The 71,875-nt window shown below is 45.4% G+C and overlaps 1 protein-coding gene across 7 annotated transcripts; it reads left to right on the plus strand.

Annotated features, from left to right (window-relative positions):
* Positions 1–46,568: 46,568 nt before the first annotated feature.
* LOC144255844 (phosphatidylinositol 4,5-bisphosphate 3-kinase catalytic subunit delta isoform) lies at positions 46,569–57,467 on the plus strand. Of its 7 annotated transcripts, none has more exons than XM_077800842.1 (22): positions 46,569–46,712; positions 48,295–48,523; positions 48,621–48,853; positions 49,235–49,414; positions 49,568–49,717; positions 50,100–50,189; positions 51,266–51,487; positions 52,126–52,222; positions 52,311–52,441; positions 52,824–52,874; positions 52,947–53,119; positions 53,197–53,322; positions 53,518–53,661; positions 53,811–53,910; positions 54,028–54,206; positions 54,306–54,418; positions 54,580–54,658; positions 55,128–55,295; positions 55,841–55,964; positions 56,134–56,279; positions 56,583–56,715; positions 57,330–57,467. In XM_077800842.1, the coding sequence occupies exons 1-22, from the start codon at positions 46,569–46,571 to the stop codon at positions 57,465–57,467; spliced, it is 3,150 nt and encodes a 1,049-aa protein (XP_077656968.1). The 7 variants fall into 7 exon arrangements, with proteins under 7 accessions (XP_077656968.1, XP_077656970.1, XP_077656969.1 ...); XM_077800844.1 differs by having other exon boundaries at positions 52,947–53,114; positions 53,201–53,322; XM_077800843.1 differs by having other exon boundaries at positions 52,950–53,119.
* The last annotated feature ends 14,408 nt before the right edge of the window (positions 57,468–71,875 follow it).

Genomic DNA, 71,875 nt, shown 5'->3' on the forward strand with positions numbered 1-71,875 from the left:
TGAACCCAGTGCCTCACATATGCCAGGCAAGGTTGCTACTTCTGAGCTTCAGCCCCAGCCTCGTTATATTACTTTATTTTTGAAGTTCTGAGGATTGAACCCAGAGCCTTGTCCATGCTAGGCAAGCACTGAGGTACATCTCCCACACTTTTTGAAAATTTTGTAACAGGGTCTTCCTCAGTTGCTATGGTTTGGCTTGAAATTTTAATCCTCCTGCCTCAGCTACACTAGCAGTTGGAATTACAGGTGTCTGCCACCACACCTGACTTTGTGACAGTTTTTTCTTAAAGTGAGGTTCTGTAGAGTTCATTTTGTTGATAGTTAGAAAATTATTTTCTCATATAAACCCTGGTGCCATACATAGACCCTGAAAATTGGAATTTGGCATATTGCAGGAAATAAATTTAGGCCATTGTGGATGGAATATGGTGGCAGGTGGGTTGTAAGTAGGAGGTAGAGAGAGGTTGGCAGAAGAAATCTCAGTTGATTATGAGTGGTATGAAGTCATTGGAGGATTTTAAGCTAGGGATCCAGTTTGTATTTTTAGAGGATCACTTTGGATTTTTAAAAAGTAGATTATCGTATAAGAGTGGGGTTACGAATACCAGAAGTGAGGCCTCTGCAGTAGCTTGAGATGAGCTACTGATAGTCTGGAAAGGGGTGGGAACAGTATAAAGGAAAAGGTTCAAATAGGATCCCTCTTAGATCTTTGGCTTGAGTAGCTGGATGCTACCATGAATTGGGGAGACCTAGGGAGTATAGGTTTGAGATGTCAAAATCAAGAGTAGTCTTGTAGGCACACATGTCCACAAGTGTTCACTCAGTTTCTGATCTGAGAAGATAATCAGCTCTTATTCCCACTACCAAATCTACTGCAGAGTTATTCACTTCATTTAACAATGATGTGATTATTCCAGTCATTGGGAATGGGTGCAGTGAGATCATCGAGGTCAAAAATGTAATATGGTGTTGAGGAGATAGCTAGTAGACCAATTGATTTGCATGGTATTTCAGGCAACAAAGATTGTACAGTGTACCTAAGGTGTTGGGGAAGGATCCCCATGGTACTAAAATTCATTTTAAAATGTGAAAGATCCTTCAATGATCCATTTATATTCATTTTAGTTGTAGGCACTGTACAAAATGAGTTAGATAGAAGCTGTCTGCATAACAGGTGATCCTAGATAATCACAGACTTTTACAATCATATAGTTAAGTACAAGTTGATTTACTAATGAATCATTTAAAACTCTAGACCAGTGCTATTCAACAGAACTCTGCAGTTATAGAAATGCTGTAATCCTGTGTGGTCTGATCTGGTGGCCAGTCTGCTGACCATTAGAAACGTGTCTTGTGTGATTAGGAACTGGATTTTAAATTTATTGACACTATTTAATTTCAATTTATTTAGGTAATCGCATGTGGCTTATAGCTTCTGTATTTGTAATAATAATTACCTTTATGTAATTAATTATTTGCTTAAGGAATATATCTTTCTTTATAAAAGCTATTGGTCACTGTTTAAACTTTTAGCTGGTTTTATATTTCTTCAGCACATATCACAGAGAGGGAAGAGATCTAGAAAAATGTGAGAAAGATGACTTAGGATCAAAAATTTTTGTGGCTATAATGTGCTTATGCAATATAAATCAGACTGTGTTAAAGAGACATATTTTTGGTAACCAGGTGGTTGTTAACCATCTATTTGTAGGCTTGTCTCATTTCCTCACCTGTTTACATAGAATCAGATGTCCCAATAGATGTGGAGATGGTCACGTCGTCTCCCATGCAACTCTATGACAACCGGAAGGTGTGCTGCATGATGAATGAGTGTGAACGACACGTCATCTTTGCCAGGCCTGATGCAGATGCCCCTCCTCCACCAGAGCACTGGAAGGAGCATGTCAATAGTAGGCCACGCCTCAGAGGGATGGGTTAATGTCACCATCCTATAATAATTTTTTTCATCCTCTTTAATGAGACATTTATTGTAGCTACATAAATGGGAATTTTCTCCTAACTCTGTCTCATGACTGTCAGCTTGCTGTGCTGTGAGCTCATTGAGAGTAGGGCCTGCATCTCTGCCATCTCAGCCTCCCTATGGCATTGCTGGGCATACAGTAGGCATATAGGCAGAGTGTTTTTTCAGAGCTCAGCATAATCCCTGGAGGATTGCTTGAGCCCAGGAGTTTGACTCTAACCTGGGCAACAAGGTTCATGTTACTGAAACTTGCCTCAAATTTGTGATCCTCCTGAATTGCTGAGATTACAGGTGTGCACTACTGTGCCTAGCTAAGAATCCTCTCTAAAAAAAGTTTGTGGAATGAAAAAAATTAATTTAATTTGATAGGTATGGCTACTTCTGTAGCTTGTGTTACGATATAGGGCTCACCCAGACTACCGAAAATTAAATGTACATTTGTATGATTTTACATTTGTGTGGTCTATAGCTAGTAGAGTGCAAATGTTTTAGAATCACATGAAAATCCAAGAGATATTTTGAGTGGCTTTAATAATAGATTTAAAACTGGGTGTGGTCGCATGTCTGTAATATGAGCTACTAGGGAGGTTGAGACAGGAGGTCTACATGTTTGAGGTCAGCATCGTGCTAATTAGACTCTGTCCTAAAATTTAAAATAAAGTGTTGAGAGTACAACTCAGTACTAGAGTATGTCCCAGCAGGCATGAGCTCTCAGGTATAATCCCCACTATTCTCAAACAAACAAATATACAAACAAAGATTTGCAATCTCTGGTTTTGAGGGATACTTACATTAATTTTCCTGGATTTGCTGGCTAGTTTTGTTTCCTTGCCCCTGCCTCCAACAGAATCAGCATTCCTCCATTTTTCTGTTTGTTTAGCAAACATTTCCCTTTATTTTTTTTTAGAGAGAGAGAGAGAGAGAATATTTTAATATTTATTTTTTAGTTATTGGCGGACACAACATCTTTGTTTGTATGTGGTCCTGAGGATCGAACCTGGGCCGCATGCATGCCAGGCGAGCGCGCTACCACTTGAGCCACATCCCCAGCCCCAACATTTCCCCTTTATATAACAACTTTATTGAGGTTTATTTACACACCCTGTAATTCACCAGTTTATGTGTACTGCCAGTGCTTTTTAGTGTAAATTCAGAGTTATGTCCCCAACACCCTAGTGAGTTTGATGAACTATTTCATCACCTCAATAAGAAACTCTATTCCTATTATCAGTCAATCACCATTCCTCCTGACTTCACTGGTCCCTGGGAGCCACCAGTGCACTCTTTGACATAGATTTGCCTCTTCCAGACTTGAGTGTATTGGATTGTGAACTGTATGTTCTCCATGGTGGGTGGCTTTGGCTTGTGCTTGGTGGAATGTTTCCAAGGGTCATGCTTATTAGGCCATGTTACATCACTCCTTTCTGTTGACTGACATTCCATTGATTAGATAATCCATACTTTATTTGTCCACTGATCACTGATGGGCATTTAGGTTGTTTCTGCTTTGGCTGTTATGAAAATGATGCTGTGGACATTTGTGTACAAGTGTGTGTGTGTGTGTGTGTGTGTGTGTGTGTGTGTGTGTTTTGCTGGGGATTGAAACCAGGACCTTGTGCATGCTAGCCAAGCGCTCTACTGAGCTACCTCAGCAGGCCCTGTGTACAAGTTTTTGTGTGAATGTATGTGTAAAGTACTTAGGAATGGAATTGCTGGATTGGATGTATATGAACTCTGTACTTAACTTCTGAGAAACTGCCAGACTGTTTGACAAAGTGGCTGCTTAGCATTTCGCTTTTGATGAAGCTGGCTTTGAACTCACGATCCTCCTGCCTCAGCCTCCCAAGCTACTGGGATTACAGGCATGAACCACCACACCCAGCTTAATACTTTACTCTTTTTTAAAAGAATTTTTGTAATTGTAGATTGACAGCATGGCTTTATTTTTATTTGTTTTTTGTTATGTTGTTCTAAGGAAAAACCTGGTGCCTCACACATGCTAGGTAAGTGCTCTGTCACTGAGCTATGGCCCCAGCCCAAATGCTTTTACTTCTTATTGTATTAATTTTCTGGAGCCTTTTTTGTTCTGGATTTTTAACCCCCCTAAGCGGGGCCATTGTTTTTTATTTGCGACAGGTCTTCCTATGTTGCTAAGGCTGACTTTAATCTTTAGATCCTCCTGACTCACTCAGCCTCCCTAATGCTGGGAGTACAGGTGTCACCACATTGGCCTCTGGGGTATCTTTGTTTCTTACTTTTTTTGGTGCTAGGGATTGAACTCAGGGGCAGTAAAGCACTGAGTCATATCCCCAGCCCTATTTTGTATTTTATTTAGGGAGATGCTCATCACATCACCGTTGTTGTGGCTAGCTTTGAACTCATGATCCTCCTGCCTCAGCCTCTCGAGCTGCTGGGATTACAGGTGTGGTGCCACAACACCCAGCTCTGGAGTATCTTTCTTATTTCAATGCAGTTGCATTTTCCCACTATGTTTTAACTTTATAATTATTATTCCCTTTTACAGAGGTTTGAAATTTTCATATAGCTACATATATCTTCCTTTTTTGGTCTTCTAGGTTTTTTAGATGTTTTCTTATTTCATTCTTAGAAAGACCTGAATCTGAAATATGGCTAGGTAGATTCATTACTATTTTCTACCTTGCTAGTGGTTATCTCAGCCCTATTTTTTGACTTTATTTTTACTTATAAGAAACACTAGCTTGATATAAATCTTGTTTGGGCCTAGCAATCACTTATATTTAAAAAAATATTGAGTAGGTTTTTTTCCTAATGACAGGGAGAGTCAGTAAACAAATATTACTGAGTTGGTATTTTTGAGGGTTTTTTGTTTTGTTTTGTTTTGGTCCTGGGAATTGAATTTGAACACTAAGCCACATCTCCAGACCTTTTTTATTTAGAAATATGGTGTCAAAAGTTGTTTAGTGCCTCACTGTTGCTGAGGCTGGCTTTGAACTCACAATCCTCCTATCTCAGCTTCCCAAGCTGCTGGGATTACAGGTGTGCACCTCTGTACCTGGCTCTCATTGGTTTTCTTCTATTGCCTTTGTTTTCATATCTTTAGGAGGCTTCCTAGTCTGAATTAGAGTACCTAATTCAGATTGCCAGGAGTGGGTTGATGGGCAGGTTAACAGGATCCACAGTTCTGTTTGGGTTCATTGATGTGGGGTTAAGAACTGTAGGCTAGATTCCTGATTGCAGTTTACTGCTGATTTGGAGGACAGAAAAAGTTGTCAGTAAGCAGCTGGTCATGTGTATGGTGGTGTCATATACTGGGATAACAAAATGTTAACTTATATAGGACATAAGTTTACTAATTTTGTGGCATAGAGGAAAAATTAAGAAGCATGGAAAAGGGAGAGAAATTACTGTAGGGTAGAATTGAGACCAGGAGAATAGTCACATATCTGTCATATTTTTTAAAGCAAGTTTAAGTAGAATTCTTACCATAGTCTAAGGTTTTGGTATATTGAAATGCTTTGCTGTTTCAGGTTTTGTGAAATGTGCAACCTATGCAATTCAAATTTGTCTATGTGCTAGTACCCTATCTTCATTTGCTAGTATATTTTAGCTATTAGATATATAATTAGCTTTGGTAGCACTAAAAGAATTCATCTTTGACTGGTATTGACTTGTAGGTAAGAATATACAAATGTGTGCTGAGATGATTCATTGCCAGGATTGGGAACAGAATCTTGTGTCAAGTTATACTCTTTCAGAAGGGGATCAAAAAAGATTACAGAGTTTTCCTTAAATGTTGTGCATACATGAGGAGTGTCCCTAGGGTATGTCCTTAATTTCTCAGATATTCCCTTTAGGACTGACTTGACAGTGGCCCAGAACAAATTATTCAACAAGATCCTCAAAGCCCTGCAGTCTGACCAACTTGTCGGTTTGGCCAATGAAGGGGTAAGAAATCAGAAATCTGCCAATGTGGGCTCTTACTAGTTCAGTCCTCTATGACTGACTTATTTCTACCTACCTCCTATTTGCTAACTATGTGGAACTCTTGTTCCTTCTTCTTGTATTTTTCAGGCTTGTAATGAACCAGTGCTGCATCATGTAGCTGTGGAAAAGTGTGTAAGGCAGGTGAGGCAGGCCCTGGCCAGTGAGAGTAGGGACACCAAGATGATCCAGTGGCTGCACACGACCCTGGTGGAGACCTTGAGTATGCCCATGCTGGCTGCCTACGTGGATGCTTTGCAGACACTGAAAGGGAAGTTAAGGCTATGGTTGATGTCTGCCCTGTGCTGGGGGCCACCAGTCCCTGTGATGCATTCAGACATGGAGTTGGGTAAAGTCTTTACATGGTCAGTTTGGAGGGCATGGCTAGCAGGTATGCTAATAAAAATAGGAGACAAGGTCTTGTTTTTACATTTGATCTGGTGTAATGTCTTTGTACCATCTCCATAATGAGGTGCAGGGCCTAAAATCCAGAGGACTCATGGCCTGACAGCCCCTGGCTTATGTCATTACTGGATTTTATTTTCCTGCTCCCTCTGAAGTCTAACAACCTCCATCAGACCTTGATACTTTTCATTCTCCAACCTTTAAAAACCTTTTTTTCTTTCTTTCTGAAAAGGATCTCTAACATGTAAAAACCTTTTCCTTTCCCTGAGATCACTTTGACCTCTGTGGGCAGTGTGGAATTCACAGATAATCCTTTGGAGTGTAAGCATCACTATATTTGAAACTCATATTTATACATCTGCAAGGTCACATCTTTGGTGGACAGTAAAAGAACAGGATATGGTATACATCGTGATATATACACTATTGTTGGATATGTTTTTAGAACATAATAGTAGGCTTCATTAACAAGCCACACTTGAAGGCTGTACTTTAGAAGAAAATGCAGGGTTTATTTAAATTTTCTTAAGGATACAATTTCTTTATTTTGTTTATTTGTTTTTATGGAGTCCTCAGGATTGAACCCAGGGCCTCATATATGCAAGGCAAGTGCTATGCCACTGAGCCAAAATACCAGCCCAGAAAAAGCAATTAAAAAAAATTATATATATAAGCAAATAGTCACTAGAAATTTTAGAAAATGCAGAAATACATAAGGAAAAAGTCATGCATAGTTCTACAGGAATTCCGTGAACATTTGCCATGTTCATATCATCATACAGCCTTTTATATAGTGCTGTATATATTTTGTTTTACATGTAGAATTTTAGCAAAATTCTTTTGTTCCTTGCTTTCTCTGTCTCTTTCTGTCTCTCTCTGTCTCTCAATACTAGGGATTGAACTAAAGGATGCTGTATCACTGACCTGCATTTTATTTATTTACATATTGAGACTGAGTCTCAAAGCTCAGGCTGGCCTCAAACTTATCATCCTTCACATCACTGTGATTGCAGCATGGCCACCAATGCGTAATGCTAATTATTTCTGTGGGTTGTATATTGTCTAGTATGTATTTGAAATTAACCCATGCTGGGCATGGTGGTACATACATGTAATCTCAGCAGCTTGGGAGGCTGAAACAGGAGGATTGTGAGTTCAAAGCCAGCCTCAAGCAACTATTGAGGCTTCAAGTAACTTCAGTAAGACAATATAAAAATAAAAATTGGTGATGTGTTTCTGTCTTTATGCATCCCTGAGTTCAATCAATGGTACCAAAAAATAGAAAATAATCCTAGATATTCAGTCAGGTGGATAAATTATTTAACTTCTCCCTAACATATACCTTTAGATTGTTTATGTATTTTGATTATTATTAACAGATAATATGTCACTGGGTATAGATTATTTTTGATATAATTTCTTGTTTTGGAACCAGGAATTGAACCAAGGGACACTTAACCACTGAGCCACACCAGGCCTTTTTAAAATTTGAGACAGGTTTTCCTTGCTCAGTTTCTTAGGGCCTCACTCATTTGCTGAGGCTGGTTTGAACTCACAATCCTCCTTCCTCTACCTCTCAAGGTGCTGGGAATACAGGTGTTTTCCACCATACCTGGATTGATATAATTCATTTTAGAAGGTTCTCTAGTGAAATTGTTTGGTACAGGGATGGGGATAAACTTAGGATCCAGATGGATTTCACCAGATTGATTTCAAAAGGAGAATACACACTCTCCTTGCATGCTGGGGGCTTACTTTTCATGTAGCCACTTATTTGTACCTTTGCGACACTGAAGCATCTCAAACTTTGTCTTTCTAGATCCCAACCTTGATTGACCGCATGCTTGTGTCACTCAACACAAAGACTGGGGCCAAAGGAACTGAGATCTTGTCGCTGCTGCTGAAAAGGACCCTGCTGCAGGGGTGCTTCCTCATGACAAGGCAGTGAGTTGAGGGGCTCAGGCTTAAGTGTGGCAGTGAGATGTTCTGACTCGTAGCCTGTAGCCCTGGCTGGAGGAAGGTGTAACCTTTTCCCTTAACCACTTGTTTATTAGTGCCTAACATAGTTCTGTAAGCAATGGGTCATGGGTGGGTGAGCAGCCATAAAAGCCACTTCTGATGGTTGCAGGTGAGCCTCTCACTCACCAGGTGGGATTTTCTCTTTGCAGAGGAAACTCCCTGGCTTTCCTGATTTTTATCACCTCCTCAGGCCCCTCTAACTCTGCATTCCCCACCTCACACCACCACCGCTTCTGGAAATCTCAGCTGTGCTGCTTAGGCAAGGTTTGTTGGGGGCAAGAGGACGTCTCCACATGGGAATAAGATCTAGGAAGATGGAAGAGAAGAGACACAGGAGGGTTTAAAAATGGATGAACTTGAAATGTAGAACATCCCATGACTCTTAATTGGTGTTCAGATACCACTTTCTGCAAGGTTGAGGGATTCAGAGTAGGTTAAGTAGAATGGAGAGATTTGAACCTAGCACTTTGTCATGGCACCCTTCCTTCTTTAGGTCATCCCTGTTGCCACCCATCTGCCAAAAAATGGCAATGGAGTGGGCCTTCTGCAGTGCCTTGAGCATATTATCAGGGCAGTGAGAAGCAAAGTTTTGGAGGTGAGAATAACCCTGTCTTGGGTGACCCTGGCACACCCCAGGTGACCTTGGTATACCCAGTGTGCTGGGGTGTTTATACCTGTCTGCAGTCTCCTTCTGACTGTCTTCTTTCCCTTCCTATGAAGATTCACAGCCATTTCCCACACAAACCCATCATTTTAATTGGCTGGAACATGGGAGCTTTGGTGCCTGTCAGGTAAGTGGTTTCTGTCTTATTTGGAGGTGTCTTGGGGGGCAGTACTGCTTGCTTATGATGGCCATCAAGGCCTTGACTTGTGTTTCAAGCCCAGTGCTAGATGCTTACCTGATGATTGCGTTTTAAACTGTAGAAAACATACTTTAGTGTTTTTTTTTCACTTTATTATGGAAAATTTTCAGCAGGACCCAAAGTAGAGAGAAGCTAGTAAGTTCACCACAGGGCCCCTTGCTCAACTTGCCAGATCTATAACCAACTCATGGCAGGCTTTCTTCATCTTTCGCCTTCCTGCTTCCTTTCTCACGCAGGTTAATTTGAAGGAAATCCCAATATATTATCTTTTATTTATGTACATCAATCAGCATTTCAAAAAACAAACAAACAAAAATAACTCCTGAATTACTTTTTTTCCCACATGTAAGTACCTTTTAATTTGCCCAACTGAAAAAAATAAATCTCATAGGCACAAATCAATAGCTCTGGAATTTCATGTCGTGTTCATATTCTGTCCCTTTATAAGATATTGAGGAGTTTTTCCTTTGTCTTACATTGTGTGTCCACTAGTTTGTGTAAGTGCCCCTGACATGTCCAGAGCCCCAGTGCTGTCCAGTCTAGTGGAGTAGATACCTAGAGCCCAGAGAGGAAGACCACATCCACCTGACTCCTGCTCCCAGGGACGTGAAATCAGCAGCTGTTCCACAAAATCTGGGATGTCTGGAGCAGAGAGATTCTATTCTACTTAAGGGAGAAAGGCAATGCCTTTACCATTTTATGAACTCTTGGTAGAGAAAAGTGATGATGTCTCGGCCTAGCAGGTTGACAAGGTTGAAGTGAGAAACCTCCCATCATGTGCCATCTGAGGACCTGACTTCCCTTCATGGTAGCTCTCATGGGAGAGCACACCTTGTGTTAGGACAGAGGAAGGGGAGGAGGGAATGGCTGGTGGGTCTGCCAATCCCCTGGACACTGGGTAGGCTGAGGTACACTGAAGTCACCTTCCTGCAGACAGACTGTGCCATTGTCCAAAGGTGTCCATCATGGAATATGTCACTGCTGTTGTCTGCCTTGGGTTTCCCCTGTTCACTGTGTATGGCCCCCGGGGCGTAAGAGTAAGGTGAAGCTGGTGGCAGGGATCATTGTCAGTGGGGGCAGGGTCATCAGGAACACATCCTCATACATGCTGGGTCAGTTCTGCATGACTGTGAACTGGCCAGATCTAACCCTATACCCATTATAGGATGTGGATGATCCCCTCTTTGATATGAAGACTCCAGTCCTCTTTGTTATTGGTCAGAATTCCCTGAAGTGTCACCCTGAGGCCATGGAGGACTTCTGGGAGAAGATCTGTGCAGAAAACAGCTTGGTGATCATTGGGGGAGCTGATGATGATCTCATATGGGTAAGGTCCCCCTGGGGTTGTCAGAGTGTTGGAGGAATGCTGTATGGTGCTGCTGTAACTGTAGGCTAATCTGCTTAATCAGGTAACAGTAAGCAGTTATTTTTTAGTTAATTTTACATCTATAAAAAATGTCACAAAATTGGGTACAAGAAAAATCCATATACCTCTAACCTGGATTTTTCAAATGTTGACATATTATATAAATGGATGATAATTCTCAAAGTCAGGAAATGAACATCACTATGGTGGCATTAGCTAATCTGTAGACTCAGATTTCATCAGTTGTCTCCCAAATGTTCATTTCTGGCCCTGGACTCAATCCAGGATTCCATGTGGCTATGGTTGCCATCTTTCCTCAGTCTCCCCATTCCTATCCCATGAAACTGAGGACTGAGCCAAGAGGTAATCTACCACTGAGCTATACCTTTGCCCTTTGTGGTCTTTATTTAGTTTAGTTTATTTGATTTTTGGTAGTGGGTATTTAACCCAGGCACACATTATCACTGAGCCACATCTCCAGCCCCCAACATGACATGGTCTCAATGAATTGCTTAGGGATTTGCTATGTTGTTGAGGCTCACATTTAATTTTAGATCCCCCTGCCTTAGCCTCCCAAGCCAATGGAATTAAAGGTGGGTGCCATCACACCACATTGTTTTTTTATTTATTTTGAGACAAGGACTCTCTAAGTTACCCAGACTGGACTCAACCTTGTTGCCTCCTGAATTGCTGGGTTTACCAGTATACACCACCATACTCAATTGCTGTACACCACCTCCTGAATTGCTGGGTTTACCAGTGTACACCACCATACTATGATCTTGACACTTTCAAAAGTGACTGGACATTTATTTTGTAGACTGACCCCCAGTTTAGGTTTTTGACATTTTCTTCATGGTTATATTGAAGACAGGTGTTTTTAGCAGAAATGCTTCTTGACTTTTCTCATTGATTCCCATAACAGAATTCCTGTTGGTTTGTCTTATCACCACTGATAATCCCTTGCTCATGTGGTTAAGGTGGCTTCTTCAGTGTTCTCCACAATGAAATCATTGATTTCCTTTTGTAATAGGGGGAAGGATCCTTGGGACACTGTAAAATATGCTTTTGTCAATGTACTTTCACTGGAGTTTGCATTTTTAAATGCCCTGTTGAGGGTTATATGCCCTGTTAAGGATGAATGAATGTAGATATTATTTGTATGAAAACTTTTTTTGATGTATTTTGGAGTACAAACACAGCTGAAATTTGGAATGAGATGGCTGTTCTTTTCTTATGATGCTGGAGTACAGACAGCTTTAGTTATGTTGACATGGAATATACTGAAAATGAGGGTGTGGCTTTTATTGACATTGCTTTTCTTAGTAATTCAGATATTCTCATCTACATGAGAAAGACATGATTTGCTGTAGGGAGTAGAGGGAGTTAGGACTACTGTTCCTCAGAGTTACCTTGTAGGATTCTTAAACATTTGCCTCATTTTTTTCTATTTTTTTTTATTTTGCAGTACTGGGGATTGAACCCAGGGATGCTCCACAACTTAGCTGTAGCTTCAGCACTTTTAATTTTTGATCTTGATGCAGGGTATCACTAATTTGCTGAGCTAGATCTCAGACTTTCAATCTTAAGACTCTGTCTCCTCAGTAGTTGGGATTATAGGAGTTGCTGCATACCTGGCTGCATGGTGCTGAGAGTGTTGGACAGATAACACTAATAATGTCCCTTTTGCTTAGAAATTTGGGCACTCACTGTCTTCATCTGAATGTTGGGACCTGATTTTCTCTTTGTCAGGATTCCCAATCAGAAGCCGGGGGTTTTAAGGCTAGCTTTCAAAGTGGGGAATCCAATCAACTATGGTCATTTTCTCTTATCCTGTAGAACTAGCCTAGGACCCCCTTTCATCTGCTAAACTATTAACCTCAGGGTTGGAGGCTGGGCCAAGTGACCTCTCAGTGAGGCCTAGCAGTCCAGATGGACTTCACCTGTTCAGACTGAGGTGTGGTATTTGTGGAGGGGATGAAGCAGGCACCATGCTTAGTTTTCCACATGGATTGTTTTGTTCAATACCATGACTACCTGAATGAGGTATTATGATTCTCCCTTTTTGCAATGTGAAAACAGGCTCAAGAAAGGTTGCATCACCTGCCCGAGGGCTAATGAATGCTTTTTCATTGGTGCAGAGAATGACAGAAGTCAAAATCCTTTCTTATTTTCATAGGATGTTATGGAATATTTTATAAGAATTTTCTTCTTTTTGTCTCTTAGAAAAAGCAAGGCAAAGAAGAAATCAGAAGGGTTGTCTCAAAGGATGGTGGACAGATGTATTCAGGTGATCACTTGTCTCACTTGTCTCGTGTTTCTCTCAGCAAGGCCCTCTTCTATTGCCATTGAGGTTCAGTCTTGTTGGCAGCAGCTTGATGAATGGTGTGGGAGTATCCAAGGGGGCTTCTGATAGACCTAAATAATAAGCAAAGGAGAGTGGCAACCTGAAAGGAGGGTGAACCAGTAAGAGAGAGGGTCTGTGGGAGAAGGATGGATGGTCTGTACAGAGGCACCTGCTACAGGTCTTCTCTGTTGTGGCTGTTTGGAAGGCTGTGTTTTGTTGCAGGCACTGTGAGATGGGGAGCAGCAGCAGCACACCTGAAACAGAAGCAATGGAGGAGTCACATTAGCTTCACACTGTCTGGTGGTTCCTGTTGTCAGGAGGAGGACCCATCTGCCTGGCTTCTTTCCGTACTAGGATGAGATTGTGGACCTCCTGATGGGAGTGCTTACTTGCTGTAAGGGTCTTGTGGGCTGTGAGCCTTGGTATCAGGATGCTGAGAAGAAGAAGCCTCATGATGTGGCCTGCAGAGACTTGGCATTTGAAGTCCTTGAGTGGGGCAGTCAATCTGCTTCCCCAGCTGCCCTCCTCACCCTTGCACTCAGAGGTAGAGTGGGTGGGGTGGGAGCACTCTTGCTCGTTGTGAGGACCTCACAGTGGGCTCTTCAACATTCTGGGGATGCCTGTGAGTTCCTCTGAGGAGGCTCTAGGGGTTCCTGCTGACTGTGGTCAAACCCAGGCAGACTTGACTCATCTCTTGGCCTTCTCACTCCTGAGGATCTTTCCAGAGTGTCCAGTAGCCACACCTCCCATTCCATGACCATCATGGCCAAAACCTTTGCTCAGAAGTCAAGAGCAGGTGCTCCCAGATGCCCAAGAGAGATGTTCAGTGGAAAGAATCTATGCTGACCCACAAACCAGCCCAGGGTATAGGCTCAGGGACCAGTGGCCTCTCTCACGTTCTTTCTACTGCAGGTGGTTTCACATGGCAGTTAGAAAGCACTGGGTTTGCAGCTTTGTCCAGGAGGATACGAGAGGCTCCTTTCCCATATTCCTGTCCAGGCAGAATTAGGTTGCAATGAGTGGCTGTTGTGCCTGCAGCTTCCAGGAAGCAAATGGGGAGGCAGAGGTGGGGAGGACACAGGCAAGGAATCAACCAAAGGCAGTGGGCACAGCACACAAAGGAGCAGCAGAGCAAGAGCCACAATGAAAGATCCAGTAGGAAAGAAGGAGGAAAACACCAGGTGAAACAACCACAGAATGGTGAGAACTCAACAGGAACTCCAAAGTATCCAGTGCTGGACGCAGCAAGAGCCATCCTATTACCGGGCAGTAAAGGTCTAATATACAATTGAATCAATCCAGCATCATCTTAATGGCTCGCCTCTAAACCATTACTTCTGGCAAAATGCCAGGGGCCATTCTGAATCCGCTGTGGCACTCAACATCTTACCTCCTTAATCATCTGTTTAAATTCATGGCCAGCACTTTGTTTGCTTCAGCTGGTATTAGTGTATTTAGACAGCTGTGATGTTAAGCAATTGAAGGTTTTTGAGATTTACAAACATCCTGGCAATAGGAATTTTCCATGCAGAGAGCCCCAAATAGGATTAATAATGTCCTAGGTGTAGGGGCTTTTCCATGGAGAGAACTCCATGTTGGGCTAAATAACAACATACTGTTAATGATGTTTTATCAGGGAACTGTACCAATCTCCTTGATACTGGCGATTGAACCCAGGGGAATTACCACTGAACAGCATTCCAGGTCATATTTGAAATTGAGACTGGATCTCACTAAGTTGCTTAAGGCCTTGCTAAGTTGCTGAGGCTCATCTTGAACTTGTGATCCTCCTCCTGAAGGATCTCACTAAGTTGCTTAAGGCCTTGCTAAGTTGCTGAGGCTCATCTTGAACTTGTGATCCTCCTCCGAAGTTGTGATTACAGGTGTGTGTCATAGAGCCCAGTTACAGACAATATTTTGGGGGATGGAGCTTTCTAAGGAGTTTATACCTCAATCTTTTGTTTCTACCACTGGAGTTTTTTCTTTCTTTGTCTTTCCTTTCCTTTTCTTTACTTTCTTTGTTTGGATAATGGGGATTGAACCAGGACACACTACTGTAGATCTTGATACCCAGCATAAACTATCTCTCTCTCACTCTCTCTTTCTCTCACCCAGCATAAACACTCTCTCTCTCTCTCTCTCTCTCTCTCTCTCTCTCTCTCTCTCTCACACACACACACACACACACACACACACACACACACATATACACACATACACACAACTTTATGAATCACTCCAAATTGGGGTGGGATGGGTACCCTTGGAAAAAGCCAGTGGGAAGCCAGGACTCACCTTAAACCCTGGTGCCTGGCTTGTTCTCAAGGCCCTTCCCTTGGGAGATGCCATATTTTGAGCACTTTGAAGATCAAAGTTGCATAGTTCCTTGAAACTTAACAGCAAGTATATTATCCCATTTCCACTTTACAGATAAATTGAAGCTCATAAAGGGCAAGTCATGTCCTCAAGGTTAGAACACCATGGGTGGCAGAGAGAAATCCTACTTCAGAGTGAAGGATACTCTGTTGTTACCCATCTCAATATCCTGACTCTCCAGCTGGTGATGGGGTGGCAGAGAAGCCAATGATGGTGGTGTCCATCATTATAATTTTTGAGCATAATAAGTTTTATTCTTCTATTTTATAGCCCCCTTACCTAGGAAATGACCCTTTAGAGGCAGTCGTAGAGAAAAGAACAAGAGTAAAGTCATAGATGTGGTTTCCCCTGATACTCACCTGCTGAAGTGGCTCACAGGTTACTCCTGCCCTGCTAGGGTCAGAGCTTCCAGGCAGTGCTAGATTAAGTCTGGCTGAGACCTGTGGGCTGGTGCTATTTGACCATCCACTATACATGCTCAGCTCAGTAGAGCCAACACACTCGCCTAGGTGCCTTGAGCCCATGCAGTCCACTACAAGTCAAGGGTGGTCCAGGGAGGGCAGGTTGGCAGGTCACCAAATGCCCTGGCATCCTGACAAATCTAGAACTTGAACTCTTCCCACTGAGCAAAAAAAGAACATAGTCATTATCAAAAAAGTCATAGAAGACATACTTTATTGTGGTATTTCAGAATTGTTAAGCAATTCATAACTACAGCACGTTTTCAAATAAGGAATCATCTATGCCATATAATCTCATCACAACCTCACAAGCACCCTGAGAGATAACCACAGATCACTTTGGGTGGAGTTGAGGGAGATGACCCAGTAAGTTCCATTGACATGGCTCTCTGCTCCAGGTCTTCAACACCCTAGGTCTGCAGGACAGATTTAACAACCATGGCTGTAAAATGAGAAATCAGGCTACCCCCTCTGTACACACCAAAGCAAGAGGGGTGTCTATCCTGATATGGGCAGAAAGGTTTCTCATTGCTACAATGGCCCCAGTTCAAACTTCCACTGGAGAAAGAGTAGTACAATGACCACCAGCCCCTTCTTCCCTCTGTCCTACTTGCTGCTGGCCAGGCTCCATGACCTTTGGCCATGAGGAAGGGATGGCTACATCTGCTTCCTCTGCAGAAATAGATCCAATCTGCTAACCTGGGAGCCTCTCTTATGAGCTATCCCCAGATCTCAGTGATCACAGTGTGGCTGTTGCCTTCATATGAGTGACACACAGGACACATAGCAGTGTCCCTGAAGATCCACTGGGTGCAAGAGCTGCAGAAGTGTGAGTGGCCACAGGAGTCAAGACAGGTGCTGGCAACATGGTGGAAGCAGATCATGCACTTGTCCCCAGTGTGATTTGGAAAGAAGAGAACATATAGAGGGGGTCATGGGAGGCAAGGGGTTGGCCACTACTCATGATCTGATCACAGGGCTGAGACGTGTGCTGTCTTCTGAATATGACCTCATGTGAAAATTCCAGGAAGGAAACTGTAATACATATAGTAGTCCTCCCTTAGCCTAACTTTTGCATCCCATGGTTACCTGTGGCCTGAAAATATTAAATGAAAACTTCCAGAAAAAAAGACAGTTTTAAATAATTGGTGCTACGCTATGCCATCTACTTGTCCTATTTTATTATTTGTAAACGTTAATCTCTTACTAAGTTCATAAATTCAACTTCTTCATAGGCATGTGTAGGGTAAAAAAACAAGTATATGGGGCTACCCATTGTTTCAGGATTCAGAGGGACACATGAAACATGCCCCTAGGAGTAAAAAGGGGATGTAGATCATGAAATTCCAATTTTCATAAAAGGAAAACAAAGTCCAGCACTTCTTCATCTGCACATGTATGCACACCTATGATAAAATATAGTGGAAGGAATCCACCAAGAGTTGATGGTTGAAAAGAATTTTTTTCTTAGCTAGAAAGTGATCCATACCTGTAATTTCAGTGGCTCAGGAGGCTGAGGCAGTAGGATTCAAATTCAACATCAGTCTAAGGAATTTAGTGAGGCATTAAGCAGCTTAGCAAGACCCTGTCTCAAAATAAAAAATGGCTGGGGATATGGCTCAGTGGTTAAGTGCCCCTAGGGTCAATCCCTGGTAACATTAGAAAAACATCTTTATCCCTTAATCTTATTTCTATTTGGAAAAGTCTTACAATGAATGTGGACTTGTTTTCTACATCAAAAGCATAGCTCATGATGATGCTCTAACAAGAGCACTGCCACTCATAAAGCATGCCATTGCTCTAGAAGGCACAACTTCTAGGTCTCTAGCAGGCAGAATCATGTTTTTTTTTGGCCAAATTCTGTGGAAGACCCGGCCCAGGGGACAGAAAGACTTGATGTCTGAGCAATCAGGGCTTGGGCTTCCTCACATCTCACTCAATGGATGGGTGCTAGGGTTTGGGTAGTCCACTAACCCTCAGGCTCAGGCACAGACTCCTCATTAAGGACCGCTAGTATGGCTGTGGGACACAGGCTGGCTGTGGGCTCTGAGAAAGAGAGGGAGTGTCAGGACTAGGTGTGTAGCCCCAGGCGCTCCATTCCACCTGTTCCTGCTGAAAAGCATGCATTTCCCTCTCCCCAGCCCTGTCCTGCCACAGCCTGTGCTATGTCTCACCCAGTATATGCATGGCCACCACCACCCAGAAGCAGACAACATTCCCAGGAAGCCCAACACCTCAGGCAACACCGTTGCCTACGTTGCTCTCTGTTACTCCAGGTCCTGGCACAGGAAGGGCGGCAGGCTGCAGAATGACTTGCCACATGAGGCCCACAGGAAGGTCACCTCACCAGCTGCTTTTTGTGGCACTTGCTGATAAATGGGTGGAAATGGAAAACAACCAGATCCATAAGGTGAAAGATTAAATGCTTCTCTCATATGGGGAAGCTAGAGTGAAATAGGCTGATCAAAGCAGAGAAAAACCTGTGATAGAGGATGGGCCATCAGTGGAGTGGGAAAAGATTGTCAGAGGAAGGAGGAGGGATAGAGAAAGGGAGGCATTGTGAATTGAGATGGACTGAATTATATTTATATATGAATATACAACAGTGAATTTCAACTTTATGTACATCTGTAAAACACCAGTTTGAAAACTAATAAATTAATAAACAGAAGACCAGTATAGGAAGGAGAGAGGAAGGGAATACTATGTCGTTTCTCCCTTCTGTTTTAACATTTGGCATTTCATAGCTCTATATAGCAGCTCACATTCAAGAAATATCCACCATGTCCTAGCCACAGTGATACAGTCTTCATTAGATACCTCTATGACCTTATTAGGCAAGACTTTTTCTCATATGCATTTTACAGATAAAGAAACAGAAGACGAACCATGTAAACTAGAAGGGACAGTTGTGGATTTTGTAGAATTCATCTACCTGTGATCTTTTCAATATTCCCTTTGCTATACAATCTATATAATCAAAGGATACTACTGTGCTATATGTGTTACTCCCTTGACGTCTTGGGTTCATGGACTCTGTGCAGCAAGGAATTGAAGAACAGGACACAGAGACTTATTGCAAGTAACAGCAATGGACTTCTCTGAAAAGAGTGGCCTAGAGTCAGAAGTTTTGGAGTATTCTTTTAATACATTCTGGATTTTCTCCTTTTCTTATCTTCTCTGCTCTCCATGCTTTTCTCTCTGTTGTTCATTTTTGCCCTCACAGTTGTCCCTGCCTTTATTTTAGTTGTTTTCTTGGATACCCCACTTAGATGCATGAATACAGAAGTAACTATCTGACTAGGTTCCCTTCTTGTGCTCATAAGCACTTTTCATCAACCCAGAAGTTGATCTCATTAGAGGACCTTCTCCATGCTCCTCTGGTCTGCATCCACCCATGACTTCTTCACTTGGCATCTTGCCCTGCCTGGCTATGCCCTTCTACATCTTTCTCATATGGACAAATCCAGTGGTTTTTATGCCAGTCTTGGATGTCAGGAACAGTTCCAAGTTCCTCCAGTGTTGAAGATTAACCCCCTGAGAAATGTTAACCAAGCATAGAATGCAAGATTTTTATTTTTTTAAATTTGTTCTTTTTAGTTATATATGATAGTAGAATGCAATTTGACATATCATATATAAATGGAGTACAAATTCCCATTTTTGTGGTTCTATATGATGTAGAGTTACACTGGCCATGGATTCATATATGAACATAGGAAAGTTATGTCTGATTCATTATACTGTATTTCCCATTCCCATCCCCAACTCTTTCCCCATTTACCCCTGTCCAATACTGTAGACCTCCACTCCTCCATGCCACCTATTGTGAGTCAATATCTGCATATCAGAGATAGAGCATTCAGCCTTTGGCTTTTTAGAGTTGGCTTATTACTTAGCATGATAGTCTCCAGTTCCATTCATTTACTGGCAAATGTCATAATTTAATTCTTATTTATGGATAATATTCCATCATATATATGTAACACATATTCTTTATCCATTCATCTATTGAAGTACACCTTTGTTGGTTCCATAGCTTAGCTATTATGAATTAAGCTGCTTATTAAAATAAGTGGGGTCATGTCGAGTGCCTCTCCCAGATGAAGAAACAATATCTAAATGGCTTTTCTAGCAAGTTTTATTTATATATGTCTCTTCATCAAGTTAAAGACTATAAAAGCATTATGCTTTGTGTTCAAGAAAGTTACAGGACAAGAACCATCTATGTAGCTTTACCACAGTTGCAGTGTTCAACATTAGGAGCTTTGGACAGCAGTCAAGAAGCCCAGTGTCTAAAGTTACTGGTAAGCAGGCATGCTCAGGAGTAGCAGTACTGGTGAGATATTGTGGTTGTCGTGCATGCTTGGAATTCCTCTATCCCTAGGAGTTATGACCTGAGAATAAGGTCAGAGCTGATAGGACTCTTGCACAGAGCCTCTCGGGGTGGGCCATCACCAGGCAGCAGACATGCCACAGACATGAAGTCATTAGAGACCCCCAATCTCAGTCACTGCTCTCCCACTCTCTGTCATTGCTCTCCACACCCTTCTTGTCTCTTGTCTTCTTGCTCTTATTTGAATCCTTGTCTGTCAGTGGGGAACCCAAACTAAGGCTGTCAAATTTCTAGTTCATTTATCATATACAACTGTATACAATTCATAGTATCTCTGAATTTCTGACCATTTGGTTAACAAGTCCATTTTATTGTGCTTTAATAATTTCTATAGTGTATTATAATAATAAGAATTGTTATCATTTACTTTTTCAAATAACTTTTACAAGCATATTAACCTAATTCAGTGTTCCTTCACTCACTTATATTTTCCTTTTAAATGTTTTTTGTGAATTATGGAAATATCAATTGACAAGAGATCTGAAAGATTACTAGTGAAGACCATTATCACTAAACCCCTAAGTAAAAATGAAAAGAAGAAAAGCAAAACTGTTTTGGAAAAAAGTGAGGTGGGGCAGATGCAGAAGAGCTTAAATTCCACTTAAAAGGTCTGGAATACCTGAAGGTTTTAATTTCTTCTGCAGCTAAATGGGTGTTGCTCTGTCCTATTAAATCACTGTCTACAAAGTGATCTAGAATTGTAAAGGTGATTGAACTCTAAAAAATTCTTAAGTTGTTGGAGGTAAATCATCTCAGTATTACCAGGCATTACACTTCTTAGAAAGAAAGGGTTTAGGGATGTTAGGAGGAAAGTCACTTGATTCAAGTCCCCCTGGAGTAGATTGTTAACCTACTGGGGTTGCCTGCCTTTTTTGAACACTCTTCCTGTGCTGGGAAATTCTCCAACTTTTGATTCCAGGCCTTCCTGTGACAGAGTCAGACACCTTCTCCTACCTCCCACTTAAGTTGGAACCAGTGAGTGACACAGGATATTCTAATAAGACACACTCATGCAACACCTCAGAACAAAGACAAGCTTCCAAAAAACTTTCTGGGTCAGCCATGAGCTGCCGTGATGATGCCATTTGGTGACTCCACTGGGACCCATCTTCTGGTAGCATTTGCACATATCTCTGGGCCTCATGACCTTCAAAACTGATGTTCTGCTCCTCCTGAAGACTCTTGTGCTACCAATAACATATGATACATTTCATTACTGCTTAAAATATTTAGAATTAATTTCTCTTACTAGGAACTATAACTTTAACTATAACTTTCATTTGTTCTGTTATATATAAAACACTTTTGTTGATAAAGTATCTCTGAAAGTTATAGTCTCAATGAAATCCTAATCTCAAAATTATATGTCTAAAACAGGAAGATTTGTCCCTGTATTCCGTGGTTAAATTTTGTACCATTTTACTGGAAGTTTAAAAGTAAGGGAGGGTGCTGTGGTTGTGACTCAGTGATAGAGCACTCTCCTAGCACACTTGAGGCCCTGGGTTCAATCCTCAGCACCACATAATTAATAAGTAAATAAATAAACAAGTAAATAAATGTATTTTAAAGAGTTTAGAAAAAGCAAGGGGGGACTTTTTCTTCTGTTGTATTTGGAGAAAAACATTATTAGCCCAGAAGCAAGTGAATTAACACTCTCTAAAATTTCCAATAACTTTGGAAGTTGAACATAAATTATTTTTATATCATATATTTACAATTTTCATTTGTACATTTTTAATCAGTATGATTTGGGTTCCAGTAATGTTAGAACTGTTATTTTTTAAATTACAAATTAAATACTAATTTTATTTTATTTTTTCCTTTTTTATTGGTTCTTCAAAACATTACAAAGCTCTTGACATATTATATTTCATATATTAGATTCAAGTGGGTTATGAACTCCCATTTTTACCCCAAATACAGATTGCAGAATCACATCGGTTACACATCCACATTTTTACATAATGCCATATAAGTAACTGTTGTATTCTGCTACCTTTCCTATCCTCTACTATCTCCCCTCCCCTCCCCTCCCATTTTCTCTCTCTACCACATCTACTGTAATTCATGTTTATTTTCCTATTCCCCTCACAACCTCTTATATGTAATTTTGTGTAACAATGAGGGTCTCCTTCCATTTCCATGCAATTTCCCTTTTCTGTCCCTTCCCCTCCCACCTCATGTCTCTGTTTAATGTTAATCTTTTCCTCCTGCTCTTCCTCCCTGCTCTGTTCTTAGTTGCTCTCATTATATCAAAGAAGACATTTGGCATTTGTTTTTTAGGCATTGGCTAGCTTCACTTAGCATAATCTGCTCTAGAGCCATCCATTTCCCTGCAAATTCCCTGATTTTGTCAATTTTTAGTGCTGCATAATACTTTGTGGTGTATAAATGCCACATTTTTTAATCCATTCATCTATTGAAGGGCATCTGGGTTGGTTCCACAGTCTAGCTATTGTGAATTGTGCTGCTATGTAATTTTAAGGACACAGAGTTGACTTTTCAAATATTGACACTAAATTCTCACTTTACCTCAAAATTTTGGTAATATTAAGATACTAGGACAATGAACTTAAGGATCCCTGAGTTCAATCCCTGCTACAAAAACAATAAGGCAATACTTACGACATTATTTTTGAATAGACTGAAAATAAGACTAGTTATTGAAAACATATCCTGTAACAGGCTACATTTGGCTGTGGCCTTGATCATTGTTACTTTACTTCAAAATTGGGAATGAAAAGGAAAATCCCTAATTCCAAGTATTGAGAAAGCAGTCAAGGTATCACCTCTGCATCTCCCCAGCATCTCCTCAATTCACATCAACATTCTATTATGTGGCTCTGTAGATAATTGAGAAACCTGTATAGTCTTCCCTAACTTCTTTAGGAGATTGTGATGTTCCACCCTCCTTATCCAACAGATGTGACTTGTTCATAGATTGATAATTCTCTAAGATCCAACCTCCAAATTTCCAGGACAATTACCCTACATCTTACTCTCATATCTTTTTCCCATGGGGAAAAATGAAGTTGACCATGGAAAAGCCTTAATATTTTTGCTGTGAAAGACCTGCATTTTAATTATGGCAATTTACATGAGTCTCATATTTAATGGTGAACAATATGAATGGAAATGTTTGCTAATGTGACATGACACTTAGGGAAGAAACAACTCTTCACAGGCAACATGTGGCAGTGAGTTAATTCGCTGTGGTAGTAATGTACCAGAGCCTGAGAAATCACCTCCCTTTATGAATAATTTTACATAAAAACTTATGGGTGTCTGACATTTTATTTACATGTGCCATGGGGAAAAAGTACAAAAAAAAACAAGAAACAAAAAAACTAACATTATTTGGTTTGCTGTTAAATGTTGTCTCTATGTTTGTTGTCTGCAGTGCTCTGATTCAATGCATTCTAATAAGTTTTTAAGAATGCATGAATTACAGTCAGAGAAAGCCTGGGATGACACACACTCATTATAGAATATAAAGGAATGAAACATTATCTATTGTTTGGCATGCTAGAAACTCTTAATACCCTTTCTCCTTAAGAACGAAAACATTCTCAGTGCAACTGGGCATACACTACTTGGCATAATTTGAAGTGCTTCTTTAAGAGGCTCTAAATCTTAAGTCATGATTGAGGTATTCTGCAAATTTGATCTCCTCCAGATTTTATCAGGCTACATTAGTATCTGGGCTTTGGAAAGCCTCTTCCCTCCATGGCTATTAGAGGTTCATAGTTCATTGGGTGTATCTTGAACCAAGCAAAGGTAAATGTGAAATACAGTGTTGTTTCTGTGAAGGCTGAAGGCATCCCTTTTTCTTCATGCTCATCCTCTTGATCTTTGGCATGTTATATCCAGTCAATGAGGAAACAAATTTAAAAGTTATAGCATTAATTATTTCAATTGTTTTAGGTGAAAAAATAATTTGAACTCTTATTTGTGCTTCAATTGCCCTTATACAATGGTAAATCAGTATACTCAAGCTGCCTGCCTTTTGCTGGAAGTAGAGCTTGTATTTTAAGTGACCAGAACTAAGAAAGTTCCCCCTGGGTCCATAGCCAATTTCTGCATGATAAAGACTTCAGCAGGAAATTTCCTAATGCCAAGAACAATCCTAGTGTATTCTAACACTGGCAGATATTCCCAGCAGCTGCAAGAAGGATGTATAGCCTTTAGGAGAGGATTCTGTACAGGATACCACAGTATCTGGAACAACTAGGTAAGGTGCTCATGATCACAATAGTAAAATGCTGAAAACTAACCCAAGTCTGTCCAACCTTAGCCTGCCCTCTTAGCTAAGGTTCCTTTGCCCTATCTATCTGGCCAAATTACTACTATCTGTTAGAAAATTTATATTTATAATACATTTTTATGGTTTAGAAATGTCTAGTACACCTTGTCTTTCAAATAACAGGTGCTGAGGGGCCAGTTCATTGCCTTGTGTTCTCCCTGGGTCAGAGACAGGGTCAGCCACTCTAAAATTGAAACAAAGCCAGATGTTACTTTAGGAGTAATGATAGATCTTAATAAATAATACACTGTTGCAATGGAGAAGAGTACAGTATGTACTGAACTAAACTTCCATTTACACAGTGGTAACTCAACATTTTATTTTATTTTTGCTAGTTTTTGTGTTTTGTTACCAAGGATTGAACCCAGGGGTACTTAACCACTGAGCAACATCCCAGCCTTGTTACCCTCATTTTTTGAGACATTATTTATAAAACACATTGTTTGATAGTTATTTTCCCCATAATTAAAGGTCTTTGGAGTTGTTGGTATCAAAATAACATTGGTTTTCCAGAGCACGTGGGTATATGCCTGTAGACTCAGCTCATTGAGAGTCTGAGGCAGGAGGATCACAAACTTGAGGCCAGTCTGGTCTCAAGTAATGCCTGGTCTCAAAATAAAATACCAAAGTGAAGGGGTACCCTTTACCCTCAGTGGTAGAGTGCTTCTGTAACATTGGTCATGAGTCATTCTAACCTTAGTAATTTAAATCTTTTCATTTTTATTTATCTCAGTGTTTCTCCAGTGATTTCATCTTAGATATATTGATTATTTAGATACTCATTGTTCCTCTCAAAAGGTTTTTCTAAAATGTTTTGTTTTATCTATATATTTTTTGAAGTTCTATTTTCTATTTTATTAATGTCTGTTCTCACTTTATTATTTCCTTTCTTTGTTTTCCTTAGATTTCTGGTTTGCCTTTTCCTATTTTGTAAGTTAGAAGGGTAGATTATTGGGTTGTGAGTGCTTTTCTTTTATAATGTAAGTTTCCATGTCCAACGAGGAAATTCAACTAAAAAAATTGCAAAGAACTTGGAAATAACTGAAAGTGAAAATGCAAGGTCGCAAAACTTATGGAGTAAAGCAGAAGGAGTTCTTACATGAAAACTAGTAGCTTACATGAAAACTAGTAGCCATAAAAACCTACATTATCCCAAATCTAGGAATTCCTGCAACACCTGTCAAGGACACACAATGGATGCCCACTAATTGTATCTACCCATAATAGTTGAATGCTAGCCTCCGTTTTCCTCTTAACAGCCCTGTATTCCCCAAGGCAGAGTGAATCACACCCTCTGGGACAGGAGTCCTCCATGTTTCTCCTTAGCTAGCAAAACAATAAAACTCTTTTCCCCATTTTTCTCAAACCCTGCCATCTTTATTGGATAGGCAATGGGGACAAAGACCATGGTTTAGGTAGCAGAAAGGGTACACTATAATGTTCCTTCTGCACCTTCTCATTTTATTATTCCTCAGAAAGGTCAATCAGTATTTTCAGTGCTATCAACATCTGCTCCCTTTAATTACAACAAAATCAATGAAACAGGGCTGGTGTTGTGCCTCAGTGGTAAAGGGCTTGCTTTGCATGCGTGAGGCACTGGGTTCCATCCTCAGCACCACATAAAAATATATAAATAAACAAACGAACACACTGTGCCTATCTACAACTAAAAATTAATTTTTAAAACATCAATGAAACATGAAAACAAAGAGGAAAATTTGGGAAATGCAAAGAATTGAAGAACAGGACACAGAGACTTATTGCAAGAATCATCTTAACAATCAGCTTCAGCGATTGTTAAATGCCAACCATCTGGCGATAAAACCCTGGTGCCAGCCATTTTTCAGTGAAGGCGGGTCCCACTGCGACTCAAGCCCACCTTCGGACTTTTAGGGGGTTGGAACAGCCACACACAGGCGGGGTAAAGCAGAGCCCCAAGCCCAGTTTCTGACTTTTCCCGTGTCAGACCAGCTGCACCTCAGGAGGGTTAAGGCACCGCCCCGCCAAGGTTGGGACTTTTGGTGAGGTGGACCAAAGCACAGCAGGCCAGGTAGGGCACCGCCACCCGCCCAGGTTGGTAGTTTTCGTGGGGTAGACAGGCCGCACCGCAGGAGGGATAAGGCAGTCCTAGGTCCCAGGTTGGGACATTTCATGGGTTGGACCAGCGGCACCGCCCCACGCCCATTTTCAGATTTTCTCTGCACCTGAGGCCGGTAAGGCACCGCCCCATGCCCATGTTAGGACTTTTCACAGGGTGGACCAGCCACAGGCAGGCGGGGGTAAGGCACCGCCCATCCACTCCAAAGTTGCAACTTTTTGCGTGTTGGACCAGCTGCAGGAAGGTGGGGATAAGGCAGCACCCCACACCAAGTTTCGGACTTTGGCGGGGTGGACCAGCCGCAAGCAGTGGGGTAAGGCAGTGCCCCATGGCCAGTTTTGGACTTTTCTGCACATTGGATGCGCCACACCGCAGGCAGGGTAAGGCACTGCCTTTCTGTCCTGCTTACTGGGGTTAGCGGGCTACCTCCTTCCCTCCTGGCTCCGACCTCGATCCTGCGGGTCGAGTGCACTCGCTGCACCCCTGTGCGCATGAGCAGAAGGCAGGTAGCGGCTCTGTCCCAAGGACTGACATGAGGCGGTCCAGGCGCACTCTAGAGGTTTCCTTGACAGTGCGGGTGCTGTTGCTTGGCGGGTTCCATGGACCCACGGGGTGGAGCAACTGAGGAGAATTGGAGGGAGCTGCAGGAAGAAGCGTGGATGGCAGAATTGTGAGTGTGGGGTGTTTGTCTTGCGAAGCTGGTGGGGTCCCTATGAGCCCACACACCGGACCTCCTCCCTTTCCCCAGGACGTTGCCTCCCAGTCTCGGAGCTGCGCCCAACTCCTCCCAACACCCAGCTCCCCAGGGGGCTGCTGCCAGCTGAGTGCCTCCTCCTGTTTTCACACCTGAGAATAGTAAGCTGCTTCTGCATTGTGTTCCCACATTTCTTTGCTAGTGTGCCACAGGATCTGTGCTGCCTCGGATTCTCTCTCAACTTTTTGTCAGGGCTTCCAGATTGGGATTCAGGAATGATGGGGTGGGGTGGTGTCTGACTAGTTCCCATGGCGTTTGTTTGAGAATGATCCTTTATAGACATCCAGACTTACTTTCATTAAGCTAAGCTTTCCGCACAATCTCTAGCCTTTTGTTTTCCTTGGGAAACATCCATTTGTGCTGCTGGAATTTGGGATTTATTTTGTTGTTGTTGCACATGCTAAGTGGAAATAGGGTCATTTTAAAATATGCGTGCCCCCTCCTCACATTCTCTTTCTGCATGTCATTTTTCCATTGTGTATTCACAATGTAGAGGATCCTTGATTTTGTGACTCCTCGGACTTTGTAAGTGATATTGCATTGAAAGGTAAAATGAATTATTACGGTGGTTGTTACAAACTCTTAATAGTGCTGGGTTGCAGTAGTTCAAACAGACTAGTGTGTCCTGTGTGGTATTTCGATTTAAAGTCCTTTCTGCTCAAGTAGGAAATAGCTGCCTCTTATTTAGATGCTAAATGGTTGTTGTTGGTGGTAGTATCACTGATAGGAGTGGGATAACCGGTATTGGCCAATAGTACCATTATTCTCTATTGTCTTTGCATTGCACACTTTAAATACATTATCATACTTAATTTGCTAATGATAGCATTATCCCATGAGACAGATGAGAAACAAATGCCTAAATACCTTAATTGACCCATGTGACTATTGCTATACTAGCTTTCTTTGGGCCTCCAGAATAAGCATTGATTGTTAGAACACCCGCATCTTTAATTCTCAGGCAAATACTCAGGTATTTTCCTGGATCCTGGCTGAAGTAAATTGGCAGTTAAGGAGGCAAGTGGGGTTGGACATCCCAAAAAGAGAACTCAGAAGACAGGGTCAGTGACTTTTGAGTCATCAAAAATAAGAACAAAAATAAGATAGGGAAAAATGTTTAGAATGCATATAATCTACAACTTCGTGGAAGGAGTCTTCAGGCACTGTTGAAGCTGTGGAGGAGAGGAAGTATAACCATTGGCATCATTTGTATTTTTCCATCAGTAGATTGCATTTGTATTTTTCCATCAGCATTTGTATTTTTCCATCAGTAGATTGTTTTAGATGGGGACCTGTAAAATAGCTAATATTATAAACAATATGTTAAGCACTAGTGATTGTAAATTTATAAAATACAGTCAAATATTACTTCAGGTTATTTTTTAACTCATTTGGTCAAACTGTCTGTATAACATCAGAAGAGGTATTAAGGAGAATATAACAAACATACTACACTGATGATGAGCTAAATCCAAATTAAAGCATCTATCAGAAACCATAGGATAGTGTTTTCCTTCATTGTCCTTGGCTAAAGATTCTAAAGGTTCAAGGACTCTTTTAAAAATACAAGATACAATGGTTTGTAAAAAGCAAGGATTGCTGCACAGGGTGGCACACACCTGTAATCCCAGCTGCTCAAGAGGCTGAATGGAGAGGATCACAATTTCAAAGGTAGCCTCTGCAACTTAGCAAGACACTGTCTCAAACTTTATAAACGGGGGGTGGGGGGGTGGCTGGGGATGTGACCCAGTGGTTGAGTACTTTGGATTCAATCCCTGGTATCAGGAAAAAAAATGAAAAGAAAAGAAATAAAGAAAAATATTTACTAGTCTTAACAGTCTGCTTTTCATTACAAGTGAGTTATTTTCAGTTAATGTATTTCTGATCAGAAGTTGTTATAGAAATATTTTAATTGAAATAAAACTTATTGTTAAGGAGTTTGAGTTTTATGTATAGTACTACTTTGATTTTCTCTCCAGTGCCTATTTAGGGAATTTCTCCTCAATAGGGTCAAGACAATGAAAATCCAGAAAGTGTATTTTTTAACATTGTTATGCTTCATTTGTTCTGGTTCCATAAGCTGAGGCAAATTTCAGAAAGCAAAATTGTAGGGAAAAATTAGGACCTGAGAAGATTATGAATGCCATTAAAATGCTAGTGTGGTTGGGCATAGAATTTGTAAACTCAGGGTCTTGGAAAATGGCTTGCCAAGAGTTTTTTGTGTTTTTTTTTTGTTGTTGTTGTTTTGTTTTGTTTAGCTGCTTAATATTTTATATGGGGGTTAGGTTTTGGAATAATACTTTTAAATAAAAATGCAGATCTCTAGCTTCTTTTAATATTAGTAGGCTTCCTTCTTGGGCCAGCCATCCCTGTAGCAGTTCTATAGCATAGTAATAGCTGCCTTAAGTTGGAACTTGGGTTTCCTCATTCACCGTAGACCAAGGTACTTTTTAAAATTTTTCTAACAACTTCCATTTGATTCTGCTGTATATAATTCTTAAAATGATAAATTAAAAAAAAAATTGAAGCTTCTTGTGGCCACATTGTAGTAGAAAAATCCAGGGGATTTTAAGGAGCTATCATTATTCATGTGAAAATGCTCTTCTAACTTTAAAAATTTATTTTAAGGATTGCTGTTATGGAAGGTTATCATCCTTAATTAATAGTTATTTTTGTTTCAAGATGCAGCATGAATCTTTATTGTGAAGATAAATAGCCATCTTTGGTGGGGAAAACTCACAGAATGATTAGACATTTATAAGTTTGTTATCTGAATCTCCTCTTTCCACATTATGTGCTCCAAACCTTTCATTACATTTTGAAGACATAATGTTCTCCATCTAGTTAAATTAGCCACAGCTACTTAATCCCACTTCACTTATCATCTCTCTGATGGAAGCTCAGCATCCAGTGACCACAAAAGCTGGTTCCCCGGTTATGTATACAACTCATTCCTGGTTTCTGTTGTTTGCGTTGCTCTAAGGGACCTTGGGTACATCATCCTCTCCCTATTTCTCTTATCTATTTCTGTGCTCTGGCCTCCAGACTAGTATTTAAGTTGTTTTTGAGAAGTTTCATAACACTCTGGTCGAAGAAGATATTGGCCATGCCATTATTTGCAACTCACCAAGCTTCAGAATAAGGGCATAGTAGTAATAGCTACCTTAAGTTGGAACTTGGGTTTCCTCATTCACCATAGCCCAAGGTACTTTCTATTTTTCTTTCAAAGTCAAGGTCACATTTTTATTTGACTCTAAAATTGAATTTCATATCTAATACCTATGATTTAAGAATGTGGACTCTTAATAACAAAGCCCTAAGGTCATATCAAATACACTCTTGTGTTCGTTCCCTGCACAACTAGTGGGTCTTGTCCTTGAAGCTTCTCTCTCTACCAGCGTCAATCTTATTCATGGTGGTCACAATAAACCTGGGTACCTGATTGCACTGTCCCAAATGGTAACAATAGGAACCATTTATTGATCACTTAGCTATTGCAACTCCTGAAGTTTTGCATTTCTGGTTTAATCCTCACACAACCTTATGAGATATATAATATACCATATTGCATATAAGAAAACAGGTTAATTCTCAGTCAATAGTGCTTGACACATGGTTAATAACAAGTGTAAGCTGGGATTGTCACCACCTTTATTATGAAAGATTCATAGTCTTTCCCATTTTAGCATCAACATAAACTGTCTTTTTCTTGTATGTCAGGTATGATTTGATTTGAAACTGAAGAACCTGTTTTTTTCTGTTAACTCATCCCTAGTATTTTTTAATAATTATGCATCAGTGTAATTGATCAAGTGCTTACATATATACAAAAATGTCTTCAGTAATCAAACTTGACAAATTTTAAATTGAGCTAATATGCAGTAATGTGTTTTCTAAAGTTGTTTTAATTACATAATTTGAATTTTCATCATGTATAACAAAACTCAATTATTTTAGGCACAATTTCCACAATCTTAATATCATTGAAATAATTCAGAATCACCTGATACTTAGTGATTGTCCCATATAAAACCTGCTCTATGTCCTTTATCACTTACAGGACTGAATGGATGGTTTATCATAACTGCTGTTCCTACACTTAGTCAATAAGTAGTTGAAGATTCTCAGTTATGGAGAAGGATGCATCATAGTGTAATCATATCAGTAGGCCTCTACCTAGGATCAGGTTTGAAGAGCTGAGGTAATCTCATTTATCAAGTATTTTAGAGAGCTCATTTTGCTTTACTAGTACCCTAACTTCCTTGAGAGAGACAAATGACACATGAAGCAGTCATGGTTGTCAGAGATTTGCAGTTATTTGGAAAGTGATGCTCTTGTGAAAAGGTGTGATCATGTTCAGCATAGGAGATGATTGAGCTTAGAGTGCTGGTGAGTCCTTTGGGAAATAGGGTGAGGGGGGAAAACCTGCTGTTTGCTGGAGCAATTCCTGGAGCTAAGCCTTGGTGATGAAGTAGTGGGTGATAGGGTATTGTTAAGTAAGAAGGAACAAAGGACTCTTTCATCTGCAATATCAGGTCTTTTAGTTTTATTGATATTCTAATCTGGAGTTGGAAAATCTCAAATCTGCCTACCAGCTGTGCACCTTGATGTCATTATCTGTAAGCTAAACATTAAGGAGTACTTCTGCTCATTTAAAATTTTGCAAACAAGGTGGCAATTCTATTGGGTATGGGGGTGTATGCTTGTTATCACAGTGATTCAGGAAACTAAGACAGGAGAATTGCTAGTTTGAGGCCAGCCTCTGCAATTTAGCAAGATCCTGTCTCAATGTAAAACAACAATAACAACAACAACAAAGTTTGGAGATGTAGCTAAGTGGTAGAGCAAGCCTTGAATCAATCCCCATTTCTGCAGAAAGAACAACATAAAAACAATTGGGAAGATCCTTGTTTATGTATATATCTTGTTTTTTCTTGTCCACTTTTCTAATTTCATTTGGCATTTTTAGTCACCCATCCTCCCTTTGTATCTACGTAAATTTCTTTTTTCTGTATCCTGTAAGTGTTTCTCTCCCTCTCTTTTCACTCATTCCTTTTTCCACATTCCTTTTAGTTGGCTATAATCAGTATTCCTATTTCTTTTTTACTTGTCAATGCCCGCGAAGTGATGTGGAATACACTGCCCTTTTTCTCATGACATTTACTTTGCGCTTTTCTCTTAATTTCTGCCTGTTTCATTCTTACCCTTCCCTCAAAGAACAGGTTAAACTTCATCTTCTCCTTCAAACTTTGTGGCTTTGGTGGGTGCTTCCTTGTGGCCATTTTCTCTGGATGGAAAAGGATCCCCTAGTCCTTTGTTAGGTAGGTAGTAGGGAACTATTGAGATTTTGCACTTGAAGATGCACAATACTGGAGAACAATTAGGACATTTGGAGAGAATCCCATACATTGAGAATGGGAAGGTGGAGGTGGTAGAAGGAAAAGTGCAAAGTTGACTCTACATAGAATCATGGAAGTCCCTGGAAGGAAAGCACTGCCCGGATGCTGCCTGTAATTTAAAACAGGATGGCAGAGATGATGTGAGTATGATGGAAGGTACCATGGGGGTGGAATTTAAACTTATAATTTAAAAATAACTTTTTTTATGTTTCAGGCACTATTTTAGTAAATTTTCTTATGGAAATTATATATATAATTATCCATAAAGTTTGAACATAAAAGAGCCTTGGCAGATCAACAGCCTTCACACACTTTGCAAATGGCACCTTCTGTCCACTGGTTTTCAGGCACTAAGACCAAGATTAGGATCATTGTGCATTGGATCCCAGGTCCTGCTCCTGCTCTGGGTATTGGGATTTGAATAAAGAACTCCAAAGGCCCGGCCCTGAGAAACTGGGGTCTTGGAAGACTGAGTTACTTTGTTTGGTCAGCACTTTGCTTAGTTGAGGGTGTGAGCATTTGCTGGTGACTCCAGAAGTGGGTGGGCTCTGGTCCCTCCCCTGCCCCAGGACACCTGCCCTGGGCCACCTATCCTGGGCCATGTCCTTCCTCCAAAGCCCTCTTACTTGCTTGCACCACTCCCTGCAGGCCTGCCCTCAGGCCCTGTGGTCTCCATCCCAACACTAATGTTGGCAACCTCTGGTCTCTCCAGGACCCACCTACTGTGTGCAAGCCTATCCAAGGAGACCAAACCCAGCCTCAGGCTCCAACACTTGGTAGAAATCACAACTGTGAGGGTCTCTGTGGCTTCCCAGCACCCTCTTCCACATAATGCCCAATGTTGGGCTTTTTCAGCCTGAGGTGTGTGGAATGGGAGAACATGGAGATCTGTTGTGTGGGGCCTGGGGGAGGTTGTTGCATCCCCTGGAGTGGACACAACCCCACTGACGAGACCAACGGGTGCAGGAGGTCACAACTGGAGGCAGGAGGTTGCCACCACACTGTGATTTTCTGTCTGGACAGGTACAGTGTTCTCCTCTCCTACTCTGATCACATCATTTTTCCCTACCAGGTGATGGAATCCCCAGAGTCTCGACCACTGCCCTTGATGGGATGAGCCAGGTCCTCAGTAGTCTCCAGACAAGGATGCCTTGTTTGGGACAAGAGGGACCATGTAGAACTGAGGATGAATTCTTTTCTTGCCTTCTTTGTCTCTTCCTTTGCTTGGTTCCATCACATATTTTGCCATGTCCTTCCTGTTCTAAAAGCACGTTCCTGTGATCCCTCTCATTTCCCTGTGCCCATTCTTATGTGGTTTGGTGCCATGGCCAATGTGCTATTCTTGCAGGATCTGGCCAGGGGCAATGGGGAATAGAAAATAAAATACTCCCACATGCAGATTTTGAAGATTAATTGCTGGGATCAGTTGGAGTGCTTCTCTCTGATGGAGAAGCAGATTTGAAGAGTTAGCCAGCAGTCTTAATTCTTTGTACTCAGACAGTAACTGGGCTAGAAACATTTATGTTGCTTTTCCACAGTTGCAATCCACAGTTGCAATGTGCAATGTTAAGGGCTTTGTGCAGTGCTCAAGAAAGTCCATTGTTTAAAATGACAGTTAAACGGGCAACCTCAGAAATGGAATTTTGTAGTTGTCTAGCAGGAGAGTTCCTCTATGCCTAGGAGCTATGTGCCTGAGTTTAGGTTGAGGCCGATAAGACTTTTGCACAGAGCCTCCTCATACAGGGCATTGCCACAGCAGCTAAGCATCCTGTGCCGTTGCACAGGAACATTCTCAGGCACCAGGCATGCAACAGCCATGAGGTCATTAGAGACCCCAAACTCAGACACTGCTCTCCATTCAGTGTCACTGCTCTCCACATTTGGGTATGTCCAACATTTCTCTCTCTTTGTTGATCAGCAGTGGGAGTTATTTGTTCCTTATCCCTTAGTATTGGCCTCCAATTCCTCCCCCAGAAATGTCTTGGCAAGTCCTGGCTGTCCTCCCTCAATGCTGAGGGAAGGGATCATCCACACCCACTTTCCTCTACTCTTGCAGCAGGGTCCCTAGAGCATCATTCCAGGAACTGGGCTGGCAGCCCAGAAGGCTCTAGCTTGGACCCTGGGAAATGTGCTGGTTTAGCACATGCCTCTTCCAGCAGGTTTCTAAGGTTCTGCTTGCATCTCATAAGAAGCCATATTTTAGGTTTCTTGCTCTTAAGAAGCCCTCCCCAGCACACCTGCTGGGTCCAGGCTGACTGTGCAGGTAACTGTGCCCAGGGCCAGGGTTGGGAGAAGGGACAGATTCTTCTTCTGGAATTCACCCAGTTGGGTTGGAGCTCTGGTGTTTTGTCAGGTCTTTTCTTTCTTTCTCTGTTTCTTTCCACTCTTTGTGATCAGAGTATTTCCAGAAGTTCCCAAGGTGGAGGAAGTAACACCAAAAATTCAGTGAGCAGGTGACCCCTCCCTCACATCCTTTCATTTCATCTCCAGCCCAACAGGAATGAATTTTCCTTTAGATTGGGCTTTGAAAACAGATCCACCTGGTTAGTCAAATTCTCAAGTTTCTCAATCTACTTTCTGCAGCTATCAACTGGAATTAGAACCCAGGCATGGCTCTGATCAATTACTTTCCTCTCAAAAAAACAAATAAAATTAACAAACAACTCTAAAAAATTCATCTGAGTCATCTGTATGTACAGCCCTGTTCCAGCATCTGGAAATACTCCTGTGGTATGCTTTAGTACCACCAAAGTTAGCAGTGGATGGCACTGGCAAAGGCTGTGAGAAGGGCCAGTAATTCAAAATGGGAGTGGCATGCAAGAAGGGAAACAGGATGAAGAAGTTGCAGTTAGGCTAAAGTCCTGTAAGAGCTTGCACTGGAGGTTTCTGAGATTCTGTTTTACATGTATGTTTTTTTTTCTTTTTTTCCCCCAACAAATAAGCAGCTCAGAGTCAGGCAAGAGTGGGATGATGCTCATTGCCACCAAAGCACATTTGAGCTGCCAGGCAGCAGGGAGTTTGCTAGTGGTCTTTCATGGCTCATTCTGTAGAGGTAATTTGAGGAAGAAAGCAGTGTTTGGGGGAAGGGAGGAGAAATATGTTTTTGCAGTTAAAAATTTGGAGAAGATCCAACCTCCCTGACACTCTAGCCAAAAAAGGTCGTCTTCATAGGAATAGCAGCCCCAAAAGAAGAAAATGACTCAAACTTCAGCAAACAAGAGAGGAGGTGGACTAGACTTCAGGCAAATTCAAAGAGAAGGATGCAGCTGCCTGGTGTGGATTGGTACTGAGGAGTCCCAGAGCCAGTTAGTGAGCTGCAGCCTTTGGCATGTGACTCATGCCAGGCATCCTCCTGTGATCCCGATTAATTGGGAGGCTGAGGCAGGAGGATGACTTAAGCTGAAGAGTTTAAGACCAGCATGAGCAATGTAGTGAGACCCTTTCTTGAAAAACAAAATGAAATAAAATGTCTCCAGAAGTAGAAGTAACCTCACCAGAAGGAAAAATGCTGCATACTGATCAAAGAACAGATTTACCATGGACTTTTTCAAAAGCAAAATAAACACTAAAAGCTATACGAAAATGGATAGATGTTTCAAATTCCAAGGAAAATGAATTTCAAACTCAGAATTCTTTCATCATTTAAGTAAAATAGAACATTAGATACAAGTTTAGATGTGCATTTTCTTTGCTTTCTTTCTTTCTTTCTTTCTTTCTTTGTGTGTGTGTGTGTGTGTGTGTGTGTGTGTGTGTGTGTGTGTGAGAGAGAGAGAGAGAGAGAGAGAGAGAGAGAGAGAGAGAGAGAGAGAGATTGATTGATTGATTCTGGGGATTGAATCAGGTTGTTTTACCTCTGAGCCACATCACCCAGCCTTTTTTAATTTTATTTTTGAGACAGGGTCTCACTGAATTGCCCAGGCTGACCTCGAACTTGCATTCCACCCGTCTCAGCCTCCTGAGTTGCTTGATTACAAGTGTGCACCACTGTGCCCAGTTAGATGTGCATTTTCAGAAACTCCAACGCTCTTTGCATCTCTTTGCAAGGAAGCCGCAGGGGGATGTTCTCTACCAACATCAGAGAGTAAATGAGGAAAGAAGTGGATGCAGTTTCTCTCATTCTCATTAGGCCCAGCTGTTAAATGGCTTTCCATGCATAGTTCAGCTATTAGTATGTTGAATAATCATGGGAGAAGGCAGAAACAATAATACGATAGTAGGCTGTATTTATAACTAGATACATGGACCCAGATACTTATAAAGCAAAGAGGTTTATTGAGTTCACAGTTTTAGAACTTGAAAATTCAAGATGGGACAGCCCCATCAGCTTAACCTCTGATGAGGGACTAATGGCAGATGGCATCATGGAAGAAGTGCATGTAAGAGGGAGAGGGCACATCAGAAAGCTGCAGGCCACCATGACGGGGAGGCACTGCGCTCATATTTTGTAACAACTCTTTCCTGAGAACTCACTCCAGGAGAACAGCATTCCCTTCAAGGCAGCACCACCACGACTTAAGGGCCTCACACCAGGACTCACCTCCTTTTTGTTGGGGGTATTGGAGGTTGAACTCAGGAGCACTCTAGCACTGAGCTAAATTTCCAGCCCTTTATATTTTGAGAGAGTCTCACTAAGTTGCCGAGGCTGGCCTCAAAATGTGACCCTCCTGCCTCTGCCTCCAGAGTAGCTGAGATTAGTGGCATGTGGCATTGCTCCCAGTTTAGGCCACACCACTTAATATCACCACAGTGTACCAGGATTTTAGCTCATAAGTTCGAAATAGACTTTATCCATAGCAAATACCTACCCACCATGGGAACTGCAAAATTTTGGCCTTTCTTATAGCCAGGACTTGTAGCCTGACCCAATTGATGAGATGTGTCTGTGTCACATTAAGACAGTGAACAGGGCTGAGGAGGGTGATCTATCCTTGGCTCTGGAGTGGCAGCATTGACACACTGCAAGGCTGAGATCAAACTGGAATCCAGAGTCTGTATGAAATAGCAGCAGTTTTGCCTTGCACAGTGGTGTCCACTCAGTGCACCTCAGTTGTATGTCTTTTCTTGTTGCACTTTGTGTTTTTCCTGGACTTGGCAATTCTCCCAACTTTTTATTTACTTTGTATTCATTTTACTAATTATGAATTTTTCCTCATACTCTTTTATTTTGTGCAGGGGAAGGGGTTGCTCAACCACATACCTACCACTTTTTGTATTTTATTTAGAGACTGGACTCTCTGAGTTACTTGGCATCTCACCGAAGCTGAGGCTGGCTTTGAACTCACCATCTTCCTGCCAAAGCCTCCTGAGCCTCTAGGATTACAGGCTGGCACCACTTTGCCCAGGTCTTCCACATACTCTTCAACAGGATCATAATTTTTTTTTTTACAATGCAGCAGATATTTCATCATCTTTGAACTCCTTCCCTGCTTAATAAGTGAAAGTCCACTTTTGTTTTTATTCTTCCAGTGTTGGGGATTGAACTCAGGGACACTGTACCACTGAGCTCCATCTTAGCACTTATTACTTCTGCAATTTTGAGACAGGATCCCCCTGTATTGCTAAGGCTATCTTCAAACTTGTGATCCTCCTTCCTTAGCTTCCCCAGTAGCTGAGATTTCAGGTGTGTACCCTTGCGTCCAACTCTTACCACTTGATTCTTGGTTGCAAATAAAGCTGCTGACTCAGGGCTGGGAAGTAGCTCAGCCTCACATGCGTGAGACCACAAAACACAAGGCCTTGTGTTTAAGAATAATAGTACATCTAGCCTAGACATATCCTTTAGGGGGGCCCTGCACTATTTATTTCTCCTGACTTGTACTTGAGGTCAAGAAGTTGGTAAGGACAGCAGAAGTACAGCCTGCTGGGACATCTGCTCCTCTGCTTGTTGAAGTAGAGGATTCAGGTGTATTGGGCTTGTGGGGCAGAGTTCTTTCTTCCCCTGGTTAATCTCTCCCCTGTTTGCTTTTGCCTGGGGTTTTGCTGTCCTGTCCTGCTTCCATCCTGAACCCCCTTTCTTCCACTTCTCTCACTGCAGCCAAAGCCATCTTCCTTGTAGAGGAACAAACAGGCCAAGTCTGACCCCTGCCTAAAATCCTCCCATGGGCTCCTGTTGCAGTTATAGCAAAGCCTGGAATCCTGGCTGGGGCACCAGGGCCCTGCAGGATCACACGCTTGCTGTCATCTCCCCATTCCCAGTCACCTGTCTTGGGGCCTTTGCACTCCCATCCTGCTGCCTGGAACCCTATGGTTACTCCCATGTCTTGAGTCTTTGTTAGCTTGTCTCTCATCAGAGCCTCACCTATTCAGTGTAACCTCCCCTAATGACCGTCTCCTGCCCACCCTTTCTCTTTTCCACATTCTAGGCATTTTCTTCTTTGAAATCATCTTGTTTATTCATTTCCTTCCTTTTAAAATTTGTCTGTTTCTATTAGACTACAACTTCTCTAGGAGAAGGGGTGGTGCCTGTGCAGCGCCTAGTGGGAAACTAGAAGGTGCTCACAGAAATGCCTGCTGAAGAACTGGGCCAAGGAGGGGGCCTCCTCCATCCTGCTACTCCTGGGGTCTCCAGAAGGCTGTGGTGGTTGAAGGGTCTTTGTGCTTTTTCTGGTAGATAGAGCCAGATGGTAGTTTCTGGGACCTTCCTGGTGAGTGTCTAGGAGTTCTGCTGGGAACTGGGCCCCCTGGCACAGCACCTTCTGACCCTGAAGTGCCCACTCACTTGTCCACAGAGGTTGGACAATGGGAAAAGTGTCAATTTCAGTTAATAAGGGCATCTATGTATTGAACCCAGGTCAAGGAGCTGAGCCCAGACACTGCTGGCTCAGCATGGTGTAACAGGCTGGCCTCTGCGATCATCAGTCATGTACCTCACAAGTACCTCTGCAGGGTTTTCTCTTTCTCCTTGGTTGAGGAGGCTGTTGATCTTGTATCCGCCCAGCTTGGGTTTGGGGTAGACACTTGGACTCTGTGAATTTCTGCTTTCTTGAGGTTTCTGTGACTGAGGACCCTTTTCTCAGGTTAGTTGGGTTGTGAATTCTGGTTCTGGTATCCAGAAGGGAGATGATATCTTGTCATTGGGTTCAGACTCATAGGCATGGCTCCTGTGCTTGAGCAACTCATGGACACTCCATAGGTGACGTGTAGGGAACATGGCACACATCGCCTGGGGTTCCCTCAGGGAGATGTTTGTCACACAAATGGGCAGGACACATCTTCACTTCTTTCTCTCAGTGACTGTCCACTATGCCTGGAGTGACTCATGTTTCCCCTGGAAATCCATTGCCCAGGACGTGTAACAGAAGGTCCCAAAGCCTGTCTTTACATCAGCAGAAGCTGGGCAGTGCTCCCTGGTCAGTTAGTCACGTTTGAAATGGCCAGGGAAAAGCAGTAGAGTCTACCAGACTGGGAAGGTTCTGGTCCAGAGCCCTGGCAGAGGTGTAGGATAAAGAAAGGGAATCCCTCAGGTATCCTCAGCTCAGCCAGGCCACCAGCCAGTGGGGCTATCAGCCTAGAGGGGCAGTCAATGTTTGCAGCTTCAGCTGGCGGAAGGATCTTTAGTTGTGGGTATGTCCCTACTTGCCCTCCCTCAGAAGGCACAGAAGTATTCCTGCTCCTGGCAGTGAGGCCTGTGGGCCATAGTGTGTTCCTTAAGATTTTTGTGGAAATTACTTTGTTGCCCCTGCAGGACCCAGATCAGACCCCCCACATGTCCCTTAGCCTTGGGCTAGGAAGGAACAGCCAACAGGGACACTCCAGGACACTGGAAGGGATGAAAGGGTTTCCTGAGATGGAGACCCACAAGAATCTCTGCTGTCCTTCAGCTGCCTTTTTGGACCTAGTGGCCAAGAGGTGGGAGGAACTGAGTCTGTGCTGTGCTACTTCCCTGATGCTCTCTGAATGTCAGGCTTGGACAGAACAGTCAGCTTTGGAAGGCAGAGGCCTGGGAGGGAGGGATTGCTAAAGTTTCATCCTGGAATGATGCCACCCTTGCTCCTGGGGTGCCCCTGGCCTTCTTTGACCCTCTGTTTAGGCCATATCACCCACTCCCATGAGGCTCCATTTGTCACATGTTGGCCCCAGATTAAATCTCTGCAACCCCACAGATGGCCCCCATGGGTTCTGGACCAGGTCACTGGACCTCTGACAGGGGCACACCTTTCTTTACTGGTGTCAATCAGCAGTTCAGATTTCATCTGTCTGAGATGGACCACCTGTTGCCTCATCACCAGGGCTCTGTATCACCCTCTGCTTCCTTGGGTATCCAATGACCACTAGCCCTGCAGACTCTCAGGCCCAAACCTGTGGCTATCCATGACTCCTCTCCACCTGAACCCTTTACTCTTGGGAGCATGTTGGATTCTGCTTGATATTCAGTGCTAGGTCAAGAAAACTCACTGATGCTCACCCACTGCCTCCTTGACTTGATTCCCATCAGTCCCTCCATAGCACTGCCAGTGGCTTTGTCTTGGATGAAAGTCACATCCCATCATTGATTTTCCAAAAAACCCTCCTAGGTCACCAATCTCACTAAGAGCAGAAACCCAGGTGCTGCCCTGTTTTCCAGGATGTGCAGGATTCGGACCCTCATGACCTTAACCCCCATCTCCACCACGTCTCCCCTCCACTCTCTGGCCCTCACTCCAGGTCCTCTCCATGGGGGTCTTTCCTAGCCTACTACATGTGGTGCCCCTTCCCACTCTCCGTAACAGCGTCATGTGGCACTGTCCTCCCCTACATTTGGGCCATGTGTGGGCACTCTGCTTCCCTGCCAATGTACTTGTGGACCAGTGACTCCCTGTGGAGTGTGAGCTCTCTCAGGGCCATCACCACCCTATTCCCAGCTCCTCCTGCAATGCCTAGTACTTAATCAAGCTTCATACTTACTAGTGGAATTAAGGAATGTATCCAAGACTGAGTGATACATATAAAATAAAAAATCCAGTAATGCATGAATGCAAGTCATGAGATGAAACTTAAAGATAACCATGAGTTCTTGAATTCATAAATCTGGCAATTGTTCCTGGACAGGCGTACAGAACGTGGCTTACTTTGAAAAATGCCAGGATTGCTGGCAGCAAGCTCAGCGATGTGGCCAGCAAGAAAGTTTTCTGGAGACTAGGGAGGGGTTGTGGCACACTTTTAGACTCTGCAGGAGCTTGGTACCTGAAACATTCTTCTATGATTTGTCCCTACAGGCCTCTCTCCAGCCACACATTGCCACTACCTTTCCCTGTTCTCATTTTGAAACTGTTTCCAGACACTTTGGGCAAAGTTTGGAATTCTGAGCTAACCAGATGCTCTAGATGGGGTCTTCCATCAGTGACAGTGGTCAGGTGGACTGCCTGTTTGCCTCTAGATGGCAGTACAGAGGACACAGGTTGGCTCACAGAGACAGGGCACCTTCCAAGCAAAGGACTTTCTAGACACTAGAAACTTCCAAAAAGGAAACGTGACTGCACTCATGGAAAGATACAGCAAGTGGCAGAAAACCCAACTGAAACTTCTCTGGAGAGAAGAGAGAGTGAGACGGGAAAGGAAGAAGGGACAAGCTGCAGACATGGCCAGGTCCAGGGACTCAGTGACATCCTCGTGCCCATGCTTGTGTTCTCCATTTCCATTTGGAGTTCTGCTTTCCTATGTTGGTCTCTTCTCAGTTTCTGCCCCTAAGTGCAGTGGACAGTTCCTAGAAGCTTCATGTCAATAGTATATCTTTTCTGCTACTCCAGAAGGAAGTCTGGACATTGAAACCTAGTCAATGGACTTGATATTCACATGCCCTTCCTGGGATTATTGGAGCCAGGGAGGTGACATCCAGGGATGGGTTGGGCCTGATTTCCATTCCTGTGTGCCATCTGACCCACAGTTGAGTGGAAACTCTGACTTCTGATTGGCTGGGCCTGTGTCTCATGCCATCTTAGTGGCTAGGAGTGAAGTAAGCCCATCTGAACCATGTGGACCAAGGGTGTGAGGCACTTGTGAAAAGTCTCCAGATAGAAAACCAAAATGCTTTCAACACCCAGAAGCCCCTCAGGCCCTCAGGCTGGGGTAACTCTGCTGCCAAGATAGATGAGTGGTTCTCCCTTGTCATTCTCCATGTGGTTGAAATCATGAGCACCTGGTTTTGGTTCCAGGATCTTTTTGTTCCCCCTTCTGTGTATGAGATTCATTTACATTGTGGCATTGTGTGTGCCTTTGCAGATTATTCATCCTCCCTGTGATATAATATTATACTTGGAAAGAATAACCGCAGTTTACTTCCCCACCCTACTGCTGATGTGAGTTTGTCAGCCTGTCCCAAGCAGTGATGTCACAGTCACTCTCACATGTCTCTGGGCCCATCTGTTGAGGAGTGGATGTGTTGGTGCAGGGCACAGGTGTGTTCACCTTTCATAGATTCTGCCAGAGAGTTTTCTAAGGTGGTTATATCAGTTTTCATTCTTGGACAGTTCTGAAGTCCCTGAATTTGCTGACATCTGTGAGAGAGAGAGTGATGGGTCTGGGTTTTGTCCAGAGAAGAGGATTGAGGCTTTTTGGCTGATGAACTCTGAGTCCTGGGAACAGAGAGAGGGAAGGAGATCTGGCTTTCTCCTGTCCTGTCTCCTGTTCATTCTCTATCCTGCATAAGCCTTCATGGGTCTTCCACTTTTTCACTTTCTGTGGAATTATTTCCCTGCCACCTAGCTGGGGAAGTATGGTTGAAGATTTCACTTCCAGGGTGCTGAGGGCAGGGGAGCAGGAGTGCATTTTCTCAGAACCCAGGCCTTTTTTTCAGAGCTTCTGGTAGGTCTTCCCTTGTGTGCTCATCTTGGCCTCACCAGATTAGGTGACCCAGTGTGTCCCACTGAGTTCCCCACTTGGCCAAAGAACATATGGCATCATAGATTCTCCAGGATTCCTGATAGTCCCCCAGGTTTTGAATAATAAAGGAATCTTTGGCTTGGCCATTCTAAGAAAGAGGAACCTCAAATAGGATGTGGTTTCACAATCCAAGGAATCGTCTGCCAGCAGCAGTGCCCTGGGATGACAAGGTAATGTGTGAATCACACTGTTCCAAGCCACTTGCGCATCCCACCAGGGATGCCTGGCCCCAGCTGGCAATGCCACTAGAGAATATCACTCTTAAATTAAACATGTCTGTAGCTGGGCACCACTACACATGCTTGTCATCCCCACTACTCAGGAGGCTGAGGCAGGAGGATCGAAAGATTGCATTCAACCTGGGCTACATAGTGAAGCACTCTCTCAAAACAAATGAAAACTGAATGTCCTTTCAACTACTTTCAAAAGTCATTTAAATACAGGAGCTGTGATGTTACAGTAGGTAGGGAAGTTGCATGGGATTGCTTTCTTTTTTTTTTTTTTTTTTTTTTGTAGTGCTGGGGATGGAACCCAGGGTCTTGTGCATGCTAATTATCTCTAATACTGAGTGATCTCCTCCAAAAACATTGATATATTTTATTTCATTAATAATAAAAACTTTTATTTACCAAAAATAGATCATATACCAAGAGAAAAGATGACTCAGAGTAGGAAGAAAACATTTCCACTTCATTTAATCCACAAGGAATAGTATGTAGAATATATAGATTCTATAAAGTAATAAGAATAAGATAAATAACCCCATAGGACACATGCCAAGGTTACAATTAGGATTTCTGCAAAAGCTAAACATTTTGTGAATTATCAGCGAAAACCAATTTAAGCAATGTAAGCCAATTTCATACCCATCAGATTGGCAAAAATGAGTAAGTTTGACAATAGCAAATGCTGAGGGTAATTTGCAGATCGAGCATGAGCTCACGATGGGCAGCACCACATTGAGGAAAACATGGGGGTACTTGAGCAAGTGAATGATGGATTTATACCTATCATAGGTTTCACTACGTGGAACTCTTGGTCACTTGAAATGTAGATAGTGCACAATTGAGGAATGAACTTCAAAACTTTCTGTTTGTTTGGGAGGCAGCTCAGTAGTAGAGCAATTGTTTCACATGCACAAGGCCCTGGGTGCCATCCTCAGAATTGCACCTCATCCCACGCCCAAAATAACCCACAGTTTATTTAATTTACATTAATTGAAATTTAGAATTTGATACCTGGTCTTTATCAGAAAAGCTTTATTTGTTTGGGACAACTTGGGTTGGTGAATATTTTTAATCTATAAATGGTGTGAAAATTGAGTAGACAAAATAATTCTTGTGGTATTTGTTTGGGTTGGGCTGGGGATAGAACCCAGGGCCTTGAACATGTTAGGTAAGTGCTCTGACACTGAGCTAAACCACCATCCAAGGCCAGTTATTTCTGATAAAATTCTGAAAGTGAAATGGCAGAAAACAAAAAGAAAAAGAAAAGCTGGCAATGAAATAAGCATAAACTATACAAAAGATTTCAAAGCATCAATACTAAAAATAGTTGGAATATCTCTAGTATTTTTTCCCTGTGTTGATTTCATGTCAACATGATGATAATTTGGATACATTGGATTAAATAAAATGCATTCTGAACCTTAATTTTACCTGTATTTTCCCTTTTAATGTGTATATTTTTCCTTGACACCAAACATGAGGTTCACATACTTCTCTTGGACCAGCCTCCTCTCTGCTCCCAGGTGCAGGCTATGAACCCATTATAGCATTGTAGCATCTTTTGTAACAACTAAGGAAAATAGAAACAAACCTTCCAAGTTTATCACCATGCTCAGGGCAAATACAAGGTGCTTTCTTTATACAGTGAAACACCTTGCAGGAGTTAAAATGAATGTACTATTGCTACATGTATTCATCCACCTGGATGGATCTAAGGAACATAAATTGAGTAGCCAAAGCAGGTTGCAGAAGTTTCACTAGTTAAGAAAGATTTAAGGCATTCAAAAATATTAGGACTTCTTTGTGGATACAAATTAGTAGTAAAAACACTGATGGAGGCTATAGATAAACAGATTCCAGATGGTGGTGACCTGGAGGGGGAAGATGGGAGTGAGGGAAGTAAGGGGCTGATCTGGTTCTGGAGTGTATGGAAGACAAAATTTATCTGTAATGTTTTGTTATGTATGTGGTGGGGGCAGGTTTGGGGCTCAGTTCAATCAATATATCTCACCAAATCTTACACACACACACACACACACACACACACACAAACACACACATACACACACACACACACAAGCACACACTCTGGGGTGCACACCTGTTACTCCAATTGCTTGGGAAGCTGAGACAGGAGGATTTCAAAGAGAGCTTCGGAAAATTATCAAGGCCCTAAATACCTCATGGAGATCTTGTGTCTAAATACAAATATAGGCTGGGGATGGGGCTCGGTAGTTACATTCCCTTGGGTTCTATCCCTGTGGAGGAAAAAATCAATAAAAAGGATGGGGGATGTAGTTCAGTGTTAGAGTGTCCCTAGCTTAAATTCCCAGTGTAAAAAATAAAAAAATACAAATTTTGTCCAGTCATAGCCTTTGGCCTTTCACGAATCCTGAGTTGTACACCCAGCCACACTGCCATTTTTCCTTGCCAGGTGATGGCCATGATACTGTTTCCCTGATGCATAATTTCCAGAGGAAAATTATTTGGTCTATGGCTCTGGGCCCGCTGTGAGGGAGGCAGATATGTCCACCAGGGTGAGAGGCAGCCGAGTGCAGACAGTTTTCTGGGGCAGTAGGAGCAGCAGCTACCTGGGCAGTGGGGGCCCTGTGGGAGGAGAACACCATGTGCCCACCTGGGAGCCCTCAGCCCTGAGCCTCACATTGCCCGAGGCCCCCATACACTACTCTCAAAAACTCTCTGCCTTTGCTTCCTTTACATGTCACGTGGCCACAGAGAAATAACAAAGCAGAATGCTCCTGGGGATTGACTGTCCCGTGGAATTCTGGACCGAGGTGGAGAAGAATCAGAGTGTGGTGGTTGACTTCCTTCTGCCCACAGGGATCTACCTGAGCTTCCCTGTGTCCTGCAATGCCAACCTCAGCACCATCAAGCAGGTACTTCCTGGTCTCCTGTCAGCCCTGGGAGCTCAGAAAGACAGAGACATTGTTCCTCACACTTGAGAACCTCAGATATAAATTTTGAAAAATATACAATATCAAGAACTTGTATAAGATGGGTGGTTAACCTCCACTTACTATCCGAATTCAGCTTACCCCATGGCAATGTGTTCCCCTCCCTAGTTTCAGCTTACCCCATGGCAATGTGTTCCCCTCCCTAGTTACCAGAGGGCCAGCTACTAGCCTCAGTTGCCCTTAAGCCTCCAGTGCTGGAATGGAACTTCGAAAGTTTGACTCAGATTATACTGTCTATCACTTTAGTGACCACAATCTGCTCCCAGACACATAAGGGCCTTGCAGGAATTTGTCTTTAAAACTGTTGCCAACATAGTGCCCATCATACTTGGAAAGGGTCCTCAGGTTCATTGAATAAATTTCAGGATGAATTACTGAGTCAAAGCAATGAACATCTGCTTTGGTAGAAGCTTTCCTGTGACTTTCAATGGGGTTTTTCCACTTACAAACTCGGGTTTAATGGGTCATGCCTTGGACTGCCCGAGGGCAAGAATTTATTTCACAATTTTAAAAGCTATTATTGAGAACAAGAAAAAAATGATAGAAGCAATGGACCACACTTGAGGGATTTTTTTTAATGTCCTGGAAATTTTCTCTCTGCCTTCCTTCCATCCTTCCTTATATTTTTCTACTTCAAAAGTAGCTGGGTGTGTCCCCAAATGTTCCAGTGGCTGAGTCAGGAGGATTGTAAGTTCAAAGCCAGCCTCAACAACATAGTGAGATTCGAAGCAATTAAGTGAGAACCTGTCACTAAAGAAAATATGAAAAAGGGCTGAGGGTATGGCTCTGTAGTTCAGTGTCCCTGAGTTCAATAATAATATTGGCCCATAAAATTTTGGAAAATAAGAATAAGAAGGAAGAGACATGCCTGTGATCCTGCCATAGAAGACAGCCACAGGCACGACCTTAGTCATTTCCTGTTTTCTAATCACATTCTAACTAAATTCTGATTATGAACTTTCATGACTTGTTTTTCTGAGTGACCACAGTAACATCTTGTTCATATTCTAGTTCCTGTAAACATCATTATATGGTTCACTTGATGTGCTTACAGAACTTCAAACAGTGTGCCTAAAGTTGAAACACTACAGTAGCAGACTTGTCCCTGGGGTCCCATCTCTCGCTTCATTGTGGTTTTGGTTTCTTCATATTTTTATTGATATGAAGCTTTGTGGGCTACGTGTTATGTGTCACAGTGGTTCAGCTCTGCCATGGCTCAAGGCCACCATTGCCTTGGTGGGGTGAAAGCAGCCCTAGATAATGTGTCTAAGGCAGGCGTGGCTGCTCAGTCCCCAATCTCCACACATCAAGTCCTTCACAGAGCACAGGGACAGGAAGCTAGCTGGTTGGTCCTAAGGGCCAAAGGGTTCCTAGGAAGTGATGTTGGGGTCTCCCTTTGCCCTCTATGTGGCTCATGCAGAGTGGGATGCCCAGACTAGAGGCCTCTGCCTGCCTTCCAGCAGCTGTCATGGCCAGCAAGGCTGACCATAACCATTCCTCCCAGATGCTGTGGCACAAAGCCCAGAATGAGCCCCTCTTCCACATGCTCAGTGACCCCAAGGCCTACGTGTTCACCTGTGTCAACCAGACCGCGGAGCAGCAAGAGCTAGAGGATGAGCAGCAGCGGCTATGTGATGTTCGGCCCTTCCTGCCCATGCTGCGCCTGGTGACCCGTGAGGGTGACCGCATGGAGAAGCTCATCAACTCACAGATCAGCATCCTCATCGGCAAAGGTAGGGCTCACAGATCATCCCCCACCTTGGCAAGGTAGGGCACACCTGGGTGGCTGGTGCCACATGCACCTGCACTGAGCCTGCTCCTGCCCTACAGGCCTCCACGAGTTTGACTGCCTCCAAGACCCAGAAGTGAATGACTTCCGCACTAAGATGCGCCAGTTCAGCGAGGAGGCGGCTGCCCACCGGCAGCAGCTGGGCTGGGAGGCCTGGCTGCAATACAGTTTTCCCCTTCAGCTGGAGCCCTCCACCAGGAGCTGGGGGGACAGCAACACCTCTCAAATCTCCAACCCAGACCTGCTGGTCAATGTCAAATTTGAGGGCAGCAGGGTGAGCCCATAGCCCATGTCCTAGGGAGGCTGCCCCAGCTGTGGCACATGGGCTGCTGTGCCCATGGGGACCTTCCACTGATAAGATACTCCAGTGTCCCAGGCCCCCAAATTTCCCTTCACTCACTGGCATCACACGGCATTTTCCAGGTATGCAGGCATCCCACCAGGTAAGCTCACCAAGGCTGAATTGGTCCCTTATTCACTGGACAAGTATTTCCTGGGTGTCTGCTGTTACTTTCACCACTGAATGACCCAGGCCCTGCCCTTGTAGGGCTCACACTTGGGGATACCCAATAAAGGCAGGCATGTGGCCTTGCCCCTTTTCCCCAGAATCCTATGGGCCTGAGAGCAGCATGCCAACCCTCCCTCCTCCCCACAGGAGAGCTTCACCATCCAGGTGTCCACCAAGGATGTGCCCCTAGCGCTGATGGCCTGTGCCCTCCAGAAGAAGGCCAAGATGTACCAGAACCTCACAATGGAGCGGCCTGAGGACTATGTGCTGCAGGTGAATGGGCGGCATGAGTACCTCTATGGCAGCTACCTGCTCTGTCAGTTCAAGGTGAGGCCTGCAAAGAGCCCTCTGCACTCTGGGATCCCTACCACTCTAGAAGGGGCCAGCATAGGAGTGAGAGAGCCAGACTGTGGGTCTCTCTTGGTTCCAGGTAATGGATATACCACCCATTGATAGTTCAATCTTACACTCTCATCTCAGTACATATGCAGCTGCCTGCACAGTGGACAGACCCCCCACCTGACCATGGTGCACTCCTCTTCCATCCTTGCCATGAGGGATGAGCAGAGCAAACCGACCCCTCAGGTCCAGAAACCACACACCAAACCACCCCCCATTCCCATGAAGAAGGTGAGATGGTGTCCTCCCCTTTCTTACCCTCTTTCTCTTCCTACCTCCTTTTGGCCAATCCTAGAGCCTCTTGGGCAGCACCAGGGCTAGGTGTTGATCCAGGGGACTTTGGATGGTGCAGTCCTTTTGGAGAGTCAGGGCCTTGAGCTGACACCCAGGGTAGGGTCCTGTCTGAGCTACTGCGATCCCAGATTGCCTACTTCTCTGCAGATCTCAGGGGGGCTGGAGCCCCTGGGCCCCTGTGTGGCATATTGGTAAAGGATGGTGTTGGTGACAGGTTTCTGAACCTTGCCATAAATTTGGGACCCTCTCCCCCTCTCCCCAGCCTTTCAGTAGCCAGGGGAATGAGCTGGGATTTAAGCCCCTCTCCTCTCCTCTCTAGCCTTCCTCTGTGTCCCTGTGGTCACTGGGGCAGCCTTTCTGCATTGAGCTCATCCAGGGCAGCAGAATCAATGCTGATGAGCAGATGAAGGTAGGGGCTCGGGTACCAGGTGAGTGGACAGGTGTTTTTTTTGTGTGTTTTTTTTTTTTTTTTTTCACAAACAGGGTGTGCTGTAGCCTGGAGGGGCAGCAGTGAAAGAAGAGTGGGAGGGTGTCACACAAAAGTCACCTGGGCACATTACTCATTATCTCTGCCTGGATTGGCTGTGAACCACATCCAAACAATAAGAGGGGAGGGGAGCAGGCCAGCAGGCCAGGGAGGCCAATTAATGGAAACCTGGGCCAAGCAACTTGTGGGTATTTGACTTTGGTGGAGCTTGTGGAATCAGACACAGCCCATTGAAGTAGGAGGCCCAGTCAGAGATGGGTAAGGCACCATAGAAGCTGGCTGCAGCTGGGCTGAGGTGCTTCCAGGGGTTACCAACCCAGGGGTGCCCAGAGTCTGGGGGACACTGCACATGGTTCCCCCTGGAAGCTGAGCCCCGATGGGCTTGGGGAACAGTGCCCTGTTGTCTCTTCAAAAAGCACTTTCATGGATCCTCTGCACTTAGAACCACCTGCAGAGGTGGATTTATTGTCCCACTTCTGGGAGGTGATGCCTGTCTGGGTCCACAGAGCGTAGCATGTCTTGTCTGGGTCTCTTTTTTTGGCATTACTTTACAATCTGGGAAGGGGGTTGTGTCTGCAGGAGTCATGGAGGATTGGGTGGGAGCTGCTCTGGGGATGGGCTGGCAGGTTGGAACTGGAATAGGTACACTGGAGACTGGAGCCACATGGGGCTCAGAAGATGCTAGGCATGAAGGTAGCCAGAGCTGTTAGAAGCAGAAGGGACCCTGGAACTTCTGAACCCTGATGAGGAAACTGAGGTTCTGAGTTGACCCACAGAGTCAAGTGTACTGAGACTGGCTTGCCCCAGTGCAGCCTGGGGTACCAATGCCGCAAGACACCTGTACCACTGAGCTGCCAGCCTACACTCTGCTGGACCTCTCTCAATGCAAGAAGTAGATTTGGACCCCTGTGTAAATGGGGACCTTCAAGGAGAGGATTGGAACTTTAGATGGGGTGGGGCCTTCACTCCCTCATCCATGCCCTGTACCCCTTCCCCAGCTGGTGGTGCAGGCCGGGCTCTTCCATGGCAATGAGATGCTGTGCAAGACGATGTCCAGCTTGGAGATGAGCATGTGCTCAGAGCCCATGTGGAAGCAGCATCTGGAGTTTGACATCCACATCTGTGACCTGCCGCGCATGGCCCGGCTCTGCTTTGCACTCTATGCGGTGACGGAGAAGGCCAAGAAGGCGCACTCTATCAAGAAAAAGCCCAAGAAGGTGGTGGGTTGTGCTGACTGGGAGAGGCCCAGGCCTCAGACACCCAGTGAAACCCCTTACTGGGGCCTCTTGCCATCCTGCTCCCACAGGCAGGCACCCTGAGAACAGGTTCCTGGGAGAGCCTGGGGACCCCAGTCTCTCTGCCTGCCCTAGTCTGGCTCCTTAGTCTGGCTTCCTGTGCTGCCTGAGTAACAGCTCATGAGTTGCCTGACTTGAAATATCTAGCCCAGACCTGTGGTCCTTAGGGGTCCTGGAGGCAGCTCCCTTGGTGGAAGGACAGTGTTCTCAGGGGGACAGAAATGATGAGTGAGTGGCTGCCTGGGAAGAGTGTGGCTGGGCCCCAAGTCACTAGACCCAGGATGTGACTTGCCCCTTGACCTGGTCCACCTATGGGACTGGTGGGCTTACTCAAGTGTCTCTGGATGCTGCGTGTGAAGATGCAGGCAGCCAGGAAGGGATCTTGCTGGCTTAATTACTGAAACTCTGATAGGAAAGAGATAGTGGGTCCTTCCCCTCCTCTTGGGTCTAACTTGGAGACGTTCCATGCAGTCTGGATCTTCTCTCCTGGTTGGCCTGGAGACTGGTTCCATTCTCATATGAACAAGAACAGGCTCACTCTGATCTGTAGTATCCTTCTCCAGGACTTCCCAATCGCCTGGGCCAACCTCATGTTGTTTGACTACAAGGACCAGCTCAAGACTGGAGAGCTCTGCCTCTACATGTGGCCCTCTGTCCCAGGTGGAACCAGGCCCATCAGGGAGAGGCTTTTGGAGGGTGAGGTATCCAGAACTGGTTCCCCTAAAACTATATCTCTCCCTGCCTTCAGATGAGAAAGGAGACCTGCTGAACCCCATGGGTACCGTGCATAGCAATCCCAACACAGAGAGTGCTGTCACCCTGGTCATCTACCTGCCCAAGGTGGCCCCTCTCCCTGTGTACTACCCTGCCCTGGAGAAGGTCAGTGAGGTCCTTCTTGGAAGCTGAGCGCTAACCAGGAGCTTTCCTGGAGCTCCTCAGATGGGGTCCCTGGCCACCCCAGGCTTTGCCCATTGCTGGGGGCTGGGTCATCATGCTGATTTGAGGCGTTCCAGTAGCTATGTGGCCCACCAGGGGATGTTGGTGATGTCTGATGACATTTTGCTGTCACAGCCAATGGGAGAGGTACTACTGGCCTGAGGCAGGCTGAGCCTGGAGATGCTACTGAATGCCCTGCAGTATGCAGGAGGGCTCCCACCAGCAAGAGTGGTTGGCAGTAGTGCTGAGGTGCAGACGCCCTGCCTAGAGCCCTGCCAGTGCTGGCCCAGGCCTGGGGAGCTCACAGCAGGTACACTTGTTGCAGATTCTAGAGCTGGGACGTCACGGGGAGCATGGGCCTACCACCAAGGAGGAGGTGAGCTGGGGTGCTGGTGGGGCATGGAGCCAGGTGCTGGGCTGGAGGCCTCAGTCTGCCTGTGCCCCTTAGAAGCTGCAGCTTCAGGGAATCCTGGAGCAGCGGGGGTCGGGAGAGCTGTATGAGCATGAGAAGGACCTGGTGTGGAAGATGCGGCATGAAGTGCAGGAACACTTCCCAGAGGCTCTGGCCCACCTGCTGCTCGTGACCAAGTGGAACAAGCATGAGGATGTGGCCCAGGTGGGTGGAGAGGGGCACCAGGGGCACAGCTGGAGTAGAGAGATAGCAGTGGGCTCCCAACCATCTGACTGCAAAGTGTCCTCCAGATGCTCTACCTGCTGTGCTCCTGGCCCGAGCTTCCTGTCCTGAATGCCCTGGAGCTGCTGGACTTCAGCTTCCCTGACTGTCATGTGGGCTCGTTTGCCATCAGGTCCTTGCAGAAACTGACGTGAGTCCCAGCTGGGCACTGAGGCCCACAGGCTGCCAGCTCCTCACTAAGACATCTTGCCCTGGCAACCTGGAAGTGGGTGCTGGGTGGAGATGAGCCTAGGCTGGCCTCACCCTCTTTCCAGTCACCTGCCAGCTGGAGACCTCTGTCCTGAGTTTCAGAACCCCAGACTCAACCAGCCTTCCTCCCCTACAGAGACGACGAGCTTCTCCAGTGCTTGCTTCAGCTGGTGCAGGTCCTCAAGTACAAGTCCTACCTGGACTGCGAACTGACCCAATTCTTGTTGGACCGGGCTCTGGCCAACCGAAAGATTGGCCACTTCCTATTCTGGCATCTTCGGTAGCTGGATGCACCTCTGCTGATTCCTTGGGAACCTAGAAAAGCCATGGGGGATGAGGGTCTCCTGGCCTGCTGACCTCATGTTTACTGGGCTGGGGAGGGGCTATGTGCCACTCCTGGCCATTCTCAGCCCCATCTTCTCCCTCCAGCTCTGAGATGCATGTGCCGTCCGTGGCCTTGCGTTTTGGCCTCATCATGGAGGCCTACTTCAGGGGCAGCACCCACCACATGAAGGTGCTGATGAAGCAGGTGAGGCTCAGAGTGCCTGTGCCTGAGGCAGGCTCCCCTTCCAGGCCCCTTCACAGTCATACTCTTGGTTCTGGCTCAGGCTCATGTGCACTGCTGCTACTCCATTCTGCCCACCAGGCAGAAGCACTGAGCAAGCTGAAGGCCCTGAGCGACTTTGTGAAGGTGAGCTCCCAGAAGACCACCAAGCCCCAAACTAAGGAGCTGATGCACTTCTACATGCGCCAGGATACTTATCTAGAAGCCCTTTCACACTTGCAGTCCCCATTGGACCCCAGCACGATGCTGGCAGAAGTCTGGTGAGCCCCAGGCCTAGCCCCACCTGGAGCTAGGCCCTAAGCCCCCTCCCCCACCCTAAGCCCCCAACCGCCCAGGCCAACATGGCCCTCTGCCTGCAGTGTGGAAAAGTGCACCTTCATGGACTCCAAGATGAAACCCCTGTGGATCATGTACAGCAGTGAGGAGGCAGGCAGTGGTGACAGCGTTGGCATCATCTTTAAGAACGGGGATGGTGAGCCAGGCTGGGCAGGGGACATGCTGAGGCCTTGGCCTTCTCACCTAGTCCCATACTGTTCTGTGGTAGGGCCCCAGGGGGTTCCCTGAGAAGACAGAGCTCAGATACTCTGAGCCTTGCATGGGTGTATAACCCCCTAGAAACTCCTGCCCTTCCAGACCTCCGCCAGGACATGCTGACTCTGCAGATGATCCAGCTCATGGACGCCCTGTGGAAGCAGGAGGGCCTGGACCTAAGGTGGGGCCTCTATCCATCACCTGTTTGTTTGGGTCTGTAACAGGCCTCAAAGCCTGCTCCTGGATGAGTTCCTGGTCTAAACTGACACCTCCCTGTTGGCTGTGAGAGCGGCTGTTCTTACAAGAGGGGTAGGGGAGCTGGAGGGGTTTGGGTAAGGCCATTCCTGGTGCTCAGCTCCTATTTCCTGGCTTCCTACCCCTTGGGGAGCAGTGCCACCTTCTTCCAAGCCTGCTGACTCATTCTCTTCAGAGCAAACATGAGCCCAGCCAAGGTGTGCTCTGCAACTTGGGTGCCAATTCTGTGTCTCTGAGGCACCTTCCTCAGAGCCCCACACCCCGTCTGGCATCCTTAGGAATTTTAGCAGTATTCCCTGTGGTTTTGTTGGGTGCCTCAATTTCCAGGGGGTTCCAGTAGCCCCAGAGAATGTCCTTAACCATAGTGTCTGCCTGTGCCTCTTCTCATGTGCTAGGATGACCCCCTATGGCTGCCTTCCCACTGGTGACTGCATGGGCCTCATTGAGGTGGTGCAGCACTCGGACACCATTGCCAACATCCAGCTGAACCAGAGCAACCTGGCTGCCATGGCTGCCTTCAACAAGGATGCCCTGCTCAACTGGCTCAAGTCCAAGAACCCTGGGTAGGCTTTCTTATTCCTGGGAGAGGCTCCATAGAGTGAAAGGTGAGGGAAGGCCTGTGACAGTTTCCATGGCTGCTTGGCTCAGCTGAGCACTGGCCCACATCTGATTTGGGGTAGGACAGAGAAGGTCACTGTTCCTGGGTGTCCATTTTTCATGGCTGTGTTATGCTACTCAACTCTTTGGGCGTTAAAACCACCACTGTGTTTAGTCACAAATATGTAGCTTGAGTGGGTTCTGCTGTGGTTTGAAATAGCTGGTGCTATGGCTAGCATCTGTGATATTGCCTGAGCCCAGAGCTTCTACCAAGGGCCCAGTCACACACCTAGGGACTTGGCTGTCAGTTGTGCCTCTTTATGCAGCCTCTCTTCATCTAACACATAGACCTTGGCTTCTCTGAATGGTATTGTGTGGAAGAAGGGGGCAATTTGAAGCTGGGCATGGTGACCTATGCTCCAGAATAATGTCCTCTTGTTGATTAACACAAGGCCAGATTCAAGAGGAGGGAAAATATAAGGAGCCCTGGTTTTCAATCTTCCCCACCCAGAGAAGCCCTGGATCGAGCCATTGAGGATTTCACCCTCTCTTGTGCCGGCTATTGTGTGGCTACATATGTGCTGGGCATCGGTGACCGGCACAGTGACAACATCATGATCCATGAGAATGGGCAGGTAAGGGGCACTGTGTTCAGCTACCCAGTGAGCTTGTCTTACATCCCTGGCCCAGTGGCCTCTCTGACCTACCCACACCTCCCAGAAGAGTGCCCCAAGTCCTGCTGACTTCCTCTAACTGGAACTTCTCTTTGTGAAGCCTATTCTCCCTGCCCTTCCCTTCCCTCAGCTATTTCACATTGACTTTGGCCACATTCTGGGGAATTTCAAGACCAAGTTTGGAATCAACCGTGAGCGAGTCCCATTCATCCTCACCCATGACTTTGTCCACGTGATTCAGCAGGGCAATACTAGTAATAATGAGAAATTTGAAAGGTGAGGGTGCCCAGGGCCCCAGTGAGGGGACAGTGTCCAGCCAGGGGCAGGGATGGGGACATAGCCCTCAGGCTAACTCCTGCCTCCACCCTGGGGGTGCTGCCTTCTCTGCAGGTGCACCCCAATCCAAGAGTACCCTGTTGGGCAGTGCAAACAGGAGGTCCATGGGAGGTGTAGGAGCAGGTCCAGGCCAGGGGCAGACACTCAGGGGCAGGTGCTGGCTGGATGCAGAACCCCTGCTTGTTTGGGGCTAGGGATGGCAGGGAGGACACGGGGATTTATCTATTTCCTCCACCTCTGCAGGTTTCGAGGCTACTGTGAACAGGCGTACAGCATTCTACGGCGCCATGGGCTCCTCTTCCTCCAACTCTTTGCTCTGATGCAGGCAGCAGGCCTGCCTGAGCTAAGCTCCTCCAAAGACATCCACTATTTGAAGGTATGCCAGCACAGGACCACACCAGACTGGAGGCCAGGGTCTACCACAAACTTCACAAGGCCTGCCTGAACGTCTACAGCTGTGGAGTAGCCTGCCTTCCCCATGTATAGTATAAAAAATGAGCTTGGCAGAGCTCATCCTGGTCAGAGTGCATCTTGCCCGAACAGCTCAGGGACCTAGGAGATTCACCTCTCAGATGGCGGCCCTCATGCCATCCCAGGCCCAGCAGTGCAGTATGGTGGGAAGTGGCCAGAATGTTGCACTCCCTGGGCCTATTCTCACCCAGTTGCAGGTGAACTGTGATCTTGTTTGGTCATACCATGTGTCCTCAGTGTCTTTCATGCATGAGATAAAGTCTCTTGTAGGTTTGCAAGACACTTCGCATTCCTGTCTTTTCAGTTAGTGAGAGGCAGAGTGGGAGGGGGTGTATTCCTTAAAGCTTCTCCTGCCCTTCTCTCAGATAAGGTGAGGCTGCCTGACCCTCTGCTTGCAGTTCTTTTAGGAAGGAATTTCAACAACCCGAGGTGGCAGGAGTACAGGGAGGCAGAAGGGTTTGAGATGCAGCAGGGTCAGGATCCCTGAATGTTGATGCAGTTGTGATGATTCTGTCCCAGGACACCCTGGCGCTGGGGAAGACGGAGGAGGAGGGGCTGAAGCACTTCAGGGTGAAGTTCAATGAAGCCCTGAGGGAGAGCTGGAAGACCAAAGTGAACTGGCTGGCACACAACCTGACCAAAGACAACCGGCAATAGTGGCTACCTCTGAGCTGCCACAGGCTGACAAACCTGTCTGAGGACAGCTACCCTTGGTTGTCCTAGATGGGGCCTACACCTGAACTACACCTCATGGGAAAGAACAACACAATTGCCTTTTGTTTACACTAGTTATTTAGACAGACAGGAAATGTTTCAAGATAATGGGGGAATGTGATGGACATTATTATCCAAAGTAGATGTACAAAGACACAAATTTGTGAAAATATACTTTGTATAAAACAAGAGATAGGAAAAATTGTGTTTTATTTGTGTAATAAGAATTATAATATATTCCACTGTCATACATGTATAAAAAAAGCTATAATAAAGAACCAAACAGCCAGGGCTGGGGTTGTAAGCTCAGTAGTAGAGTGCTTGCCTCGCACATGTGAAGCGCTGGTTTTAATCTTCAGCAACACATAAAAATAAATTAAAATAAAGGTATTTTTCCATCTTCAAGTAAAAAATAACAAAAAGAACAAAACACCATAAATGCAAATGCTTCCTAGTGCAGAGGACGGGTGCTGCACTGAGTCCAAGCACTGTGAGTTGGGCACCTTGAGGTTGTACCTTGCTCTTGTCTTAGGATGGGCATTCCAGGTCTTCCAGCTGGTGGATCTTGCCCAGCAAAGACTCACTTCCTCTTGGGGAAGCCTTATTCCCAGGCTCTCCACCTAGCAGTTACTTGGCCTCCTGTCCACTTAGGACACCTCAATCCCCAGATCACCTTCTGCCACCTGTGTGGCCCACCCTGCGTGTTCTCCATTGACCAAGTCCTGGGAAGCTCCCAAAGAAGCCAGGGCACCCCATAGCCACAGGGATGCTTGCTCTTCACTGCTAAAGTGACTCTCAGGTAGAGGATGCCCTCACCTCTTTCACCTTCAGGTAAGAAAATAATACCACTCTATTTACTGAACCTCTTCAGCTGCAGAGGAGCCTGCCTCCCCTATGTGTAGTATAAAAAATGAGCTTGGCAGAGCTCCTCCTGGTCAGGGTGAAAGGTCAGAGAGGGTCTGTGTGGTGATGTGTGAATAGGCTCCCTGCTCTGGAAGGTTTAAGGGAGGGATGGGGCTTGATGTCCCCCAGGGCTCACCTTTGAGGAACCATCTGGGAATAATATTGGGCCACGTGAGGCAGGGTCTTTCTATCTGAGGGCACTTACTCTGAGATAGTCCAAGTTTAGCCTCAGTAATCCCAAAGGGCTACACAAGAGAAACTGTCCCTACTGCAGGATTCTGTGCCTCTTTCAGCTTTCTGAAGCCCGTTGTAGTGAAGCATCCAGGACTTGGGCTTTTAGAAACCCACAGTGGGATGGGGCCAGAGCCCAGTCATAGAGCATGTGCTGAGTATGCATGAGGCCCTGGGTTTGATCTCTAGCAGTGTAAACAAAAAAATATGAAGAAGCTCCTGATAATCCTGATGCACAGTTAGTTCATTCAGGACCTGCTGGGCTCACTGCTGATCTCTCAGGTGTCTCCCAAGACTCAGCAGAGCCAGCAGACTCTGGCCCTTAGCACGAGAGGTGCACAGCTTAAAAGGAATGCCAGATGCCAGCTCTCTGCATTTTCAATAGCTGTTGTGCCACCAGAGCACCTGTCTCATCTGCAGTAGCCAGAGATGACACTTTTGTTCCCAAATAAATGCTGAATTTAATCAGGCCACCTGCCTCCTTTACAGTATGAAAAACCACACACATGTCTATGTATTATGCTTCAAGGCGTGGGCTACAGACCTTGCACAACCTCAGCGATTTCTGGGTGTATGGTCTGTTGCCCAGTGATAACAGCTTCTATTTGTTTTCAATCATTTCATGTTGCATGTTAAATATCACTGATGTGGATTGAGTCTGCTGTCTTTTTTCACAAGACAGAAAGGCAAGTGGAAAGAAATTAAAGACTTTCTATGGTCTTATGTTCTTGGCTCAAAAGGAAAACAAAGTTTAAACAAGGCAGTAAACAGGCATCACTCCAGCTGGAGTTAGAACCAGAACTTTAGTGTACAGACTTTCCCACCTAGCATCAATACATGCATCTGGGCAGGAACACCAAGGCACTATAGACCATATGAGGACATCCCTCTCTGTTAGCTTCTACCACTGTCTAGAAGGCATCCACACAGACTGCATGTGGATGGGCAGCCACACAACAGCACAGCCATCCTTAAGACTGGCAGTGAGGACACAGGGGCAGTGTGCAGGATGACCCCCAGGTTTACAGTCTAGCATCTGACATGTACATGAAGAACAAAGTTCTTCGTTGCTCTAGCCCCAAATTCTTTCTCTCCTTGATCTTCCCATGGATCAGAGCAGCAGGACTCCTGGCTACTGGAGTGAGGATCTGACCCCAATACAGGGGCATTCTGCAGGAGCAACCCACAAGGGTTGGGGTGGGGTAGATGCAGACTGTTTTGGAACATTGTAGCACACTGCCTTCCTCCATTATGAGTGCAGATCCCTCAGGAAAGCACTGCTATCTCCAAAACCAAGTGGTCAAGTGATCTGCACCACAGCTTTCAGTTTCAATGAACCACAGAGAACTTCACCAGCAGGAAAATGTACATTTATGAAGCCTCAGTACAGAGCCTGGGTGACATAAAAGGAAGCTTCTGGTCCTGAGAGGAGTGCATGAGAAGCCAGGGACCCCATAGATCCCATCCCAAACATGATGCTAGAAGTGTGCAGAACCCCAAAGATGAAGACCCATTTCCAGACTTCAAACACAAACCACTACTCTGGTCCCAAACAGCACACCAAATCCTGCATAGCCTCATGCCTAGACCAGAGTGAGTAGGCCTCCCCTCCTAGTTTCCCGAGGGAGAGGTAACAGAAGCAGAGTCACTGCGCTTGGCATCCTAGTCCTGAGTACATTAGCACAAAGGACACAGAGAATTACAATGTATTTACAAAGCATTAAAAAGTCAGTTGATCATCTACATATTAACCCCATTCTACCACTTGTAAAAGCACTAGTTTGGAAAAATAAATAAAGACCTTTAAAAAGAAAAAGAAAAAAAAATGATTACCAATTTTTACTCTTTGTCAGCTAGTCTAGTCACTGCAACTTTTCTGGAAGTGCAAGATGTGGGCAACTCACTGGATGGTAGGAGCCTGAATTGCTGCATCCCCTGAGCTGGCAGGACATGGCAGGGAGGAAGAGTTATCTCCTGGCTTTTGGGAAAAAGAGATCCAGAAGGGGTGGGCAGATGGTGGGAGTTAGATTTCCACACACTGGGCGGATAATCAGCAATGGGGGTCTTCAGACCTGCTGGCTGAAGATATTTTGCACATGGAGGACCCGCTGGCTAGGAGCTGGGTAGCAGACATTCTGAGGTGGGGATGGAAAAGTCCAGATTGCACTCAGTAGCTGAGTGTGGAGCTTTCCCAATCTACCTGCTGATGCTGGTTGAAGTTCTAGACGTCCCCAGGGCCACCCTTCTTCTCCTCACAGACCTCCCACTGGTCAATAGTGATGTGTTCCTCCTCCTCCTCTCCAGCCTCACACTGCTCTTTCTCTTCCTCCTCCTCCTCCTTACCACTGTGCTGGTTCCTGTAGGTCTGCAAAGAGAAGGATGTGCGAGTCCAGCTCATGGCCAAGTCATCCAGTGTCCACCTTCCAGGAGCAGCAGCAGAAGGGAGATGTCCCCCAGTGAGGGAGACTGTCCAGGGAAAGGGGCCTAGGCCTCGCTGGAAGTGGCCTCTCCATGGAGTCCAGGCATGCAGAGAGCTCCTGGATGGGGATGCTCAGTTCCCTCCTTGGAGCACTGTCTCTGCATAGAGTGGGAGGAGCACCAGCCTGAAGCCAGCTCATCTCTGCACTTACACTTACTAGGTTGTATGAACTTCAGTAAGGCCTCACTGAGCCTCAGATTCCCCCTCTGGATTTGAGGATTCTAGCTCACCGAGTTGTGTGGTTATAAGGTGCAGGCACATGAACATGGAGGAGCCTGGCCTACAGTGCTCTGTAGCCTGGGGCCCTGTCTGTTCCTACCTCCTTTTGGAGTTCATGGTGATGGTCAAGGCAGAGTCATTGCCATCCATCTCATTCTCCTTCCTCATGTCCTGGTCCTGCGAGGTTCACTGATGTGCAGCCCAGATCTGAAACACCCCCAGGATGATCATAAACACCATGAAGTAGATGCAAACAACAATCACCATGGTGACAGGATTCAGGATGACTGTCAAGGGAGAAAAAAGGACAAACAGGGCTGCAGGAAGGTCACCAAGATTGAGGCTTCCCACCTGTCACTGGCTATCCTAGGTTGGCACACTCCACATGACCCTCAGAGACTAGAAAGTGCCATGAACAGCTTTGCATGTTCTCAAACTTGCTGGGTCACTGTGGCTGTGGGCAGGCAATCATTTCCTCATGTGCGATGATGAGTGGGAACAGTGTTTCCATGCTCCCAGCCAGGTGGGACAGGGATATCTGCCTAAGCTCTGTGTGATGCTTAGTGTTTGCACCTAGGTGCCTCCCACATCCTTCCTGTAAATGATTGAGGACTGAGCAGGTTGTGGCCTGACAGGTAAACAAAAAAGCATTGCTTAGGGTGAACAAAGTGTGGTTGGGCAGCCATGTGGCTGGCATGTTCCACAGAATTGGCAGCATGGATCGTGTTCACCTGCAATGGACAGGAAGAAAGGATCACTAGGGATGAGAATCCTCACTGCTTCCAAGAGGATAAATGGGGCAGAAGCAGCTGTGAACAATGCTAGTCTTAGTAGCCCCTGGGCCCTGTTGTAAGAAAATGGTGCATGTGTTTGTGACCAGAAAAAAAGGAAACAAAAACAAAACAAAACAACAAAAAAAAACTTGTAAGCACTTAGAAACCACTGTAAATCTGATGTTGTTCCATGTCCAAGAAACAGCACTTTTCTAATAAATCCTTTATAGTTAACTTTATCAAATAATCCATCCATGAGAGCAGTGTGGCAAAGCAACCTCAGGTCCTAGTCACTTGGGAAGTAGATGGTATACAAATTTCTCCTGCTTTACCCCAAAACCTAGAAACTGGAAAGATGACACAATTCAAAATCTTTTATTTCCTTTTATGATAAAGATGGTCAGTTGCTAATAACACCCTGGATCCAATTCCCTAGACCATGGATCCCTTGAGCAACGACAAAGCCACAGAAGATGCTGATGAAGGCTTCAGAGCAGGGTGGTCCTCTCCCTGCTATGGTCTGACAGTGACCACTGCCAGCTAGGACAGTGTTAGCCCTGTGTGCAGTGGGTCCCTTCATCAGTCCAAGGACCCAACTTCACTACCAACAGATCCAGTGACCTGACATCACTACAAGGATCCTTTTGTTAACCAGCTGCTGTTCTTTATAGAAGAGCGTCCTTGTGTCTCTTGTGTGAAAATTTCAGCAACAACCTTGTCCCTTCCTGTGGTATTCCCTGACACTTGCTCTCTATCACCTCCCTCCATGGTTCCTCAGGCTCTCACTCAGAATGCAGCAGATGGTGGAATGGAGCAGCAGCCCAACCTGTCAGTGCAGACTGCACAGGTCTATCCACATCAGGCCAGGCTGAAGAAGGCCACCACTCCTGGGGTAAGCCTCATTTGCCATGATGAGTGTGCTAAAGTGTGTCTACAAACATCAGGGCCAGGAGACTGGGCCCTCTGTCACCACCACAGCTGGCTCTTTTGGGTAGCAGCCCTGTACACACCTTCTCCTTAAGTTCATTGCTGAGGTAGCAGCCATTTACCTCAGAGCAGATGAGAATGAACTACCAGGTCAGTTGAACTACCAGTTGGTCAATGAACTACCAGGTATGCCAGTTCCAGTAGCATAGGAGTTACAAAACCTTTTGGTAGCTGGCCATGGTGCCACACCTGCAGGGTTAAGAACATACCAGGTGGCTCAAGTTAGGAAGCTGGGTGGGTCCAGAGCCAGGGCCCCAGTGGCTAAAGGTAGGCATCTGGGTTGCTGAGCCAGCAGGACAAATGCATGTGGTTTTCCAATTGAGGAAAAAAATAGCATGCTTGGCGTTTTAGGGGCATATGCTAGTCCTTTGTATGTTAGTGCCACATGTCATCTTCTTGTTCAGAAGGGGGACACTGTGCAACAATGCTGTCTCTCCACAAGTTTGCAGATGTTGGGAGCCATGTGGCCTCCAGCTGGCTCTGGCCTCTCACCTGTGAAAACCGTGCCCACGTCAGAGGGGTTCACTTCAATGAACTTCTGCTACAGGTGGGCTGTGTCCACCTCCAGGCTCTCCTGCTCTGGGTTTGGTTCCTCTCACTCCTCAATATGCAACCGTCTCAGATAGCAGGAAGCCTGTGGAGCCCAATGAAGCTGGTCATAGCTAATGGACACCCAACTCAGGCTCAAGCTCAGAAACCCATTTTCAGGACAAGCAAGAGAGGTAAGGGAGAGTCAAATTCAAGAATTGGGGGCTACTGAGGGTGTGGCTCAGTGGTAGAGCATGTCCTTAGCACACACACAGCCCTTGGTTTGATTCCAGTGTGAAATAAACAAAGCAAACAAACAAATGGTAGCACTGCACAAATTCTGGGCAACAACAGCAGGAACACTGTCCTCCTATGGAGTGAGCCAAAAGACATAGCTCAGACCCACAGATCAGTCAGGGAAAGGTGGAAAGACCCTGAATTGGTTTCCAAAGAGCATGATGACACCAGGCAAGGAAGAAGCCCTCTCAGAAACAGGATCTCCCAAAACCTCAGAGGGAAAGAAGGTGGGTACATCAGCCGCAGTAAGGAGTGTCCAGGAAGGTAAGGAGGCCTCCCCATGCAGAGCGGCTGTTACCCTGGGGTCTTCAGATTCATCCCCCAGGAACTACACTTCTCATGTGATTGTGCTGATAATTCCAAGCTCAGGGAACAGGAAAACCCCTAAGAGCTCTGAAATTTAGAAGCAGTTCAGGCAAAGCAGTGGACTCCACTCTGGTTGATCCTGGGCTTTTCCAGCTACAAAATCATGATGTAGCTTTGGACTGGGGGGACTGCAATGCAGGGCACCTTATTAAAACACCTGCCACCAAGAATGAGGCTATCAGGGCTCTGAAAAACACCTGGGAACCCACAGGTGCAAATGATGGTGGAGGGGGACCACACAGGTTCTCACTACCTTGAGACAGAAGACTGTGGCCCCTCCAGGAACCCCAGCCATCAGCACAGCTCCCACCCCCACCATGTGGAGTGTAGTGCTGGCCAACTTGGAAAAATATCATAATTATCATGTGAAGTTACAGAAGTTACACACAATGTATGCATGCTGTAGGCTTTCATTTAGGTGAAGCACTAGAAAATACAAAATAATGTATGGCAACTGAGAAGAGACCAGTGGTTGCTTTGGGGCGGGTGGCTGGGGAGTGGGGGCTTAGCAAGGCATTAGGAAAGGGCTAGAGAAATGTTTGGGATAATAAGAGAGGGGTTCACTATGATTGTGGCAAAATAAATCATGGGTATATACATATATCAAATTTACCAAACTGCACACTCCTAAATATGTGAAGTCTATTACAGGACAATTGTATTTCAACAAACACATCTTTAGAAAATACAGGGGAAAGAAAAGTTTCCTTCCCTCTGGAACCTGTGTCTGTCCAGCAGAGTGAATACCTCACATCCATGGACTCCCCAGCCCACATAGGGCCAAAAGCCTCACCTGTAGAGGTCCCATCAGGGGCCACTGCCAACCATGGGGAGGAGCTCTAGATCTGCCCCAGAGTCTGCCTCAGGACTTCAGAAGAAGGCTGAGGAGGGGCCTCCCTCTCAGCTCTGGGCCCATCCCACCTGCCCAGCCTGAGTGCCCTGACTCCTGCTACCAAGCATGAAGGGTGGCACTTTCCAGCAAGGAGCCTCAGCCTGAAGATCTGCCTACAGGAGAAACAAGGGAAAGCCAGGTGGGCCTCGCAGGCTCCAACCAGCAGCAACCCAGCACCTTCCTGTCCCTCCTGCAGGAGGTGAGGAACATGGGCCAGGAAGGCTCCGAGCGCCCTGCAGCCTCTTTTGTACTGTGGCTACTATGGCTCCCCTGACACTTGCTGCTGCCACGCCCAGCCTGCCATCCTCAGGCCCAGGGACAGCACAGTACCTGAGAGGACGGCCCATCTTGGTTGACTGCCTTCCAGGCCCTATTTCCTCTGCAGCGCCCTTGGATCTGGCTGTCTGGGTGAAGGGGGAAGCTCCCCCCTGCACCCAGGGGAGAGGGCACTCTCCCCTCCAGGGGAGGCCCTTGGGACTTGGGTGTCGGGGTGGCGGCGAGAACTCCACCACCCCTCGCACCCAGGGGAGAGGGCACTCCCCCCTCCGGAGGGAGGCCCCTCGGACCTGGGTGTTGGGGTGGGGGGGGGGCTCCACCATCCCCGCAATCAAGGGAGAGGGCACTACCACCTCCCGGGGGAAGGCCCCTCAGACCTGGGGAGCTCCACCCCCCACCCTACACCCAAGGGAGAGGGTACTCCCACTTCCAGGTGGGAGGCCCCTGAGACCTGGATTTTGGGGTGAGGGGAGCATCCTCCTCATCCTCCCCGCACCCAGGGGAGAGGGCACTACCCCTCCACAGGGGAGGCCCCTCTAACCTGGGTGTCAGGAGGGGAAGCTCTCCCCTCCGCACCCAGGGGAGAGGGCACTACCCCCTCCACGGGAGAGACCCCACTTAACTGGGTTTGTGGAGGGAGCTCACCCCTGCACCCAGGGGAGAGGGCACTCTCCACTCCAGGGGGGAAGCCCGTCTAACCTGGGTGTGTGTGTGTGGGAACTCCCCCTCTATGCACCCAGGGGAGAGGGCACTCCCCTCTTCAGGGGGGAGGCCCCTCTAACCTGGGTGACAGGGGGGAGGAACTCCCTGGCACTGCACCCAGGGGAGAGGGTACTCCCCCTTCCAGGGGGGCGACCCTTCTAACCTGGGTGTGGTGGGAGAGCTCGCCCCCTCCGCACCCAGGGGAGAGGGCACTCCGCCATCCAGGAGGGAGGCCCCTCTAACCTGGCTGTCAGAGGTAGCTCCCCAGCACACCCAGGGCAGAGGGGCACTCCGTTCTCCAGGGGGGAGGCCCCTCTAAGCTGGGGGTCCGGGAGAGCTCCCCAGTGCACCCAGGGCAGAGGGGCACTACCCCCTTTAACCCTAACCCTAACCCTCCTGGGGGAGGCCCCTGGAAACTGGATGTTAGAGTGGGGAGGTGAGCCCCCCTCCCCCGCACCCAGGGCAGAGGGCACTCACCCCTCCGCAGGAGAGGCGCCACCAACCTGGGTGTCAGGGTGGGGAAGCTCCCGCCCCTCACCCCGCACCTAGAGGAGAGGGCACTCCCTCTCTAGGGCGGATGTCCCACTAACCTGGGTGTGTGGTGAGGAGCTCCCCCCTCCACACCGAGGGGAGAGGGCACTACCCCCTGGGGGGGAGGCCTCTCCATCCTGGGTGTTGGGGTGGGGGGAGGAGCTCCCGCCCCTTACCCCTCACCTAGGGGAGAGGGCACTCCCCAGTCTGTGGAGGAGGCCCCTCTGCCCTGGGTGTCTCGGGGGTGGGAGCTCCTCCTCAGCACGTGGGTAGAGGGCATTCCCCCCTCTGGGAAGGATGCCCCACTAACCTGGGTGTGTGGGGGAGCTCCCCTTCCACACTCAGGGGAGAGGGCTCTCCCGACTCCAGGGGAAGGCCCCTCTAACTTGGGTGTTGGAGGGGAGTTACCCCCGCTCCACACCCAGGGGAGAGGGCACTCCCCCCATCCAGGGGCAAGGCCCATCTAACCTGGGTGTGTGGGGGGGCAGATCCCCCCTTCTGCACCCAGAATAGAGGGCACTCCTCCCTCCAGGGGCTAGGCCCCTCTAACCTGGGTGTCCAGGGGAGCTCCCCAGCACACCCAGCATAGAGAGCACTGTTCCCTCCAGGGATGCGGCCTCTCTAACCTGGGTGTCAGGAAGAGCTCTCCAGCATACCCAGGTTGAGAGGCACACCCACCTCCAGTGGAGAGGCCCCTCTAACCTGGGTGTCGGGGGGAGTTCCCCAGCGCACCCAGGGCACAGGGGCACTCCCCCCTCCAGGGGGGAGGTGCCTCTAACCTGAGTGTCCAGGGGAGCTCCCTTGTGCACCCACGGCAGAGGGGCACTCCCCACTCTAACCCTAACCTTAACCCTCCTGGGGGAGGCCCCAGGAAGCTGGGTGTCGGAGCTCCAGTTCCCACTCCGCACCTAGGGGAGAGGGCACTCCACCCTCAGGGGGGAGGCCCCTCCGACCTGGGTGTGAGGGGGGTGGGAGCTCCACCTCAGCACCCAGGAGAGAGGGCATTCCCTCCTGGGGGGGAGGCCCCTCTAACCTCGGTTTTGGGGGGGAAGCTCCCCTCCCCACCTAGGAAAGAGGGCTCTCCCGACTCAAGGGGGGAGGCCCGTCTAACCTGGGTGTGTGGGGGTGAAGATCCCCCTCTGCACCCAGTGGAGAGGGCACTCCCCCCTCCAGATGCGAGGCCCCTCTAACCTGGGTGTGGGGGGTGAGCTCCCCTCCTCCACACCCAGGGGAGAGTGCACTCACCCCTGTGGGGGAGGCCCCTCCAAGCTGGGTGTCCAGGTGGGGAGTAGCTCCCACCACCCACCCTGCACCTAGGGGAGAGGGCACTCCCCCTTCCAGGAGGGAGGCCCCTCTGACCTGGGTTTCCTGGGAGTGGGAGCTCCACCTCCACACCCAAGTAGAGGGCATTCCTGCCTCTGGAGGGAATGCCTCACTAACCTGGGTGTGGGGGGGGCGAGCTCCCCCTCCGCACCCCCTGGAGAGGGCTGTCCCAACTCCAAGGGGAAGGCCCCTCTAACCTGGGTGTTGGGGGGGGGTAGCTCACCCCCCTCTGCACCCAGGGGACAGGGCTCTCCCCCCTCCAGGGGGGAGGCCCCTCTAACCTTGGTGTCCGGGGGATCTCACCCCTCCACACCCAGGGGAGTGGACACTCCCCCCTCCAAGGGCAAGGGCCCTCTAACCTGAATGTGTGTGGTGGGGAGATCCCCTCTCTGCACCCAGGATAGATGGCACTCCCTCCTCCAGGGGTGAGGCCCCTCCAACCTCGGTGTCTGGGAAGCTCTCCAATACATCCAGTGCAGAGGGGCACTGCCTCCTCCAAGGGGGAGGCCCCTCTAACCTGAGTGTTGGGGGGAGCTCCCCAGTGCACCCAGGGCAGAGGGGCAGTCCCCCCTCCAGGGCAGAGGCCTCTCTAACATGGGTGTCAGGGTGAGCTCCCCAGCATACCCAGGGCATTTCCAAACTCATGAGAGTAGCATTATCTTGATATTAAAGAGGCAATAGCAAAATGGAAATTATAGAGTTCTCCATCCTGATCAAGTGAGACTTATTCCAGATACACAACATGGCTTAATATTTGGAAATCATTCAATGTAATATAATTCAATGTTTTATATATTTATATATATTTTAGTTTCAAATAGAAGAGAAAATCTTTTTTTTGTTTTCTAAATTTTTTTTATTATTAGTTGTTCAAAACATTACAAAGCTCTTGTCATATCATATTTCATACATTTGATTCAAGCATCAACAAATTTCTACAAACCATGATTTCTACAAACATAACTGAATCAGGTGGACATATACAATTAAAATATATCAAGTTTTAAGATTTTTTTTGTAGGTGGACACAGTGCCTTTATTTTATTTATTTACTTATGTGATGCTAAGCATCAAACCCAGTGCCTCACACGTGCAGTTGAGCACTGTACCACTGAGCCACAACCTCAGCCCTTAAATAGATCAATTTTAGGCAAGGAAATAGAAGATGCCATCAAAAGCCTATCAACAAAGAAAAGCCCAAAAGCAGATAGATTCTCAGCTGAGTTCCACCAGACAATGCAAGAAGAACTAATACCAATATTCCTCAAAATATTCTATGAAATAGAAAAGGAGGGAACCCTTCTGAACTCATTCTATGAGGCTGTTATCACTCTGATACCAATTGCAGACAAAGACACATCAAGGAAAAAACTTAAGACCAATACCCCTGATGAACATAGACACAAAAATTCTCAATAAATTCCTGACAAATTTTATACAAAAAACACACTAAAATACAGTGCACCATGACCACGTGTGGTTCATCCCAGGGATGAAAGTTTGGTTCAACATATGGAAATAAATAAATCTAATACATCACATCAATAGACTTAAAGACAAGAATCATAAAATTTTCTCTATAGATGCTGAAAAATATAGAATCATTTCATGTTCAAAACAATAGAAAAACTAGGAGTACTAGGATCATACTTCAACATTGTAAAAGCTGTCTACACTAAGCCCAATGCCAGCATCACTATTAATGGAGAAAAATTGGAAGCATTCCTCTAAAAACTGGAACTAGTCAGGGATGCCCTCTTTCACAACTTTTATTCAACATTATCATTGAAATTGTAGCCAGAGAAATCAGATAAGCAAAAGAAATTAAATGGACCCACAAGGAAAAGAAGAATTCAAACTATCACTATTTGCTGATGACAGTTATAATACCCAAAAAAATTCCACCAGAAAACTTCTAGAACTAATAAATGAATTCAGCAAAGTATCAGGATACAAAATCAACACCCCAAAATCAAATGCATTCCTATATATCATCGATGAATCCACTGAAAAAGAAATTATGTAAACGATTCCATTCACAATAGCCTCAAAATTTAAATATCTGGAAAAATCGAATAAAAAGGTAAAAAAAAAGCTCTACAATAAAAAGTACAGAACCTAAATAAAGATATTGAAGAAAACCTCTGAAGATGGAAAGATGCTCCTCAATAGGCAGAATTAATAGTTTAAAAGGCCATACTACCAAAAACATCATACAGAAATAATGCAATTTCTATTAAAATCCTTATGACAGTCTTCATTATAATAGAAAAGGCAATTATGATATATTTTTTGGAAAAATAAGAGACCCAGAATAGCAAAAGCAATCTTTAGTGAGAAAACTGAAACAGGAGGCATCATAATACCAGACCTTAAACTATACTACAGAGCTATAGTAACAAAAATGGCATGGTGTTGGCACCAAAATAGACATGTAGATCAATGGTATAAAATAGAGGACACAGAGACAAACCCACAAAGTTTAAATATGGTTATCTCATACTAGACAAAACATTCACTGGAAAAAAAGATAGCCTATTCTTTCAACAGATGGTGCTGGCAAAACTGGAAATCCACATGTAGCCAAATGAAATTAAACCTACATCTCTCACCCTGAACAAAAATCAAATCAAAGAGGATCAAAGTTTTAGGCACTAGAACAGAGACCCTGAACCTAATAGAAAAAAAAAAAAATAAGCACAAATCTTCACCACTTCAGCCTAGGATCTGACTTCCTTAACAAGACTCATAAAGTGCAAGAAGTAAAATCAAGAATAAATAAATGGGATGGGTTCCAATTAAAAAGCTTCTTCTCAGCAAAGGAACCAGTAAAGTGAGGAGAGCACTTGCAGACTGGGAGAAAATCTTTACCACATGCACCTCTGATAAAACCCTCATCTCTAAGATATATTAAGAACTCAATAAACTTAGAACCATAAAAACAAATAAACCAACGAATAAATGGGCTAAGGAACTGAACAGATACTTTGTAGACAAAGACATACAATTGATCAACAAATACATGAAAAAGTGTTCCAACACCTCTAGCAATTAGAGAAATACAAATGAAAACTACTCTAAGATTTCCTCTCACTCCTGTCAGAATTGCAATCATCAAGAATACAGGCAACAATTAATGTTTGTGAGAATGTGGTGAAAAAGCCACACTCATACATTGCTGGTGAAACTGAAAATTGGTGCAACCACTATGTAAAGCAGTATGGAGAGTCCTCGGAAAACTGGGAATGGAACCAGCATTTGACCCAGCCATCCCACTCCTTAGTTTATATCCAAAGAACTTAAAATCAGCATACTATAGTTCCTGAATAGATGAATGGATAAATAAAAGGTAATATATATATGTGTGTGTGTGTGTGTGTGTTTCAATGAAATATTACTTAGCTTTAAAGAAGAATGAGATTATGGCATTTAGTAGTAATGACTGGAGTTGGAGAATATCATGCTAATCGAAATAAGACAAACTCACGTAACAAAAGGCTGAATGTTTTCTCTAATATGTGGATGTTATTTCACAATAAGGTGGTGGCAATAGGGAAGAATTGTATTACCTTAGATTAGATAGAGGGAAGTGGTTGGAGGGGAGGGGAGGGCATGTGAGGCTAGGAAAGATAGTAGAATGAAACAGACATTATTACTGTAGGTATATACGTGATTACATGACCAATATAACTCTGAAACATGTACACTCAGAAAAATGAGAAATTATATCACATCTCTGTATGACACAGCCAAGTACATAACTGCATTCTAATGTCATATATAATTAAAATAAATAAAAAACTTATTAAAATTGAAATAGATAAATATGAGTCAAATAGTAAAA

This window comes from Urocitellus parryii, chromosome 7, assembly GCF_045843805.1.
Source record: "Urocitellus parryii isolate mUroPar1 chromosome 7, mUroPar1.hap1, whole genome shotgun sequence".
Taxonomy (NCBI): Eukaryota; Metazoa; Chordata; class Mammalia; order Rodentia; family Sciuridae; genus Urocitellus; species Urocitellus parryii.

Bases quoted from the DNA above. Each gene is read 5' to 3' on its own strand.
- LOC144255844 (XM_077800842.1), top strand. From the start codon at position 46,569: ATGCTCCTGGGGATTGACTGTCCCGTGGAATTCTGGACCGAGGTGGAG. The intron at 51,488-52,125 runs GTGGGTTGTGCT...ATCCTTCTCCAG, and splicing joins AGAAAAAGCCCAAGAAGGTG to GACTTCCCAATCGCCTGGGC. The intron at 52,223-52,310 runs GTGGAACCAGGC...CCCTGCCTTCAG, and splicing joins CATGTGGCCCTCTGTCCCAG to ATGAGAAAGGAGACCTGCTG.